Raw genomic sequence first — 72089 nt, forward strand, 5'->3', positions numbered from 1 at the left:
GAAGGATATCAAATAAATAAGACAATGTTCCAAAATGTGGAAGTTTGCAAATTAGAAGGTGAAGAAAACACAGAAGCATCCAAAATATAATGTTATTTGGACCTTAAAAAGGATAGATCAAATTCTGCAAGAGAACAAAGAGGGAAAAAAAGTTCACATTACCTTGCTTGGTGGTGAAATCTTTAAGACAAAGATATCGTCTATGATGTGATTGCAAGAAATAATTTTAAAAGACAAGAGGGAAAGTTATTGAATATATTCGTGTCTAGACACTTTCTAAATAACAGTAATAGCCAATTGGTATTGAATAGATTCAATGTGCCAGACAGTGGTAAAGGCTTTGCTTGCATTATTTCATTTAATCATCAGACACCGAAGAAAATATTTGTACTAAGAAAAATGTTGTTAGAAATCTGGGAAGATGGCTGCAAGGTACAGGTAACTGCATGGGGAGTTCTGTGGGCACACGCCACATGCAGATTTCGGCGCTTTCCCAGCCTTCTTTGTATACAGGTAAACGATTCTGTTACCAGGGGTTCGGGACAGCCTAGATTTGTTAGAGGCTGTATTGTAAGGCAGTCTATGCCGGTAGGTCAGACGCTGAACCATTTTGAATGCCTCCACACAGCGTCTCCGGAAGAGGAAGAAGGCGCCTGAGAGTTCAGAGGTCAAAGAGGACTGCGCAGAATCGGAAGTTGCATCAGCGTCAACCAAGAGGTGAAGGAGCGCCCCCACGTTCTCCTTCCTTTTTTTTTAACGGTTCCTTTAATTTTTATTATTTCATAATGCTTTATTCTTCAGCATCCATGAAATTGCAAGGCTCAGCATAAAGGATCCACAGGAGTTAGAAGACTCTCTAGAATAGCCTATAAGCCTTGAGAAAGAACGGGAGGAACAGTCTTTTGAATTAATGGAAGACCTCGAATCACCTGCTTAGTCAACACACGTACATAGCCTCTTTCGATGAACAGTTCACTTGGAGTCAACACAGGCAAAACCGGTGGTGGTTGTTTTTGTCACGGCTCCTCTTAGAGAATGGTTCAAGGAACTGCAAAAGGAGTTCCTGATGGAAGGGTTCTTACTGTATCTCACACTGAGGCTGGACAGGAACCATTCACGAGTTCAGTGGTCTGGGTAAAAGACAGCAGAGAATGGAGCCATAAACCCTCCTGTGGATTTACTGCAGTGAGGGCAGAAACCTCATAGGGCTGCCTCACTGACTGCATAGTCACCAAGTGGTGGGTCATATCAGGCACTGAAGACAAGGGCTGTGGGGAACCTTCAGCAAGCACCTCTGTTGGGTTTTTCAGAGAAGAGGGCCTGAGTGGGGAGTCTGTGTTATACAGGTGGGTGTCACAGTACCCCAGGGGTCTGTACCAGCATGTAAGCTGACTTCCCCATGCTGTTGACCTGCCCTATCCCCACACAGAGGCAACACATGGCCTGGCACTGGCCTGCTTCACCTGAACTGTCCCAAGTGAGCCCACCACCTACTGCTACCACTTTGCATACCACATGACCCACCCAGTACCACTGCCAATTCATGGCCAGGTTGGCCCCACCACTGCCAGCCACCACAACAGCTTCCCAGCCCACGCTGCCCAATCCCTTGCCACTGCAACTTCACAGTTCCACCCCTGCCCACAACCCTTGCTGCCTTCTGTCCATATCCCAGCACCATGCTGGTCCCTCCTGTGGCACTCCAGCAGTGTGCAGGACCCTCCCAGCACCACGCAGAGTTTCTCCCACTGGTGTTCTAGTGCTCCAGAACCACACAGGTTCCTCAGGCTGGCACACTATGCTACACACATTTCTGGACCCATGACTCAGCTTTCCATGCAATCAGCCTGCCCAGTACCATCCAGTACCACCCGCTCTACCTGGGATCGCCCCTCATACACTACCAGAGAGTGTCACCCCAAGTTGCCCTCCAAATAGATAATTCCAGCTGCCTAAGGAGAAAGCAAATCTTCAGTTATATAGAGGTTCGTCACAATAATGCAGAACAGTTGGCTCCAGGAGGTCCTTAGAATCATTCTGGTCAGCCTCCAAGAGAGAAAACAGAGGGATCCTGGTATTCTAGGAAAATGGCTTCAGGTTCCATCAAAACGACATGCAGACAACAATCCACATAAGCAACTACAACAAGAAAGCAAGGGAAACGAAATGCAATGTCAGAGGAAGACATGAACCTAGCGATGTACATAATGGAAGCAGACTTTGAACTGCCACAGAAAGATATATTAACACATTAAAGACCAGATTTTTTTTTTACCAACTTACCCAAGTGGCCGGGTATTTTTTCAGCTGCTAGTTGTTTTTTGGGTTTTTTTTTTTTTTTGCATTAAACCATAAATTGGTTTACATCTCATCAACTTTGCATCATACTTCTTTATAACTTTCTGTTTTTGAATATAAAAAGTTGCCTCACATTTTAAAACAATATTTTGCAATGCATGTGGAACACTATAATCTTCATGAAATTATAAATTTCTTGTAAAAATAACAGAATCCATATTACTTTGAAAAATTAGAAGAATTAGGACTAAGAATTTCATGATGTCTTTTTGGGCAATGGGAGATCACTTAAGCGATTTAGATGATGATTTACATTTCACTGAGGTTTGATCATGATAAGTGCACAAGTCCTTTTAAAACAATTCAAAGAAATAGTAAATATTTGATTTAACCAAAATGCACTAAAATATTAAATAAAAAGAACATGAAGACAAGCGAGTTTGATACCTTCACTACTAATGTAAACACCTAAATAGACGAAGTAGGTGAAATATATTCAAACAGATGGCATCTGAAGACAGCATGTAGAAATCACGAGTTATCCTGTGATCCATCTGAAACAGATAGTGTGTGAAACATGAGTAAACTCAGGATACATCTGCAATGTGTTAATAATCCACAGTCATAGAGGATATGAGAGAACCAAGACAGAAAAAGAATGAAAAAATAGACAGCATAGTATCCACTTACCAAATGGTAATGCAAGAGTTAAGAAAAAAAACATAGCAGAAGAGAAGCATACAGTAAGAGATCTTACCAATAAGCTGGAAGAAGCAGAGTGTCTTATGACAACCTCAAAAAATAGCCAAGCAGAATTCTACAAATGGGAAAGAAAATCAAACAAGTTAACCTAAGAAGCTGAAGAAAATCTGAGAACAGTGAATGATGCTATGAAGAACAATATTCAGGTAATTGGGATATTAGATCAAGACAAAACAAAGAAATCAACAGCCAGAATAGTGAGGGAATTCATGGAAGAAAATTTCACCAATTTAATGAATGAAAATCAGACAATTATTCAGGAATCAGAAAGGACACCAATCACATTGAATCACAGAAAAATATGCCAAGGTATACAGCTGTAAGATTATCCAACATTGAGGAGAAAGAGAACACCATAAGAGCAGTTAGAGTAAAATAATACAATCACCCATATGGGGTTTCAGATGGGTATGCTAAGGCTTATCAGCAGACACCATAAAGAAGAGGAGAGAGTGGAGTAGCATCTTCCCAAAATTGAAGGGGAATAATGGTAACCCAATAATACTCTATCCCACCATATTTTCCTTCAAAATAGAGGGATCAAAGCTTTCCTGGACAAGGATATATTTAGAGTATACATTAAAAAAAACAGCACTACAAAAAATTCTTTCTAACTCACTTTGGACAGAAGACCACCATTCACAAAGCAAACATGAGACCATATACCATAACACTATCCAGAAATCAATGAAAGCAAAGCTGAAGACATCGTTGAGCCACAGTTAAAAGAAAGCAAAAATTCAACCCCTCACGCAGACACAGCACACTGCTAAAAAGGGAGGTAAGAAAATATCTAACATAAAAGAAACAAGATGAGAGAAAAGAATCCACAGATGGACATGATAACTGATTTTCAATGGTCTGAATTCATCCAATAAATGACAAAGGCTAGAAGACTGGATTAAGAAACAGAACCCGTAAATATATTGACTACAAAAGACACATACATCTCAAGCTAGCAGGAAAAAACAAATTGACGATCAAAGGCTGGCAAAAAGTATATCATACTAATAGCAACTTTTAAAAAAGCAGGATTTGCCATCCTAATCTTTGATAAAATCGATTTCAAGATGCAGGCCATAACAAGAGATGTGAATGGGCACTATTTAACGCTCAAAAGTTCAGTAGACAAAGAGCAAGTGAAAATAATAAATATATATGTGCCCAATGAGAGACCTACAGAATTTGTCAGCCAAACCCTTCAAACGATGAAAAAATAAATTACAAGTTCAACAAACATAGTAGATGACTTCAAGACACTGCTCTCAGAGAAAGACAGACCATAGAGAATGAAATTTAACAAAGAGACTACAGAACTAACCTCAATAATTAAGCAACTTGACCTGATAGACATATTCAGAGCTCTCCATCCCAGTGCAAATCTATTCACAGTCTTATCAAGTACACATGGTACGTATTCAAAAAGAGACCACAAACTAGGACACAAGTCAAGCTTTAGTAAATTAAAGCATATAAAGATCATGCGGACTTCCGTCTGTGATCACTACACTATAAAGCTGAAAATCAACAAAAGAAAGATTTTTTTTTTTAATAAGGACAATTTCTTAGTGGATGAACCACTTTCTTGTTTAAAAGGAGTGGGCACTGGCCAAACTAAAGGTGAGATTCTGAAGTTTCTAGAAACTCATGAGAATGAGTATACATTTCAAAACCTATTGGATTCAGCAAAGGCAGTTATGAGTATGTTTAATAGTGATAAACGCACATTTGAATAAGGAAGAGAGACTTGTGCTTGATAGTCTATATCAAAACTTTGGCAGCTGGAACAGAGTCAGCAGAATAATCCTTCTAACAGCAAAATAAACAAAATTATAAAAATCAAGGTGTTGATAAATGAGTTGGAAAAGAAGAAAACAATGCAAAAATAATCAATGCAGTAAAAAACTGGTTATTTTAAAGGATTAACAGAATCAACAAGCCATTGGATAATCTAACCAAAGAGAGAAAGGAACAAACATAAACATCCCAGGCTGAGGAATGAGACAAGGGAAATTACAGTGGGCCCTAATGAAATTAAAAGATTAATTAAGCAGAACTACTAAGACCTGCTCTCCAATGAATTCAAAAACTTAGAATACATGAACAAATACTTAGAAGAACAATCCCTCATGTTATCTCATGATTATCTCATGTAGATAATAAGGACTGCACAGACCCATATCAAAAGAAGAAATAGATAAGGTTATTGAGGAAACCAGGTCAGATGGCTTCAGGGAATTCAGGGAAGCACTGACACCAATTCTATACAAGCTCTTGTTATTTTATGAAGTAGTATAACACTAATACAAAAACTGCATAAGGATCCTATAAAAGCAAGTACTATAGGCCAATATCTTTAATGGACATCAATGCCAATATCCTTAACAAAATGTTGGCCAATAGAATAAAAAAAGCATATAAAACAAATAATTCATCATAACTCAATGGGATTCATACCATGGATGCATAGTTTAACATCCAAAAACCCATCATTAACCACCACATTGAAAAAAAAAGGACATGAACCATATGGATATATTAATAGACACAGAAAGAGCATTTGACAACATTTAACACCCATTCTTAATTAAGACACTCAAGAAGATAGACTTGGAAGGAAATTACCTCAATATAATACATGCTATATATGAAAAACCCACAGTCAGAATTACAATTACTGGAGAAAAGATGAAAACATTCCCACTGAAAAGGGGGAATGGACAAGAGTGTTTCTTGTCCCCACTTTTATTTAACATTGTCCTGGAGATCATAGATAAAAACATAGGGCAACAGAAAGACATTAAATGTATTCATCTGGGGAAAGAAGTGAAAATATAATTATTTGCAGATGATTTAATTCTGTAATAGGAGTGCTAGAGTGATGGAATATGGTAAAATGGCTAGATAAAAAATAAACAAACTGAAGTCTATTGGATTGCTATATACATTGGATGTGATCACAGAAAAAGAGGTCCAGACTGTAGTACTCTTCATAACAGCTAAGCATAAACTGAGATATATATGGAAAAAAACAAAGATCTGTATGAGAAAAACTATAGAATATTATTACAAGAAAAGAAAAGAGACCTTCATAAATGAAAAGATATCCAATTCTCTGTGGCTTTTTAGACTCAATACTATAAAGATGTCCATTCTATCTAAGGCACCATATAGGGTCAGAGAAATGAAAAAACTGAATAGCAACGTCATATGGAAAGGGAAGAAATCCAGAATTGGCAAAGAACTCCTCAAGAAGAAGACTAAATTGTACGAGCTTGCATTACCTGACTTTAAAACATATTATACAGCTACAATTGTCAAAACAGCATGGTACTGGTATGATGGATGCTTGGACCAGTGGATAAGAACAGAAAATCCAGAAATAAAAACATCAGAATACAGACAACTGATCTTTGATAAACTCACACACACACCCTCCCCACCCCCCTCCCCAAATCAAATGGGGAGCAAATGCCTTCATTAACAAATGGTGCTGGAAAACTTGATGTCAACCTACAGGGGAGAGAACTAAGACCCGTACCCCATCCCATACACAAGGACAAATTCAAGGTGAATTACAGATCTCAAGGTAAAACCCAAAACTATCAGGATTATCCATGAAAGAATTGGGACAAAGCTAAGAGCCATAGTGCAAGGAATACATGCACTATCAGTAATAATACAGGAAGGATACACACCCAGATGAAGATAAAATAGATGTGTGGGGTATACTAAAGATAAAATGCTGTGTACATTGAAAAACTTCAACAAGAGAGTAATGAGAGAGCCCACAGACTGGGAAAGAATTTTAGTAATGATATATCAGAAAAAGGTCTTATTAATAAAACATACATAACCCGGCAGGTTAATCTGGTTGTTACAGGCTCAGTCATATACCTGCCTCATAGCTAGGAAACGACTCTGGGAAACTGAGCTCTGGTCTCTCTCCTTGGAGGCAAGACTCATGTGGAAATGTCCACAAAATATAGAAAGAATGGGTCAACAACAAAACCCCTCACTGTTGACATGTCGATTACGACTCACAGTGATTCTGTAAGACAGAGCAGACCTGCGTCTGCGGGTTTCTGAAGAGCAAGTGAACCTTGAGGTTAGCAGCCCAGCATGTGACCCACCCACCACACCACCGGGGCTCCTTTTAGGAAGGACCTGAGCGGAAATGGGACTTCCCACACACAACCAGCCATTGCAGTGTCAGCCACTTCCTCTGTGGGAAGCCTTCCTGGAGTTGCAAGGGTTCCGAAACTTCTCACTGATCTTTCACTCATGGGTGATCACAAGAATCAACTCAACCAGACCAGTGATCATGGGTTGGTGCTGGACCAGGTAATGCTTTCTTCCATTGTACATGTAAGTTCACCATCAGTCAGAGCTGACTCACAGAAACTAACAAGTCATTTAAGAAGACTCTTCATAGATATAATTTGGCCAATCACATCCCCAAAGACCATACATATTATATATGCCCCAACTGTTGAGTTACTCATTTTTTCTTTTCATAATTTTTCCCCATCAGAAATGCTCTTTTGGAAGTCACTGACCTCTTGGCTCACATAGAACTGAGTAATTCAGGGGAGGGAGTGAATGTACAGGGGACAGGTAGGCCTGAAAACTTGATTAATGATATCCTAAAATGGTAGAGCACAGGGCCATTTCCTGAACACGTTTTCATGGCTCCGATCTCCTCCATAACGATAGCCATAAAAGTTGCCATTTTTACAAATTAACAAAGGCTCACTGCAACAAAAAACAAACAAAAAACATACATAACCCTTACAACAAGAAAAAACAAATATCTCACAGAGGAGGTAGGAAAAAACCTTGAACAGAAGATTCACAAAGGAGGAAACCTGAATGGCCAAAAAATATGAGAAAATGTTCCTGATCATTAGTCATCTGGGAAATCCAAATCAAAAACATCCATGAGATACCACCTAACACCCACAAGGAAAGGCCAATTCATAAAAACAGAAACCAAAAAATATTAGAGGTGGTATGGTGAACTAGGAACTTTCATGACTGCTGGTGATCTTATAGATAAATACAGCCACTGTAGAAAGTAATTTGGTGATACTTAAAACGGATGGCAATGAGTTAACTTATGAGCCAGTGTCGTAATTGGTCCCGTCCGGCGGGACTTCAACAACGTGGGTACCTGAAAGAGGGACTGGGAATGAAGATGGGCAAGGGCACAAGAAATGGAGGCAAGACAGGAATCTGATCAAGCCTCATTTATTGAGTTGAGAGCAGAGGTTTAAATAGCCAGCGAAGGGCGGGCACCATTATGTCACATGTAAAATAAGGTACAGCTGAGGTAGCCAATAATTGTGCATCTCCAAATAAGGAAGAAACGGCAGGCAACTGATCAAACAGGTAAGTATGCTAATGAAGCATACCTGGGGCCTGGGGTGGGCGGGGGTTGCCACCAGTCATGTATTGACCAATGAACATAGCAGCTGCTAGTGAAAGAGCACCAATGCTAGCAAGGGTCAAGGCAGCCACCCTCTGGCGGGAAAAAAACAAAGTGCAGTAAAATCTCAGGGCAGTTTGTATGGCAGGAAACTGACAACAACCTCATAAAGGTCGTACTTGGCTTAAATCCAGGGTGGGGGGAAATGCAATTCCCTACAGGTACCCCTTATTTACCAAGACAATAACAGGCAAGAGTATGATTTTAATATGTAGTATCCCTTCAGGGACTGCGCCTGGCTTAGGTTGTCGGGCCACTGACTCATCCTTACCCGTCATTGGTCTCAAGGAATGCGCATTTTTCAAAAGCAAACCTACCTGGCTTAGGTTGGTATGAGTCATGCCCAATCTTACCCGTCATTGGCTGTCCAGCCCAGCGCACTAGGGAAGGGGGTCTTATCACTCCATGAGTCTGAGAGTGGGCCACCCTTGTCCATCATCTCTAGCCAATGATAATGCACGTGGATAGGTTTAGCCTGGATTGCCTCAATTTGTTGTTTTATGAATGCCATGAGTTTGTTGGATAACACGGGGCCCAGGGAAATAATGATCAGAATTACAATGAAAGGTCCAAAAAAGGGGACAATTGAGGAAAAAAGGGGGGAAGTTTGTATGCTTAGTGAAAGTACAATTGCTGCAGTAATAACAGTAGCAACTAAACAATATAGTTAAAATTACTTGCTATACGCAACCCTACAAAATGCTTAGGTCTGGTTAAAGCTTTCTCAAATCTCTTCCAATACCTGTAACCATCTTTTTGAATACCAAGGCCCAGTAATACTTACTGGTACCGTAACTAAGAAGATTGATACAAAATAGCAATGACAATACCTTCAGGGGTCTAGGTAAAACAATTAGACAAATTACAATTATTACAAAACATGTCAAGCTTACAATTTTCACGAGCTATAATAATATTCCCTGCCAAAAGTACATAAGACGGTGTTACACAGGCAGTAACGTTCCCTTGAGGTTTGGAGGAAATGTCCATAAGCTTCACGTTTCCAAAGTAATCTTTATTTTCCATTCGGCAATATTTTTTTATTATTGTCCTGGTTGCCAGACTAATCGATGATGTATCTCTCTTTTGTGATGTAATACTGGATGGGCTTGTCCCCGTGAGGTACCATCTCCACAATATGGTTTTATTATTCTTTCACATCTCTAGTCCACAAGGAGAAAAAGACTGCGCAGTAGATGATAATACATTTCCTTTACCTTTTACAGGGAAAACGTGAGTCATTAACTCACACCATGATTTCCAGACTTCCCAGACAGCAGGATGTAAGAGTGGTGGATCAGGAACTTAAGCCTAGTACTGCTTACTGTGTGAAGTTTCCAGAAGCACTTGCAGGCAAATTACCATCTGCATGGTTTGCAAACTGCACCAACTTCTCTGGCAGTCACCTTGCTCCATCAGCATCCTGTGGGAAAAAACACAACCATGCTCTCGCCCCCAAATTAGGAGGGGAGCTGGCTCTTGCCATTAAGTAGATCTTTCCATTTTATATATGCTTTGTCTTTATATTTGGCAATCTTATTCCAACGGCAGTCAGCAGCAGACTGACCGTGTACATCCAAATTCCAAAATGTTAAAATATAGTATGAATAATTAAATTGCAAGGAGTAGAAGGGGATATCTCCCCCTTTTTATTTTATCTAAATGTCACTTAATAGTTTTATTGGCACATTTTACAATACCTTGGGTTTGAGGATTTAAGGGATTCCAGTTATGTGTTTAATTTGAAAAGTGACACAAAATTGAACAAATGAGTTACTAATATAAGCAGATCCATTATCTGTTTTTAAGCATTTACGTATACAAATTACAGCAAAACAACGTGACGTGTTGAATAACTAAAGACGTTTTTTCACCAGTCATAGGAGTGGCACAATAAATCCAGAGTAAGTGTCCACCATAACATGCAAATAACTCAATTTACCAAATGAAGGAATGTGAGTAACATCCATCTGCCAAAGATGTCCCAGGAGCAGTCCTCTGGGATAGACACCTGAATGAGGAACTGGTAAATGAGTTCCACAATGGGGACAAGATTTTGCTATGTCCCTTGCTGCTTCTTTAGATATGTTAAAGTGATGTTTTAAAGCTTGGCTATTTTGGTGATGCAGTTGATGAGAATGCTGGGCTAGAGTAATTTGATCTTCAGATAAACTGGCAAATGCTGCTGCAGCTTGAGTTGCACAATCAGCTAAATTGTTGCCTTTTGCCAAAGCCCCCGGTAGGGAAGAATGAGCTCTGATATGTGCCACAAAGTAAGGATACTTGTGGTTCCAAATTAATTGTTGCAATTCACCAAATAAAGCCAAAATAGGTTTATTTTGTGACTGAATATAAGCAACAGTTTCTAAATTATTTAATACAAAAACAACATATAGGCTGCCTGAATAAATGTTAATGCAGATTGAGCAGGAAATTTTCTTGACCATAGTATGTTCTTTATAAGAAATAGCTGCAGTTTCATTGGAGGAACCATCAGTAAATATTGTAAGATAAATAAATATTGTTTAGCAAATTGTAACAATTTATCTGGAGGATAAACACTGTTCATCAATCCACAAAATTTAGCAAATGCTAATTCCCCTGAATCACAACTTTCCCATAACCAAGAAGTTTGGAGTCTGTCATAAGGTATGACTATAGAATTAGGGTCTTTTCCAAAATATTTAACAGACTCAGGATCTATCTTTCATCACTAATTCAGCTATTTTTAAAAATAAGGTTTTAGAACTCTTTTTTCTTGAAGAGGCTAAATATACTCACAATAATGGTCTTTTCTGCCATGACACACCAGATGTAAAAGTACCAAGGAGTACCATAATTAATGTACATAATTTGTTGTTCTTGAATATGTAAATTTACTAAATTTAAAGTTTGTTCTGCTAAAGGGGAAATCTCCCGAGTCGAATTTGGATCAGGATCTCCTTTTAAAATATCAAACAGAGGCCTAAGCTCTCCAGTCCTTATATCTAAATATGGTCTAAGCCAATTAATATCTCCTGATAATTTTTGAAAATCATTTAAAGTTTGTAAGTGATATTTTCTTATTTCTATCTTCTGGGGTTACACAAAACCTTTCTGTAAAAGATGTCCTAAATATTTGTAAGTTTCAGTAACTTGTACTTTTTCTTCTGCTATAACTAACTCATGTCTTTTTAATGCTTCTCGTAATAAGTAAAATATAAAGAGAACCACCTTTTGGTCCCTATGAGCCATCAAAATATCATCCATATAGTGAATGTTATACACGGATGTTTCAGAAGTTCTTACTGACTTTATAGCTGCAGTTACAAACTTTTGACATAAGGTGACGCTATTAGACATTCCCTGACGTAAGACTCTCCACTGATAACACCCAACAGGTTCTTTAAAATTCACATTGAGAACACTAAAAGCAAATCTTTTATAATCTTTGGGATCCAAGCATAGTTTGATATAATCCGACAGGTTGCCATTTCTTTTTTCTAAAGGCAACTGCTATAGCAAGCCCTGAGTAAAGGAAGGTTTAATGTTTAAACATAGTTTGATATAATTCGACAGGTGAGGTTGAAAGGTCTTAGCACTACCTGGAATTTTTAAAAGCCTATTGTTTAATTTTTTAATAAAATTTCTGATTTGAATTAGACAAAGGGACAAAAAATTAGCACATACCTGAAGGTTACATAGTCTACAAATGATGGCAATATTTTCCTTGAGGGAGTAGTTCCATTGGTATAATTATTTTTTAAATACTTAAAAAAGACTCAACTTTAAGCAGGAATAAACACAAGCAAAAGTGATTTTATCCTTAAAATAAACATTCAGAAAAACCTCTCCGTACATACAAGTGAAAGAGTATGTAATACACACACACACAAACACATTGTTCACACAAACAACTTATATCTGCTGTATTTTGAAAACTCTCAAGAAATTTCAATTTCCACAACAAGCTAATGACTCATACTATTGCTCCCAGGCTACTGCCTTTCCCATTGTTTCATCCCAGCAGGACTGAGTCTCCAGCACCAGGTTTCAAAGTCCTAGATCCTTTTCATGATAATGTATTGACCCGCCCTCTAACTGCTTCTGCCTGCATTCAAAGCCCTCAGTGGCTTCAGTAGCAGAGGGAACTTTTCTGAGTCACAAAATCTGAATACTTCTCTAATCTTTAGTAGCTTATTTGTATTTCTTTGGCTTTTAACATATTTTGAAGCATATTTACATACATACATTTATTTACTAGAAATCTGTCCCATTATTTATTAATTCCAACTTTTCACCACTTACTCTTAATTTTCTCTAAATATTAACGGCCCTGCTATTCACTGGTGTCTGTCATGGGAGCCTTTGTTTTTAATCGCAACTTTTAACTTTTACTCCCTGCGCCTTGAACGCATCACCATAATTTATCCTACGAATAATTGATGCTGACTATTTCTTGACCCATCGTCAGACAAAAACTCACCCGGTTATTCATCATTGCAGGTTACAACGACGGTATAGTGGGCTTGATAAGTCGATCGGCCGATCCTTGATCACTTGTCTGCTTCCTCAGTGGGTTCCCTCGTGTTCAGGCTGCTTGAACGAGGAGCCTCTCAAAGCTTCCAAGGACAAAGGCACGGGGGCTGGATTTTGCAGAGTATCACTACAAATCGGCATTTTTGGAGCCCTGCTTTTGGAGCCAAGCTGGCGCTGGCGGACACAGCTAGGCAGGCACAGCTTGGCGGGACCCCAAGTGGCCGCGTGCTTTACAGCAGCGTTGGTGCACTTTACGGCAGCATCGGTGCACTTTACGGCAGCGTCCTTGTGCTTTGCAGCAGTGGGCAGAGGCCGGCAGCAGGCTCCCGCCTAGCTCTTGGCGACCATGAGCCTAGCGCTCGGCAAAGGCTCAGAGACCGTGCTAGCAGCTCTGCAGGTGTTAACAGCTCAGCAGCGGCTTTAGCAGCTCAGCGATAGAGCCAGCTCAGTGTCAGCAGCTCCGAGTGTCAGCTCAGTTGCGGCGCTGCGTTAGCAGCGGGGCGCCAGTGGCACCGTTTTGTTTCAGCTCAGTGATATAGCTTAGAAATGCGGCCAGATGCCAGCGTTGCAGGAGCTGAGGCTTCTCTCATTCTTGCCGCACTTTGGGGTGCCAAAATGTCCAGACCAGCGGGACATCAACAATGTGGGTACCTGAAAGAGGGACTGGGAATGAAGATGGGCAAGGGCACAAGAAATGGAGGCAAGAGAGGAATCTGATCAAGCCTCATTTATTGAGTTGAGAGCAGAGGTTTAAATAGCCAGCGAAGGGCGGGTACCATTATGTCACATGTAAAATAAGGCACAGATGAGGTAGCCAATAATTGTGCATCTCCAAATAAGGAAGAAATGGCAGGCAACTGATCAAACAGGTAAGTATGCTAATGAAGCATACCTGGGGCCTGGGGTGGGGGTTGCCACCAGTCATGTATTGACCAATGAACATAGCAGCTGCTAGTGAAAGAGCACCAATCCTAGCAAAGGTTAAGGCAGCCACCCTCTGGCGGGGAAAAAAACAAAGTGCAGTAAAATCTCAGGGCAGTTTGTATGGCAGGCAACTGAGAACAACTTCATAAAGGTCGTAAGTGGCTTAAATCCAGGGTTGGGGGACACGCAGTTCCCTACAGTAATTACGTAATCTGATGCCAACTTGAGACTATTAAGAGTGAAGGGGTATTTAGCATATCAATCAAGTTGCTGCTTGATGACCTTATTTGGAAGCACTAAGGAGTTAAATAGCTGGGGGGGGCGGATATAAACACACTCTCTGCTTGGTATTCCTGATGACAAGACACATGGTATTACATTAGAGCACTAGAGCTGGATGAGGAGGCTCATGCTAGTGCTGAGATGCTTACACTGCCACTGGATCCACAAGACTCTCCACCTGTGATTTTCCTGTATTCGGCATCATTGCATGTGTTCTGTGATTTTGAAGAGGAATTTATAGATTGGTATCAGACATTGGATTTATGGACTTAAGTTAGACTGGGCTGGGATGTTTTCTGAATGTACAATTGCTCTTTGATTTAAAGTTCTTTCTTACACACGTATGAGTCTCCTTGGATTTGTTTCTCTTCAACCTGTACTAACACACCCAGCAATTTTACTACTGGACATATATTCAGAAAAAATAATACAAAGGCCACGACCAGACATTGGCACTGCAATGTTCATTACGTTGCAGTTCACAATTGCAAAGAATGGAAACAGCCAACTTTCCATCAATAGACGAATGGATTAAAAACTGTAGTATATATACATAAGGGAGTACTACACATCCCTAAAAAATAGTGATTAAATGATGAGTCACCTTGTCTTGTGGCATGAGTTGGAAGATATTATGTTATGCTGAGCAAATTAAGCTTGCTTAGCACAAAAGAACAAGTACATATGAGTTCACTGACGTAAGTTCAAACAAAAGAACAGGGAGAAATGTATCTATCACACACATCCTGGGATGAGGAGCAGATACGTTGGCAGGAGCCAGACTAAATACAATGATGCATATGTCATCAGAAAAGAAAAGAAAAAAGATGCAGACAACAACTGTGTGCAAAGACATCTTCCAAGGTCCACAGAAGGGTGGGGGAAGAAAAAAAATATGGCAATGGGGGAACAAGGTATTAATCCACCCAAGTGAGGAGTATTATTTATGTCTCCACAGGAAAGGGGGAGAGAATGTAGACCTCATTCTGGTACGCTAAACTTTGAGGAGGATGTCCCTGCTTGGAGCAGCTTGTTCACAGAGTGGTGTGCCGGACTGGCCCCAGCTTAAGACATGACATCCCTGGATGACAGCACTACAGAGGACAGCACTGAAGATACTGTGCAGGTATGCAGCTTGTCTGACCCACCCGCATGGGGGGAAAACTAAGAGGGCAATGCTTGGCACCTCATCTGAACTGGTTGGGGAATATTCACAAGGTGGGGCACACTGAGGAGGGAGTGGCCCTAAGCCGCTCTGGCCCTGACTGCAGAAAAAGCAATGAAGTCTTGCAGAAGGCACCCCCTCGGACAAAAACGCTGAGGACCAAAAGGGTTTAAGTTCTGTTAGGTGAGCAGCTCCTGGGTTATGGATCCCTGAGAGAGAAGGGGAATGGACCAATGGATTATGCCCAGGTTACTCGCTGTTTAACAGAGGGATGCACATCGACTCTGGGTCAGGACAACAGTTAGACTTGGAACTATTTGTATGGTCTCTTTTTCCCTTTTTTCCCTTTTGTGTCTATCTATATAAGAAGGGAGAATAAGCGATCCCAAGGAGACACCAATGGAACTGATAGTTCAGGGGGAGGGGAGGACCTTGGAGAGGAGGAGGCAGGGGAGGGGAGAGATGAACGTATAATGACAGAGACAAGGAAATACCAAGGGGTCTAAAATTAACTAGTCATGTTTAATCAATTGAAAGGTATCTGAGAGAAATTACTGAGAGGTGAATGATGGATAAACATGAAAGTGGGACAGGAGGAATGAAAAATGAATAAGAGGAAAGAATAAGAAATTTTTTAATTATATATATAGATATATAAATATGTAAATATATGTAGCTAGGTGTATTTGTGCTTATATATGTATATGTGTATATCTATATTATGTATGTATAAATACAACAAGGAAGCAGATGGACTTCAGGCCTCTGTTCTAATAATGTGGCAATGTATGATACTCACTTTCCCAACTTGATGTCTATAGACAAAATTGCTTCATAATCAAATGTGGTGAAGAAAGTTGATGGTGCCTGACTATTAAAAGATATGGCACTGGAGGTCTTAAAGGCTTGAAGGTAAACAAGCAGCCATCTAGCAGGGAAGCAACAAAGCCCACATGGAAGAACACACCAGCCTGTGTGATCATGAAGTATTGTCAGGAATAAGTATCAGAAGTTCAAAATCTAGCAATCAAATTGATGTGAAGGAGCATAGAAAAGAGAAATCCCAAAACCGACCTATAAGATAATTGGACAGTTCCTCACAGAAAGACCACATGGAAGAGATAATATGTCCTGGGTGTAGTACAGTACAGATGAAACACATAACTATCCTCTAATTCGTTAATATTTCCTCTTAATACTATCAAGATCTTAGTTTTACCACATTAACCTTGTTAGACTTGGGAATGTTTATTTGTATAATTAGATTGATTGATGCATGAAATCCAAGATAGATAAACACTTCAGAAATAGTAATGAGAGTAATGATTCCCTCAGGGTATGGAAAGAGTGGGGGCAGTGGGGAGAGGAGCAACTAATAGCAACGAAGACTATATGACCGCACTGGAGGAGAACGAATAACAGAATTATAGGGGAACAGATACATTGAAAGTAATAATTATATTTTATACTAGAACAACGAGGGTTCCCAAGGATAAGGTAGGGAGGGAATAAAGGGAGGCTGATATAAACAAGTTCAAGAAAAAAGAAAAGGTCTTGAAAATGATGGTAACATCAATTTTATAATTATGCTTGATCAATTAAACTATGGATTGTTACACTATCTGTAAGAACTACCAATATAATGGAAAATAATTCAGGGGAGTTCTTGAATACATATATTAGTCATTTATTTCACAAAAGCCTACCTATCCAGTAATACATCTACTGTTTCCAACTTGTTATTAATATGGCTACAATCAAGAAATTGAGGCTGAGAGCATCAGAAACACTGGGACTTGTGCTCATACATCTGCTGATTAAAAAAGTAAAAGCCGACTAACTTCACACATCATAATCAGTTCCAGGTCCATCCTTGTCATAAGGAACTTTACGGTTTCATTACTGTTTTTTTTAATTTAATAAATCTTTTTATTGGGGCTCATACAACTCTTATCACAATTCATACATATATCAATTGAGTAAAGCACCCTTATACATTCGTTGCCCTCGTCATTCTCAAAATTCGCCTTCCACTTGGGTTCTTGGAATTAGCTCGTTTTCCTTTTTTTCCCTCCCCTCCCTCCCCGCTCTCCCCTTCACCCTGGACCCTTAATAGTTTATAAATAATTATTTTATCTTATCTTACACTGCCCGGCATCTCCCCTCACCCACCTTCCCATTGCCCATCTCTGTTTTATAGGGTTGCATAGTGCTCTATTGTGTGAATGTACCAGCATGTCTTTAGCCAGTTTTCAACTGAAGGGCATTTCTTAATATGACTGAACTGCTGAATTGTATGATATGTTAATTATGTTTCAATAAAATTATTTTAAATATATAAATACAAACTTCTGGGAGGTTTATTCCAACCCCTGGTATCTCATGTGTGTCAGAGTAGTGCTGTACTCTATACGGTTTCCAGAATGTGTAATCTTTCCGAAAGTCATCACCAGGTCTTTCTACAAAGGTGTTTCTGGATTGATTTGCACTACGAAGATTTTGGCTGGTATCTGTGTGCTTAACTGCTTGTACCACTCATTGATTCCGCAGAGTCTGACACAATATTATCTTTTACGCTGAAGTGCCGTGCCTTGGTCATGAACTGTCCAATACAGAAGCTATTAGGCACATGGGTCTGTTGATCCCTTGCGATGTGGCTTATCTGGATTGAGACATGCTGAAATTGTAAAATACAGATATCAAAGATGTAATACAACATTTTAAAATGTAATGATATATAGTCATTTTATAGCACCTATCAAAGTAATCATTACTATCAATCTACATTATTATTACTTTCATAGGTGATATAAAATTATTAGATATGTTTGCATCTTTAAATTTTGTATTACATCTACTGGTGCTACTAGAAAATTCCCAACTACCATTGTGAGTCAGATTATACTTTTATTAGAGAGTGCTACTGTCAAAATTACAAAGTGAGTACATGGATGTTCTCGAGATCACAGGGCATTCTACTTGGGTAGCTTGGACTGTCTACAAATCTGTGAAATTCCAGGCTGTAGGTGATATCTGCCCAAGAGTTGAGATGAACAAGGTTATTTAATGGTTCATGGAGAGAGAAGTCTCTCCTGATGGGAAAATTGAATAGATAGAGTGGCATGGTTACAAATAAGATTTCTCAGAATTACAAATCTGAATATATTCTCTCACCCACGGGCTATCATAGAAATATGACGTATCTCTGAAACCCGCAGGAAAAGCTGTGATTATGAACTCTGATTGTTCAATCAACTACCTTCACAAAGGATGAGACTGGAATGGATTGACCACATGAACAGCAACCCCAAGCCTGTTCATATGTAGCAGATTTATTTCATCTAAGAAACATTTCTTAAATACCTGCCAAGTGTGAAGACCAAAATATTAGATTACAATTAAGTGTTAATTTACTCAGTCCTCTCTCCCTATGATACACACATGATAGGAGACAGTGATACAGAGAACTGACAAAAAATAAACAATAGGGTATGAGAGGGGAAAGCAAGAGACCCGGAAAATTCTTCAAATTAGTAAGTAGCCTCTGAAAAATGAGAATTCATTATATCAGCACAAATCCACTGGGACTCGGCTGAATTTTCATCTTTGATTAATTTAAAGAAATGCAAACTAATTTATGAACCAGCAGGATGTTTTGAAAGATAAACAAAACTCTCTGCAATTTTAATTTTCCTGACTGTGTCCGGCTCCGATTTCACATTTACCTCATTCTCTCCATTGTTATGGACTACTGACTCTTTGACAACTTAAAGAACCAGATGTGCTTCTAACCAAGAGGCTAAATTCTCCTCCTGAGAGTTCACCTCCACGGGAATTCCTATGAAAGGTGCTATAAAACGTGAATCTTCCTTGCAGTATTTGAAGGCAAGCTCTTGGCTCCGCATGGCATTGTGTTACCTGGAGACTGTTCAGCATTTATTGTTCCGGGGCTGTAGCTTTCAAGTGCAAATATGATACAAGCAAGACCACTTGAGACATGAGAACATATTGAGATGTCATTGTAATTACACAGGACACAGACCTGGCCAGCAAACCAGGACTCTGTACGTGCAGGGGTGGTTTCCTCCAAGCCAGCTCTTCATCTTGTTCAACTTCCTGTGACAGACCAAAACAGTGTGAGTACCTTTCTGGAATTATAAACACTGGCAGCAAGCTCTCCAGTGAGGGGCCAGCATGGAGTATTTTTTATATGCCAGGCTTGCTGTGGGCTTGAGTATTACTAGCAGTGCCAACTGGAGTTATTAGAGTGGGTCATTTCTACATTAAAAATTTGTAAGAAGTCAGGGGTTTATGTCATTGGAGTACGCAGGACCAGAATCAAAAGAGCTAAGTCACTTGTCCAGAGTGAGCAAGGATGCAAACCCAGATCTAGCTGAGCCCACATTTATGTACCTAAACTCCATGACATTCAGTGGATCTTACTGTAATAATGTAGACATGCATCCACTCTATGATTCTGCAAAATATTGACATGTAAGTCAAGACATAAACGAAACCACCCACCTTCCTTCTTTCTTCAGGCCAATGGGCTTATGGCAACAGTCCCACCATAACACCTACTTGGTAACCTGCCATCTGTTTTGCTTTGTACAAGTGACATATTTTGTTTTATGGACACCTTCCCACCTTATTCCACAGAGGCTTTGAGCTGACTGGGTTTCCTAACTACCCTACGTTCCTATTTCCCCATTTGTAAATGGAGATAGTAACACTAATCACAATACTCACGCCTGCTGCTACTAAGATAAAATAATGCATTGGAAAAGATTTTATTTATAACGAGATGTCAGTCCAGCATAACTTTGCTAGGGACATTGGCACTAAAATATGAATTCCAGACTTCAAGGTCTTTTTCTTTTTTAAAAATTTACTTCACCCTTAAAGTGAAAGGAAGGCAAACAAACCAACCATTGCCTTGTTTCATAGTTCCGATTACACTGAAACTTGGCATGAGCTTATTGTAATTAATTAATCAGGTTCCTCGAGTTCAAATAAAGATATTAGGCCTCATGCTAGAGTATGCCACTCAGAACGCTTCTGGATATGAAGTTCAATGCTTATTGACCAACGTCAGAGATAGTAATAGCACCCCATCAAGGTATAGGTTCCTGGACACTCTGATCTGTGAATGCGGTCAGAGAGTAAAATGAAGCCCCCACTGGTAAATCCTGAGCCAGGTGTAAAAACACCACAAGACGCCACACAGAAAGAGAAGTTGCTGGAAGGAATGGAGAGTCCTTACCACGTGGCAACAGCCCCGACGAGGCTTTCTCATGCAGGATGGTGGGAAAACACAATCGAGCATCCTTGGTGTGTGGCCAGGCCTCCAGGTCTGTACACACCAAGCTCTCCTTCAGAGTTCAAAAGGAGTTGCTCAGGGACTGTGGGAAAATACAGAGAACAGGGAAAGGAATGGTGTGACTGCTCATGAACAGGAAATAGGCATGGGACAGGCTAGATTCTTTCCTGCGATTCAGATGGTCTTAAAACTGTTGTCCAGAGACATCATATTGGGAATTTTTTACTGACATAGCTCAGACTCTGGTGTTTGTAAAGTTTGTACAAGAATCACACATGTCATACATATAGGAGATAGAGAAGGAAATTAACCTTTTCTTAGTATCTAACAAGTATTATGCCATGTGCTTGCTGGCTAGTTCCTATTACGGATACTTTTAATTCAAATCAGCCCCAATTTACAGAGGAGGAAAATGAGGCTCAGAGGTTAAAATGACTTGCTCATGGCATACAGTAAATGATCAAATCAGGATCCAAAGGCATGTCTCTTTGCTACTCAAATCCATACTCTTTCTACTTTATCACAGTCCAACCGTGTCTCCGCAGTACGATCACTAGTTGAACCTGACACGTACCACTCATCCACCACTATTGGAAATGGACTTGGCACTTGACAAGAACCTAATTATGCCATGAATTTTTCTCACTAAAAGTTTTCCAGCAGTGGCATCTGATCTTCTATTAATTTTGCTCCACATATGATTTTAAAGGGAAGTTCTTATATATAAGCTTTTGTAAACATAAAGGAATAGTACCCAAAAGGGTTGTAGAAAGCAAATGGTCTAAATCGTCTAATCTTACCCAGAGGGAAGCCAAGGCGCTAAAGAATTAGGAGTATCTGTTAAGATGATACAATTAGTAGTGAGGACCCCCAACAGGGTGGAGGCCTGTATCTGCCTCAGGTTATTTTTAATATTGGGAGTTCTGTCATCCAGGAGCCATACAAATAAACAATATTATTCAATCAGATAATATTGAGCTTATTGTTTCCCCCTAAAGGGACAACAAGATTAATTAGGCATGTATATTAAAAGGGGAATGCCTGAGAGTTTAAAGCTCAATCATCTGGATTCAAATCCAAATTGCATTTGCTTTGTGATCTTGGAAACTTAATGTAGTCAAACTCTGGGAAATCTTTTTATCTATAGAATGGAAATATGATTCCTTTCCTTAGTGAATTATTTTGAGGGCTTCATAAAAGAACAGGAGTAAAACATCTGACAGGACAAAACAAGGAAAACATATGATACATAGTAATCATGCTATAAACTCACTGCTACCGATATGATGCTGGCGCATTAGCAACTCAATGGGAAATAGTAGGACTGCCTCTGAGAATTTTTAAGACTGTAACTATTTATGGGAGTAGAAAGGCCTGCTTCCCACGGAGTTGGGGGTGGCTTTAAAAAGCTGACTATACAGTTAGCAGGCCAACTTGTAATTGCTATGCCACCAAATCAGAAGCTTTGAGAATTAAATTTATCCTCTGACTTCTAAAACCTGATTAAAGCATTGCAAGTAATAATGGTACTATTGCAATGACTATTAAATTATTTTGAACACACTTAAATCCTAGAATGTGAGTGAAAACTTAAAAGAGAGAAAAGATTAATAACAATATTAAGCCTATTAAAAAACACAGCTGAATTGCACTATAGTTCACAAAAATGAATAACCAGTTTCCATAGAATCAACACTGACTCCTGACAGTGACGCCGTGCCCATGTTTCAGAATATAAACCTTCCGGCATGGCTGCTCTCTCTCAGAAGTAGATCACCAGGTTTTCCTTGCAAGAAGCCTTAGTCTTTTGTTGGGCAGTCAAGTACATTTCCTAAACCACTTGCACCTGTCAGGGACTTAACAGTATAAAAACATTGATGTGAACATGTGGACCGTTGATACATTTTTATCTGCAGTGCCATCTATCAGTATCATTTCTTTTATGAATAAAATCGTTGACTGCCATAACTGTGCTCGCTCAGGAATCGTAAGGCCAAAGTGCTCACCTGCTCAATCAACAGCTTGGATTCCGAGTCTGCCTCTTCTTTCACTGTGACAGATTGTGCTCGACCCCACATTCCATCCCCTGCCTTCCTAAAGCGGTGTCTGTTCAGTCAGTGGTGGGAAATGTACGCATTCACTGCTTCTGAGGTGGCAGCACACCTATGAACGCAATCTGGTAACTTGATGGAACCCCAGGCTCCTGGCAGCTATGTAATTTGCAAGCTGGGCCTCTTTGGACCCCTTCTGTTCCACCATGGAGTCCGGAAGGCTTAGACCTAGCAACCCAGACTGGAATCTCTTTAAAATTAAATGAGGATTTCTTGTACGGTAATTAAGTCCTGCAAGAATGAAGCTTTTTAAGGACACACTTTAGTAATTAAGATTCTTCTTTAAAGAATGATGATCTGAATGGTGTCTTCAATTGGACTACACTTGATCACGGAGGATGGAAGGTCACTCTCTGGCTGCTAGGGTGTTAGAGAAAGTTAGCGTGTGCTAATAATGGCAGGCAGTTGTCTCCCGCTGTCTGTTGGTTTTAACTGAGTGTGGATTGAACAAATATACTTATTGTCTCCAAACTAATCCCATTTAATCCTTCCAGCCTTTTCAGCAGAGGAAGTGAAGGCCAAAGGAGAAAGGAGACATAATAAGTAGTCAAATTTTAAGAACCGTCAAATTTTAAGAACCGTCAAATTTTCAGTGTCATCAGAAAGGATATTAGAAAGTTCATGGGAAGCATGACCCCACACTTTTTATAAATGTCTAGTTCCTCATCACTTTTACCCACCCACCTGGGTCACCTAGCCAGGGAAGCCCGAGTCCAGAGAAGTCAACTTCAAGATGTCACTGTGAATCCTGTGATCCTATCCTTAACTCTAATAACCGGGTTTGTTGATTCTCCTTACAATCAAGCCCAATCTCCCTTGTCTTCTAATTTTAGAATTTGGATTCATAATGATTTTCATAATTAAGTCCCTGGCCCTATGTTGTTTACTGCTCAGTATACCTGTTAGTTTGTTTTTTTTCCCCCGACAACACAAGGGGTCATTATGATGAACTAAGCATTACATATATGTTAAAACTTTAGTTTTATTTCAATCCTCAAAAATTCCAGTGAGGCAGATACAATTATCCCCATTTTATAGACCAGGATTTGGAGGAGTAACATGCCATAATAAGTAGGAAAATGGAATTTTGTATTCGACAGAATTTGAGCCACTTCTTTCTACCTAGACAGAGAGACACTCTTCAGACTTCAATTTCAACTTCAAGCCATGAGATGCCAAAAGAACAAGAAAACCTGTCTTGAAAGAAGTATAGGAAGAATGCTTCTTTAAGGCAAGGATGGTGAGACTTTGTCTCCTGAACTTTGGACAAGTTGTCAGGAGAGCTACATCCCTGGAGAAGAACTTGGTGGTCGGTAGAGGGGCAGCAGAAAAGAAGAAGACCCTTGATAAGCTTGATCAGTACAGTGGCCGGCCCGTGGGCTCAAACATGAGGAAATCGTAGGACCAGGCAGTGATTTGCTGTGCCGTGCCAGGGCTACAACAGGCTGGGACCAACTCCACGGCCCCTAACAGCAACAGACATACGCTCGTTGCCTCTCAGTGTGCGGTAGTTACTTCCTGCATTTTGCATCATCTCTTGTGGTTGTATGAGTTTAAAGAGGGATTTATGGACTAATATTGGACTTATGAACTGGTATTGAACTTATGAACTTGAGTCGGACTGGGCTGGAATATTTTCTTGATATATAATTGTCTCTGATTAGAAAGCTCCTTTTCACTCATACATGAGTGTCACTGGATTTGTTTGTCTAGTCAACCTGGCCTGACACACAGTGTACAGAGAAAAAAAAATAGTGCTGCCACCTGAAAGAGCTCGGATGGATAGTAGGTTGCAAATTGGGTTGCCAACCACAAGGTTGTCAGTTCAAGGTTACCATATGATCCTGAAGAGAAAACTGAACCTTTCTATGCCCTTATGAATCTACAGCCTTGAAACCCAGAGGAACAGTTCTACTATAAGGTTGGGTACCCTGCTATTGACACCTGCTAGAGGTTAGAGTCGACTAATAGACTCAATGGCAGGAATTTTGAGAACATGAAGACAAAAGCACACAAACTGTATTACATCAGCAAAGGAGAGCACAATTCATTCTTCCTAAAAAAATTACTATGAAAGACTTATTGTTATAGTAAGTCTAGAAAGAAGAGGAGGAGGACCATGGTGAGCAGTCTTTTCAGAAAATAGAATTTCATGAGTGATGTTATTAGTGACTTAGAGTTAGAATTTAGGTGTTTGGAAGCAGTGTGGCAATACAAAAAACTTAATAGACCATTAGAAGGGGATTAGAGGCTTTTGAATGCAAGATAGTAATTTTGAACATTGTCCTATGGAAAGGATGCTTTAATAAAAGTAAATTTTGCCCACAGTTTGAAAGAACCTTGTGGGAGACACATGGCACTATGCTGATAGACCCAGTGCCCTGGGAACTGGGGGAGCCATGTGGAGACCCCTCCCAGCGCTAAGACACTTACAAAGCCATGGAATCAAAAGATTTTCTACCCATTGACCTGTGATCATCCTGCATTTGGTGTCATTGCATGTGTTTTGTGAGTCTGAAGAGGACTTTAAAGATTGGTATCGGACATATGGGCTAATATCGGACTTATGATTTTGGACTGGACTAGGTTGGGATGCTTTCTTAATGGACAATTACTCTTCATATAAAACTCCCTCTTCTACCTATGTGTTTCTATGGATTTGACTAACACACACCTGAAAGCAGAAAGAAACCTGGAGTTGAGAGGCTACTTTAGAGCCCCAGAATGAGATGATGGGGCCTGCCTTGGGTTTCTTGTCATAAACTGGGAGAGAGTTCAGAAATGGGATTGAAAGTACTGTGCGTAACAGCCAGTTGGACTGTGAGGGCTGAGAGTAAGAACTTGGATGAAGGTTGTAGATTGGGCAACAGTTTCCTCACTCTGCTCAAACGAGATGCCACCTCTTACAATGCTAAATCCCCAGTCATAAAATCCATTCTGACTCATAATGACCCTAGATAGAGTTTCTGAGGCTGCAAATGTTTACAGGAGCAGTTAGCATCAACTTTAAACAGTAGAAGGTAAAATTAGAACAAGGTGAGAAAGTACAAAACCACCTACGTATGGAATGTATAATCGTATGAGCAGGTATCCTCAAAACAGTGCTTCTCAGATTGTAATGTGTAAACACATCACATAATGTATGTTCAACTTCAGTTGCGCTGGTTGTGAAGCCTGAGATTGTACTTTTTTTAAATACAATCGAAGGGATGGTGATGGTGGTCTACAGATGACACTTTAAGTATTAAAGTGTAAGATGCAAAGATGTGATCTTGAAGATGCTTCAAGACAAATGACAGCCATTTACTCAATAAAGAAAACTGACGATGGCAGACTTAGTAGGGGCACAAGGAAAACAAGCCATGTCCTGTGTTGAAATGGTGCATAAAAGCCAACTACACCTTCTACACAGGGTCCTGAGTGTTGCTTGCATTGACTCCAAGGTGACCTTGAATGTCTCAGTAGTTCTTTCTGGGAGGTCTCTTCTATCTACGCAATAGAAAGAATGAACTCTGTCGACTGGAGAGTTGATTCTATTGTAGCCAAGAATGTTCACCTTCTGTAGAGAAAAGGTTCCCTTGGCTTATTCCATTGCCAAGATTCAAAGACACACTGGGAGGTTGAGACTAAAATCTTTAGGAGTCAGCTACTTTAAAGAATGTCAAAAATATACATCACAGATCATTGTCCAAAAGTAAGTAATTATTGCTAGTCAAGTTCAGGAAAGGGAGGTGAACAGTGAGCTGAGCAGCAAGCACACGCTGTTAGCTCTCTTCTTACCAACAGCTGCCTGCCGAGTTTGACTTGCAGGTTGGTTGGTGTTTGTTTCTTTCTAAACTGGTTTCATACAGAAGGTGGGTTAGTCTGGGTAGACTAGAAAAACAAATTCTTAGACACTCATGTGTATAAGAAAGAGCTTTATATACAAGAGCAATTGAATATGGAGAAAACATCCCATCCCAGTCCAGATCAAGTCCAATATGTCTGATACTCATCTATAATGCCCTCTTCTGAATTATGAAACACATGCAATGATGTCTAATGCAGGAAGATCACAGGCCAGTGGGTAGGACGTCTTGTGGATCTAGGTGTGTTACAAGTATCTCTGTACTGGCAGGGGTCTCCATGTGGCTCCTTCCGCCTCTCTCCATGTGGCTTGTAAACTGCAATGTCTCCCAGGAAGTAAGCATGTACCCCACCTCCAGTGAGCTATTTATCTCCTTCGTGCCTCCAAATGAGGTCATCGAGCTATGGCCTGATTGACAGGCTAGACACCACCCATTCGCTATGAATTCTCAAATTGATACCAGATTATATAACTACCACAGAAGGTATCTGGTAAGTACTTGTAAAGAAACTGTTGTGGATTGGTCTGGTGTACAAATGTCAAATAAACCAGGTTGATTGAAAATTTAAGCCTTTTTCATTCTTCCTAATTTCCCACCTACTTCTAATTTAGCAATCAATGAGAGATTAACTTGAATTCTTCAGATACAATGTCAGCTTTCTTCAATTTCTCCTTTCTGTTGCTGGAGCTCTATTATTAGGTTCATTGACGTCTGTTAGATCTTTATGATGATCTGACCTCAGAATGACTTGGAAAATCCCTTTGTTATAATGAGTAATAGTCCCTTTATTGGAAAATTATTGGTCTGATATTATTATAGCTCTCATCACTGTCTTGTGATTCACCCTCGCTATTTCTTCAATTACTTTTAACTCACCTGTGGATTCAAAACTAATTGGATTTTATTGTAGACAATCTGTTAATTTTATCCAGTCTTTTAATCCATACTTTTAAAGAGTATTTAAGTAATACTCATATAATGCACTTATGAATATAGTTAATGTATATGCCTAATCTTTCAATTGTGTCTAGTTATCATGTTGGTTTTTATTTTTTCCATTTCTCCCTTTTTCTGCTTTCTTGGGGTTAAAGTGATTACTTTATGGTACCATTTCAGATTCACTATTGGCTTAGAAAAGGACGTCTGGTGGCTTAGTAGTTGTGCATTGGACTCCTAACTTTATGGTCATCAGTTCAAACCTAGCAGCCCCTCTGTGGAAGAGAAATTAGATTTCTACTTACCATCAAGAGTTAGATCTTGGAAGCCCCAAAGGGAAGTTCTGTCCTATCCGATCGAGGTTCTATGAATCACAATCAACTCAATCAGTGAGTTTGGGTTAGGGTATTGGCTTATGATTTACATCTTGTTAAGTATATGTTTAATGAATTTACCAGGGTTTATTATGTGTGTCTTTAATATATATAATTTCATTAATAAGATAGAATTTTTACTAAACATATTTCCATTTATTCCCTCCTATTCTTTGTGTTATTTTGTCATTTTACATCTACTTCCTGTTATAAATCCCATAACAGTATTATTGACTGTAAATAATAATTATCTTTTAAAGAAAGTGAAAGGAAAAGAATTCCCCTTAATATTTACTGTTTTAGATTGTTTTTATCCTTTTCTTTAGATATGTTTCCATCTGGTATTGTTTTCCTTTGGTTGGAAGAATTTTGTTTAATATTTTTTATAGTGCAGATCCGATAGCAATGAATTTTCTTAGTTTTTGTTGTCAGAAAAAGTCTATATTTTTCCCTCACATTTTAAAATATTATATTATGAATGGGTAGAGGTCTACGAAGCAAGTACGTTTTTTCATTGAACAACTTATACACACTTGATTTCATGTCATTGATTGCAATCCCCTTAATTAAACCTCACTCATCCCACTTCCACCCTGGGTGTCATTCTTCCCTTCCTCCTTCTCCCATTCTTTGTCCTTTTGATTCAGCCTGTTTGTTCTCAAATAGTTGGCTGCTCTAAAGAGTACCTATCCATCTTATGTGATTGTTCACAGACTCAACTTGCAGCCACTCTATAGAATGAGATTACAAGTGTCCATCTGAGGGTGTATATACAGACAGCCTCATCTTTCTCCTGCGAAGCAGCTGGTGGATTCAAACTGTGAACTTTTCAGTTAGGGGCCAACAAGTGCGCCACCAGGGAACTTATTGTTTATAGTGTGCTGTTGTTGTTGTTATTCGGTACGGTCGAACCATTTCTGACCTTATGTGCAACAGAATGAAACACAACTCAGTCCGGAACCATCCTCACAACTGTTCCTGTTTGGGATCGATGTTGCAACTACTGTGTCAGTCCAGCTTCTTGAGGGACTGCCTATCTTTCTCTGTGCCTCTGCTTTACCAAGCAGAATGTCTCTTTCCAGGAACTGGTCCTTCCTGATAACATGTCCAACATGGGCGAGAGGAAGTCTTGCCATTTTTGCTTCTGAGGAGCATTCTGGTGGCACTTCTAAGACATATCTTTTTGGGGGTTTTTTTGACAGCTCATGGTGCTTTGAATAGCACCATAATTCAAATGCCTGGAATCTTATTCTGTCTTCCTTATTCAATGCCCCACTTTCACATACATATAATGTGATTGAGAACTCCATGGTTTGGGACAAGCTAACCCTAGTACTCAATATAACCTTTTTCACTTCAGCACTTTGAGGAGGTTTTGTGCAGCAGATTTACCCAATGCGATATGCCTTTTGATCTCTTGACTGCTGCTTCCATGAGTCTTGATTGTGGATTCAAAGATGAAATCCTCGGCAACTTCAATGTTTTCTCCATTTATTAATATGTTACTTATTGCTCTAGTTGTGAGGGTTTGGGTTTTATTTACACTGAATTGTAATCCATACAGAGGCTTCAAGGCTTGATCTCCATCAGCAAGTGCTTCAAGTCTTCCTATTGTCAGCAAGCAAAGCTATATCATCTGCAGATCATGACAGGTTGTTAAGCCTTTCTCTAATCTGGATGCTGCATTCTTCTTAATATAATTAATGCCTGTGATTATTTGCTAGGCACACAGATTTGTGGCAGTTACATAATCTCCTGTCAACCTGTGAAGGGGTGGAGTCTAGCCTGTCAATCAGGTAGCACTTGTTTGACCTCATTTAGAGGTGCTAGGGAGATAAATAGCTAACTGGAGGCCAGGCACACACTTTCTGCTTTGTCTTCCTATTGACAAGCCACACAAAGCTACACTTAGTAAACCAGAATCCTGGAGCTGGAGGAGCTCTGCCAGCACTGAGATGTTGCTACCACCACTGGTTCCACAAACCTTTCCACCTACTGGCCTGTGATCTTTCTGCATGTGACGTCATTACATGTGTTGCATGAATCTAAAGAGGAATTTATAGACTGGTATCAGACATATGGGCTAATATTGGACTTATGGACTTGAAATGGACTCGGCAGGGATGTTTTCTTAATATACAATTACTTTTTATATGAAGTTATGAAGTTCTCTATTACACACATACGAGTGTCTCTGGACTTGTTTCTCTAGTCCACTCAGGTTAACACAAGATGGAAGAAGTGGGATGATCAGATGCAGCGCTGACACACACCTTTCTTGATTTTCAACCATGTAGTAATTCTGTCCCCACAACTGTCTCTTAGTCCATGTACAGGTTCTGCATGAACACAAGAAAGTGTCTTTGAATTCCAATTTTTCTCAGAGATAGCCACAGTTTGATATGGATGCACAGAATCACATGCTTGGGTACAGTCAATAAAATACAAGCAAGCATCTTCTGGAGTTCCCTGCTTTCAGACAAAATGCATCTGACATCAGCAAGGCTATCCTTTGTTTTATGCCCTCTGCTTGTCTGAAACTTGTCTGAATCTCTAGTAGCTCTCTGCCAATGTACTGATGCAACAGCCATTTATAGTATAGATCTGTTCATTGTCTGGCTGAAAAATTGAGTCATGTGGACGAGTTCAGGTCCAGGTCTTAAGTGTACCAATGTCCTCATCTTGGGGGTTCTACCAGTGTCTAACCATCCCATCAGCCTTGTCATTTTTCATGATTAGAGTTTTATTCCATACTTTCCTCCCACTCTATTCAGGCACTTCTAATGTGATCCATTTCAGAGCTGTTGGTAGTGGTAGCGGGCACCCTCTAGTTCTTTGGCTCTCAGGCTATGGTTCATGTGATTTACTAAATCCTTAGGACTACTTGTTTCCATGTCTCTGATTTTCTTCACACTTTTTTGTACCAGGCAGAGAGAGACAAATCATTCTATAGATTGCCATTCACAAATCTTTAAGATCCCAGTTGCTAACCACCAAAATGGGATATTGAACATTTTCTTTGTGGACTATGTTATGCCATATGGTTCTGCACCCCCAGATAGGGTGACTCATTCCCTTGAAGTGCTTGGTTATGGCTAAGGCATTTAAGTAACTTCAAGCTCTATCATATCCATGTATATATCTACAACACATCTAAATACATATGCAGAAACATCCACTGCCCAACATACATATACCTGTGGGAAGTGTCTCATTTTCCTGCCCACATCTCTTCCACGTTAGTGTTTAGCAGTGTATCTACTCACAGATTTATTATTATTGTAATGGCAATATGGTGGATATCGTAGTATTTATGTCAGTTGCTTCTAACCCACCGTCTTTCTTTTCCCTCATTGTATGATAAACTCCTTCTTAATGTACATTACCTTCCCTTAGATTCTCGGTATTGTCTGCCTACCTTTTAGTTAGTGACTCTCCCTTCACTCCCACCCTTGGTAGCTATCAAAGAATGTTTCTCTTTGCGTGAAATCATTTTCTTGACTTTTTATTATAGTGATCTCATGCAATAGTTGACATTTTGTCACAAACGAATTTCATTCAGCATGATGTCCTCCAGGGTCATTCAATTCATGAGGTGTTTCATAGCGTCACAGTCACTTTTAAACTTTGCAGAGTATTCCAACCTGTGCATGTACGATAGTTTGCTTTTCCATTCAGCCCCTGACGAGCTTGAGGTTGTTCCCTTACTTTTGCTATTGTGAATAGAGTGTGGATGAACATGTTGAGCATATATCTATTCTTGTCTGAGCTCTGAACTCTCTGGGATACATACGTCATACTTTGGGCATGTCCCAATCCCTTAAGAAGGACACCATGTTTGGTAAAGCTGAGGGTGGGCGACCGAAAAGGATGAAGGTCCACAAGATGGATTGACACAGTGCTGCAACAATGAGCTCATCAAATAACTGGGAGGATAGCTCCAGACCATGCAATGTTGTGTTCTGTTCCACACCGAGGCAGTGCGTGTCAGGGTGGACTCAATGACACCTACCACTAACAACAGCAAGTGGGACTCCTGCATCAGAAGCATTTCATATAAAACCTTCAAGGACGCCTCAGACCTTTTTTCACAGTACCATTTCACAATACCATCAGCAGGGCATGCGGGCTCTAGTCTCTCCCCTCCCTCACCAGCATTTGTTGTTTTCTGGTTTTTGAACTTTCCTATGCATGTTGATATGAAATGATATCTCAGTATCGTTTAGATTTCAGCTCTCTTGGTGCCCTGGTGGTGTAGTGGTTATGCACTGGGATGGATCCACAGTGTCCACAGCAGGAACGCACTAGCCACTCCCCAGGAGAAAGTATCTATTCCCTAAACAGGAACAGTCTCAGAACCTCACAAGGACAGTTCTACCCTGTCCGATTGGTTCACTACGAGCCGGCATCAACTCAGTGGCAGTGGGTGTGCTTGTGTTTCATTGTTGTTGTTAGTGGCTAATGATCATGATTTCTTCATATGCTTGTTGGCAGCATGAATGTCTCCTTTGTTGAAATGTCTATCCATATCATCTGCCCATTTTTAAATTGGATCAATTGTCACTTTCTATTTGAGGTGTGAGAGTTGTCTATAAAGTTTAAAGATTAGTCCCTGGCCCAAATGTCATTACCCATGCCTTTGCCCGGTGAGAGGGATATCTTTTTCTTCCTTCGGTGAAATCCTTTGATGTCCGTGAGGGCCTAATTTTTAGTTGTCCTTCTGCTCTTTAAGTGGCTTTTAACATTTTTTTTTTCTGGGATGCTTTAACCAGTCTCTCCCTGGCTTTGATTTTGGAAAGCTTGATTATGAGATGTTCTCGGCGATTTCCTTTTGGAGTTCGTTCCTGGTGTTCTTCAGTCAGCTTCCTGAATGCATATGTTCTTATCATTCATGATTTTCGAAATATTGTCTTGCAATAAATCTTCATCCTTTTCTTGATCTATTTGGTTGTTGTATTGGGTTGGGGTTACTTTGTTTCTTTCTTTCTTCCTATTCTGGAATTCTGATCATATCTATGTCTTTGGTGGAGTCCTACATGTGTTTAGACTTTTTTCTCCCTTTGCCCCAGGCTCTTGGTTTTGTTGTTCATTCGTTTGTCTCACCGTTCCTCCAGCAAATCAGTACTGAGATATTTAAGTCTTTTAACTTCTGTCTTCCATTGATGCAATGGCATTGGATGCTTTGCTCTTTCAGTAGGTTGTCTGTTTTTCAAATTATAGTATTAATCTTCTAGGTATCTATTTTCTGGATTTGTATGGTTTCTGATTTTTCATTTATGTTGTCAGTTTGTCCTTGGAGTGTTTACTTGAATTCTTCTGGTGTTTTCCTTGAGTTTTTTGTCTGCACCTTCCCCAATCTTTCAATCTGTTAGAGGTATCAAAATATAATTCTGAATCCCTTATCATTTAGTTCCAATGCCAATTATTCATGAGAAATTTTTCTGTCTCTATAATTTGTTCAGTTGTTGGAATAATTGTATCGTGTTTCTTGGTGTGAACTAAGGTTGTCTTTTGTCTCTGAGATATTGTGGTGTTGTGTATGTATTTAATGTGTGATAGTATGTTGGTGAGCTTTGCTCTGATTTTGGGTGTTCTTTCATTGGTTGTTTAAGTTTGATGGCACTCTGGTGATGTAGTGGATTTCATGTTGACCTTCTACCACAATGCCGGCAGTTTAAAACCACCAGTCACTTCACAGAAGAAAGAGGAGATTTTTTAGTCACACCAAGGATTACAGTCTGAGAAACCACGGTGGCAGATCTACTCTAACCTATACGGTCACTATGAGTTCAGAATTGACTCAGTGGCATTGAGATAGAGACTGTCATTAGTTTTGATGTGTCCACACTAGCAGGGTAGGTGTGATACTCTTGATGGCATGTAGGCACTTGCCCTGTCTCCTGAAGGGACTGGTAGAGCATGGGCGTATGGTCGCAGTCCTGGGTTCTCTGTTCATGTAGATTTGTTGATGTGGGTTGAGCTGATTTTGACCATTGTCTATTACTGGTTAGGTGATACAGGAATAGTGGGCCTCACCCAGTGTTTGGGGCTGCAGGAGGTACTGGTGTAGCTGGCCACTATGGATAAGATTGCTGTCTCTCATCAAGTGCAACAACAGGAACAAAATTAATTTTGAAGCAATTAAAATAAGAGAAAAAATAATACTTTTATAATTGAGAGAAAATATAAATGAAAATATATATATTTAGAGATTATATATATATTCATTTAAAGGGAAAGAAAAGACAAAAAACAACAGCAAGAAGAAAATTTCGGGCAGGGAAAAAAGAAAAGAAAATGAAAGAAAGCACGGTAAAAATTTAGAAATGGGCAAAATAAGGTAAGGGAAAAATAGAAAAGAAATAAAAGGGAAATTTTAAAAAGCAAAATGAAAGACGAGACAAAGGAGGAGGGCTTACTGGGCCAGGGCCCAGGGGAGGCTCCTGCTGGTGGAGATCCTGGGATCAGAGCACGGAGTGGGCTTCCGCTCATCCTGCCCGTCAGGGGCCACCGGAATGGGGTAAGCAGGAGTTCTTGCAGGTCCCAAAGGCAGCTGGGGGCGAGAAATTGGGTTCGACATTGCACCTTCTGTTTGCCAGAGGAGGTTGTACATAGATGCATGAGAGTGCATGTGAGTAGCTCCAAATGTGGGGGGGATATGTAAGCTGCACCAGATCAAGGCGAGTAGGCCTCCAAACTCAAGCAGAGGAGGCACTGTGCTGGGGAAGTATACCAGCTATTGGCTTTATGGAGGCACTGTCTGGCTTGCTCTGGTCACTGGGAGTAAAAAAAGAATAAGTGGGATCTCTCATTTCTGGTCAGCAAAAATCAGCGTGGCAATGATGCACTGCTTGCAGAATGGAGCCTCCAATTGTTATTAATATTTTCACTCGACATAGATTTCTATATTGGCTTTTTTTCCCTTTTATTCCTTTGAAAGTGTCCTTGTACTGCTTTTGACCTTCTCTTGTTTGCAATTTTATAAATCGCCCTATCCAGCTCCAACTTGGCCTCGCCATGCTCTTTGGGGTCCAGCTCCCTTCTGCCTCCTGGTGTGCATCCCCTCTGAGGTCAGTGGCCTCAGTGCAGAGACAATGGAAGGCCTCCTCCAGGCACACCATCTTTCTCCTAGCACCTCCAGAACCAGATCATATGGTGAACATCCTGGGAGCAACCAGTTCCCTCACCCCAACACCAGTACCAGCAAGGTCAGGCCGAGACTGGGCAGGAAAGGCAACCAGTGGGCCAGCAGTCAGGCATAAGGTGGCATGCACGGTGGAGCAGCCAGCCAGTGGCAGTGAATGACCTCCCACAGTCGGCAAGTGTAGGTTTGGCTGCCACCCTCCACCAGCTCATCGCTTACACACTCTCACCTTATGCAAATCTTTCATTAGTGTTCTTGGTGAACCTTCTGTGGAATTCATTAATATTCTGAGATTTTTATGTTGTTTATCATTTTCTTCAAAAAAGGAAAACACGCAGCTGTTTTTGCCTGGTTTTACCTGTCCTCTTCCTCTTAGGACTTTGGAAAGGTTAAATATGTCAGTATTGCTCCCTAAGTACTGAAGTACTAAGTTTTAGTTTTTCACTTTTTCTTCTCTCTGTGCTTCGTTTTCTATTGCTCTCTGACTTCCAGTTCAGCAATTGTTTCTCCCGTAGGATCTAATCTTTATTTAAATTCATCCAGAAATGTTGCATCACACACTTATTGGGAGCACCATGCTCCGAGACTTCTCTCTCCCTGTGCCATGGCCCATGAACTACTTCCAGCAAAACGTCAAAGAGGTCATCGTCCTAACTTCACATGGTTCTCTTCTCTCAGGGCTCACAGTTCTGCACGGCCTCTAGCCAATCATCTGAAAACAGTGTTTCTTGGATTCCCCCATGTTCTAGTAATGTATAGTGCAAAGGGAAGTCTGTTTCTCTCTCATGACCAGAGATTTCATGAAATCTCACCCTGGGGAATTTGAAAAAAATGATAAAACAGGGAGTGTGTATAGATTTCTTGGACTTATTTTACTATTTATGAGTTATTACTGTACTTCCCAATAGTGTATTAAGTGAGTCATAATTAATTCATGGGAATTTTGGAAATGAGAAATCTCTAACTTACATTGGTATTTAATGGCCAAGAGACAAATTGCATGCATATTACTTGTGAAGGAAAAGCTTAAATTAAATCAGAATAATTTGAATCTAGTTGATCCAGGATAAACAATGGGTAACATTACATTGTGCTTCATTTATCAGAAAATCTTACTTGATTATAAAGAAATAATTCTTGCTTTTTCTCCAGTTACAACATTAATATTGGGCATCCAAAGTATGATCCAACATTAGAATTGGGTGGGAGGCTTACATTGTACAGCTTTGGAAAAGAAGAGGCAGGGAAATTAACTAAGTTTGATTCATCCAAAGAAACATAGCTTGTCATTGGCAGAGGTGGTCCTGGATTCCAAGTTGAAGGTACAGGCTCATGGTTACTTCCTCGCTCAGAATTCAGAGTGCGCAGAAATGGATGGTGTTATAAAACAAATCAGTGTACATGACTAGAATGCTACCTTTCTAAATACTCGAATTATTTAAAAATTATACCTATACTACATAATCTTTAAATCTTTAAGCAAATACTAGAGAATTTCTACTGCATATTACTTTTTTATAGCCAATTATTGCTTTTATAAAAACTTAACTTTCATATTTTTGTCTAAGAGAAGTGGGAAAGAGATAGACCTTTCTGAAACCAGTTGCTCCTCTAACCCTATATTGGATTATATTGAATTGAAATCTTAGAAAATCGTGATAATCTGAGCTTTTGTAAATAATTGCATTCTCTATCAGGAATAGGGAGTTCTTATAAAATATCTGAGCCTCTCAAGAAATCTCTTAGGCTTTTGTTTTTACAATCTTACTTAGCCAACATTTAAGCAAATAATTCATTATTTGACTAAGTTGTCTACGCATGTGAATTTGACTCTTAGAGTGAGCGTGTGTGAGAGAGATTAAATAATGTCCTGCGTAATGTTCAAACATCTTGGAATTAATGATGGCAAAAGAAGCTTACAATTTCTTTGCTTAGTGCTAACACTATATTTTTTCAGTCTTGAAAAATGGGCCTTGACTTCATAAAAGAGAAGGTGCTCAGTTAGTGTAAGCTAAAAAGTAACTCAACCACTCCAAGTCACAAACAACTTCCCACAAATGTTACCAATGCTTTAGTTTCGTCTCCTCTGGCTCAGCGTTAACCAGTTCAGGAAAAACATATTTGTCAAAGTGAGTTAAATCAGTTGAAAAATAGTAAACTGTTGAGCTCAGAGGGAGTGTATTTCCCGACATTTTTTATACATTTTAAGTAACAGGTGACTTCTGGGTAACTACAACATGCTTCTGAGTTGGGCTACAATGTGCATGGTTGGCAGTTTGAAACCACCAGCACCTCTGTGGAAGAAGGACTGGGCTTTCAACTCCTGTAAAACCATTACAGTCACTGAAACCCAAAGGAGCTTGCTGTGAGTCTGCATTGACTTGATAGCAGTGAGTTTGGTTTGGTTTCTACTACATGCTAAGGAGTCCCCTGGTGGTACAGATAACACATTGGTCAAAAGTTTGGGGTATCAGGCCATGAGCCCTCTTAGGGATGACTTGGAAGAAAGGCCTGGCAGGACTCTGAAAAACAAAATAACGTAGGAAACCTTTTGGAGCAGACCATGAGTGTGTGATGGAGCAATGGAAGAGTTGCTCTCACAGCATCTCCTGAGCCCCAGACCCAGGTGCTCAAGAGGAAGGAATTCCTGCTGGAATTCCATTTGAGAACCTACCTGGATGGCTGCAACCTAAAACCCTCAGGAGGCCCCGGGACCATGGCCCAGAAGCATCCTGGAGGAAGAGCTATGGGTGGAGCCTAAAGCAGTGGCTGTGCTTCCCTCGTACGTTTATGACCCTCTGTGGATCCTGCCATAAGTAAGTTCCCCCTCAGGGACTCAGAGGCCACTGCTCTTAATGGTACGCACAACCTCCCAGAGCAATCAGCTCCTAACGACACACAGCCTCCCTACAAGCACAGCCCTCTGGTCAGATCCAAATCATGGTCCTCCAAGGAGAGGACCCTGGTCAGACTGTATTATCTTCAGAAGTGCCAGGTGAAGTTGCAAAGGAGGATGAGGCTGGATACCAAAGGAGGAGAATCCTTCTTTTCGTTGCATTCCAGCTACTTGAACTTTCCAAGGAAACTCAAGAATCCCCGAAGGTCTTTACTCTGAGCGGGGAGATAGCTCTTCTATCAACTCTTGCCACCACCTTACCGGCCCAGCCTTGGGAGAGGATGAAGAGTTGGAAGAAGACTATGATGAGGAGCCACGTTGTGAGTTCAATGATTTTTCACGTGGGCCTAGTGGAAGGAAACTTCCACTCTGAAGACAGCAGCACCACTCTCCAACAAAAGAGGACCTCAAAAAGGCAAGTATCCTCAATCCCCTGGATGTCCTAGACACAGGTAGAGGAGGCCTGTGATTGTGGGGAGCAGAGGAACCGCGTCAGCTTGGATAAGCCAGCTCTGGTGGTTGCATGAACTGCTAGCCTTAGTAGGAGAGTATCCGAACGTGTTGGCATCTCATATGCATACTGGCAACTGTCTGATCTGGTCCTTTCTCGATTCTGGGCTGCGAAGCTGGGGCATTGGGCGCAGGTGATATGCCAGTTTCTGAGTCAGGAGTTTGCAACGAGTAGGGGTGCTCTCCTGTTTTCTTAAGCTATTGGGTGTGTGCTTTGCTGCTTTTAGCACTGGCATTCTTACTGGGTCTTTGGCAGCTTGTCTGGCAGCTTCTTGTAGGGCTGGATGACCAATTAGATGGAAAAGGTAAGGCACTTGGCTTTTTCCTCAGCTGGATTCTCCTACCTCGCAGCATTGCCCGACTGCGGAGAAATAGCAGGCTATGGTAGCAGCTGCTAAGAGTGGTTCAGTGGAGTTGGCTGGAGTTGCCTTCGGTCAAGCAGAGAATTAACAGAAAGGAGGTGTTCGACTCCCTGCTCAACGAGCAAGTGACTTCACTCTTGGCCGTGGCTAAGCTTTGAGGATGAGTTAAAGCATGGCCGTGCTGGCATTGAAAGCACAGCATCAGCTGTTGAACGGAAGAAGGTCTGCAGGCAGCTAGCAGTGACAGTTCTTCCTAACACAAATCATCCACCCCAGGCTGAGGAGGCCCTCACAGTCTGCAGGCAGCTGGGACATTGTCAGTAACCCTGAAAGGTGGACGGAATATGAGGTGAAACAAATGGCACAGAAGTAGCTGAGCCACTTAGTGAAGGGATTTCTGTCCAAGCTGAAAGAGGACCTGTACATCTTTACATCTCCTTTCATATTCCTTCTCCTTATCAATAAACTTGAAACTTAACAGTCTTTGTACTTTATAACTAAAGCAACTGAGGCACATTGATCATGGGTAATGGAGCCAAAATTGTACAATTGGCAAATCAAACTGTGGATTCAAACTCGGATGTGTGCCTATCTACAAAACCCGACTTTCAGCCGGCTTTCATTCAACAACAGCAGCAGCACCAAGTCACTGCCATTGAGTCGATGCAGACTCATAGTGATGTGATAGGGCAGGGCAATTGCTGCTATTGACAGAATATTTACCAGTGTCAGTCAGTCATTGTACTAACCACTTTATACATAGTGTGTAATTTAGTCCTCACTGTAAGAATTGTTGTTAATCATTCTATGAACAATGTTATTTTCCCTATTTTACAGATAATAAAATTGAGGCTATTCAAAGGTAAGGCCAAGGTCATGCAGAAAGAACATAGTGGAAGGCACGTGGAATCACATCCATCTGGCACTTGGTCTATTGCTTTCCATCATATCACATTTTTGAAAAGGAACATAATGGTGTTTCAATCCAATATTTCACACCAATATAACAAGTTCCTTGACAGACTCTGATGAAAGATAGTTTCTCTATCCTCTGTCTGAACATTTTCAGTAATAGTGTGCTCACTACTCCAAGAACTTTTCCATTTCCCAGTTGGACACTCTAGTACTAAAAAATGTTCTTGTTCTGAATCAAAATCTGCCCTCTTTTCAACATAGCTTGCTAGTTTTGTTTTTGGTGGGGTTTTCTGTCATTTTGTCCCGAAGAGCCATAAATACTTTTATATAATCTCTCTCACAGTTCTTCAAGCTTTTGATTCATTTTCAACTATTTGATGTGCCCTTATTATATTCTAAGCAGCAGGCGAGGTGTGGGGTGAGTAACAGAAGCACACTCCTTTATGGTTCAGTGGCCGAGGTGGACAGTGATAAAACAATTATACAATACTGATGCATAGCTGTAAAATGTGAAAAGTATCAATAAGGGAGAGTCAAGGAGATTATTAAAGCATGTGCTATGCAGTCTTACTCAAATTCAGAGAGCAAGATGGGACTGCCTGATACCACGGAGATTTACTCTCCTGAAACCCTACGTACGCAGAGTCACTATGAGCGTCAGCTCGATGACAACAGATTTGTCTGTTTGGATTTCAGTCTAGTTTGAGGTGAGATGAGTGTCTGAAAAGCTTTTTAAAAAAGTGGATATTTTTGGTTTGTCCCTGTGTTTCAGCCCAACCCCACCCGCAAAAAAAGTAAATGTAAAATAAAATGAGCAGGCATCAAGAAGGCAAGGATATTTAGAGAACACCAGCACTGAAACTGGAGAACAGGATGGACCTAATCACTGAGCACCTTCTCGCCATCAAAGGAAGGCAGTGTGACTGAAGTCAGAACGCTGTCGAGTAGGTCCAATCAGACAAGGGTAAATCATGCGTGAGAGTTAATACACACTATGTAACAACTCTGCTCTTCATCGTAGTAAAGGTAGGGAGTCATTGGAGGAGTTATATACCAGGTAAGCCTAGCACAGTTGATGTGTTTCCCTACCTTTTAGTGACATCTCACTTTCTTCATGATGTCCTCGATGTTATCCCACAGCTTGCCTCCTTTTGAGTCATCTTGAGTGTTCAATGTATCTATTCTTGAGATGGTCTCTAAGTTCAAGTGGGAAATACTGATGCTCAAAGGAGCCCTGGTGGCACTGCTGGTTATGCATTGAGTTGCTAACCTCAAGGTCAGTAGTTCAAATCCACCAGCCATTCCACAGAAGAAAAATGAGGCTATCTGCTCCAGGAAAGTCTCTGAAACCCTATCAACTCCATGTCAATGACTGTATATTCAAGATCATATTTGGATCTCATGGACTTGTTTTAGTTTTCTTTAGCTTTAACTTGAGCTTGCATAAGTCACCTTGGTTCTAGTTCTGAATAGAATATTGATATTCCAAGATAAATTCAAGGACATCTCTTTACACAAATGCAGTCCATTTGATTCTTTGGACATACCACCAGAAGGATATCATGCTAGGCAAAGTAGAGACTCATCAAAAAGAGGACGATCCTCAACAAAATAGATTGATGCGATGGCTGTAAGAATGGTTTCCAATGCAATGACAATTGTAAGGATAGCGCAGGATTGGGCAGTTTCTCATTCTCTTATATGTAATGGTGTTAGGAGTATGAAACAAAGTGATAGCATTTAACGCCAACAACCAAAGCTCAGACTCATGGAAAATCAAGAAAGTCTGAAAAGGCATCATACCCTAAAGAAGCCTAATCGTACCATTGGCTAAATATGTGGCCTTTGGATGAAATCCTAGGTCGGAAAAGGACATCGGAAGAAACCTTAATAAAGGATACACTATGGTTAATAAGTATATATCAATATTAGTCTATCAATTATGATAAATGCACAATACTACTAGAAAATGTTAACGGGAACCAAGTCGGGATATATGGGAACTCTTTGTGATATCTTGGCAACTTTTATGTAAAGGCCAAATATTTGAAAGTGAGATTTGTGTTAAGATGCTAGTTTAAATTCAGAGACCAAGCCTACTACGGTAGAACCAGAATAAACACCAGGTCTATCTAACCTTGTTTTAAAATATTTCCATCTACTACATATTTCACTATAAAGAAGATATCAATTTGTTTCTCTGTCTTGCCAACCTCCTGAGAAATCTCAACTCTCCTTTAAATATTCCTCATGATATGCCCTAGTCTCACAGTTCATTAATGTACTAAACTTTATAGACCTTCTTCTTTACTTTATGCTGGCAATTCACTATTAGACCAAAATAAAACAAAAGAAAAAAATTGCTGTAAATATTTCTAATATCCTCTTCTCCCATTTTTGCTATGTTCTGAACCCATGCTTTGTGGCCATATTAAACTCCTATCCCATGCCACTTCTCCATCATCGTAAACTCCTTTCCTACTATGTGCCCTTTCAGAACTTGTCTGTACCCCAAGACTCACTATTTTCAGCACCTACTCACCATCAACCCAGATTGATTTGCATCCATAGGTCTCATCATCCTCCATTTACCTAACATTCAGTCAGCTGATGTTCTTGTCTCGCTTCTAGCAGCGTCAGAGCTAAAAGTCCAATGACTCAGTTGACTCTTACTGTTCTGTGCCAACAAGTAGATTCCAACCCACCGGGATTCTATGCACAGCAGAAGAGCACACTGCTCGGTCCACACCATGTGCACACTTATTCCTATGTTTGAGCCATGGCTGTGGCCTTTGTGTTGATCCATCTTGTTGAGGGTCTTCCTCCTTTTTACTGTTCCTCTACTTTAAAAAGTATAATGTCTTCCTCCAGGGACTGGTCTCTCCTGACATGTATAAAGCACACTAGACAGAATCTTGCCATCTTTTCTTCCAAGGAACATTCTGACTGTTCTTCGTCTAAGATTTGTTGGTTCTTTTGGAAGTGCCTGGTATTTTTAATATTCTTTCTTACCCAGCACCATGATTCAAATATACTTGACCAGCCCAAAGTAACAATATCCTAACACCACTCGGTCTTTAATGAAACATTAATAAATTTTCTTTATTTAAAGATCAATGAACCTTAATGTTCTTAATAGGCCTCTTAATTCTTAGTTTTCTTTATGAGCATCCCTAGTTTTATGCTTCTGCTTCTTAATTTTCTAAAGTAGAATTCCATCATCCTGTTCCAAAAGATTGTGGTCTTCTCCCTATAACTCGCTCAGTCTCTCTCTTCCTGCCCTTACAAGAATATTCTTCCTACTCCTACTTCCTCCACCTGCTCATCTCCACCCAGAGTAAAATTACCCAAAGCTCTTTGCTACCCCACATCCAACCATTGAATCAAACTCCTCCCAGTCCCTGTGTGACCTCCTTGTCCCCATTATCCTTGCCCTGCCTCTCTCCCCACATCTTCTACATGTGCTTTTCCTTGCTCCTCAACGATTTCCTTATCCTGAGAACAAAGCTTGCTCAAATGCCCTTCTGATTTCCAGGCAAGCACACTTATATACACCAGTCATAAGTTGATGTGTTTTGTATGGAATTGTTTTGCTTTGTTTTCCAAGAATGTGAATCCAGTTAAGGGGGAAAACATTAAAGATAATAAAAGGTATAGTGGCCGTGAAACTATGGTAACCACTGGCAGCATGCCCTTTGGGTTCCTCTCCGTGTTTCTGTTCTAGTGTTCTCTAATTTACCTCTCCTTTCTCCATTCTGTTAGAGCACCTGGGCAAGGACTCTGTTGCAGAAGTCATCTCACCCCGTCTTCTATCATGCTAAGTTGCTGACGTGTCTAACTTTCTCTTGAAGGAAGATTCCATGTGTTTTGGGAACTGCACTTAACCCACTGAAACATAAATGTTCCTTTTGTAAACCCGAAGTATTAATTAATTATCAAAGAAAGAACACATTTCCTCTTTTTTACCAGGCTCACCATGAATTTTATAGTCTTAAAAATAATTTTAATACTCTATTCCTCAAAGTATTGAGGTTATTATTATCTGGGTTAGAAAGAACAAAGAAATAAAGAACATAGCCCTAGGACATGAATGATAGGGAAAATCCCCCCACAATTCATTTGATATGCATTCTGTATGCTGCCAACGTAGGTCCTCTAGAGCAGAGTCCTGCTTTGATGTATGTTTTGTACAGTGCCCAGGTCAATGGGAACTCACGCTGAATAAATTGAGGGTGAGAGCAATGTGACTGATGGATATAGCAAGGAATGCAACTCTTATAATCTATTTTCAGCTCTAGAATTACATAGATAGCCTTTGGCCTGAAACATGGTGCTTTGAAAGTTAAACTCTTCAGTCTCTGAATCAAAAATAATATCTGCACACCTAACTGGTTTCAAAGGGGTTTTTCTTAGGGTAATAGCCACAAAAGAACAAAGTATTGCTCTTTACCGAGTAGAGTAAATCAATAGTCCAGCATTTCTAAGAGGTCTTATGAATATGACTTCACTGAGTAGAATAAATCAATAGCCCAGCATTTCTGAGAGGCCTGTAGGAACATGACAAAAACACATTCTACTCAATCGCCTAGGTTTTTACCCTCCAACTAGTTATTCTGGGTCCTCCTTAATTAGAACTACCAGGTTTTCATAGTTGCTTAATTAAATTGGAAGCATATCAATTCTGTGATGCCTTTAGGAAAGTGATTCCAATTATTGGGCCAATCTCTCAGTAAAAATTAAAGAGGCCAAACATTTTAATAGCATAGTTACAGGGAACAAAGGAAGAATAGAATAAGTAAGAGGCGTACATAATGAGTATTCTTGCTATACATTAACTTTTATAAAATTTGATTTGAAAATCTTGGATCCAATGTGTGAGGAAATAATTCTACAATCGGAGCTTAGTTAGCTAAGTAGCTATTAAGGATCAGCTGGGAATGGCATCACCTTGAAGGCTGGCATTACCATTGTTTGCCGTTTGGCATTCAGCACCTGCAATAGCTAGATCGACCTTGAGAGGGAGCCCATGCTGTGAGTGTGGGCATGGTCTTCCTCTTTGCCCTTTGGCTACTCTGCTGTTGACTCCTGGTGCCATGCTAGGTAGGGCAGCTGAGGAAAGAAACTGGCTGGCATTACCTGGTTCAATCCTCTTGTCCTCATGATCTTCTAATGATGCTTCTGGAATAGATACTCTTCAGATAGCTATCTATTGCTACATCTCTAACAATGTTTCCATGCTACACACAAAGTTTTCAGCACCTACTGGCTCCTAAGTGGGCAGCCAGTCCCTTCTTTGTAGTCTGTTCTTAGTCTGGAGACTCTGCTGAAACCTGGTCAGTTTGGGGGACCCTGCTGGCATGTGAAATACCAGAGACATAGCTTCCAGCATCACAGCAACACACAAGCCACCGCAGCACGACAAACTGACAGACAAGCATGCGAAAGTTTGATATTGAATAAGGAATACTGAAGGAGGTTCGATGTGTTTAAATTTTGGTGCTGGCAAACATTATTGAAAGTACCGTGGACTGGAAAAGGACCATCGAGTCTGTCTTGGAAAAAGTATGACCAGAGTGCTCCTTAGTGGCAAGAATGGTAAGAGTTTAGCCTCAAGAGAGACCAGTCCCTGGGGAAGGACATCAGGTTTGGTAAAGTAGAGAGGCAGCAGAAAAGAGGGAGGCCCTCAATGAGATGAATGGACACCGTGCTGCAATAATAGGCTCACACACAGGAACAGTTCTGAGGATGGCTGAGGGCCAGGCAGTATTTTGTTCTGCTGGGCATAGGATCCTAACAGGTTAGAAACCTCTAGACGGCACCTAACCAGAACAACATTGCTACATATTTCCTCCAAACATGCACACTTATGATCTCACTAGTTCCATGCGCCAGAGATTAAGGCACTGTCCTGGAGCCCGTGCTTCGGATCACATGAAAAACCTCAACACCGTGCAAGTACTCGAGCTGCATCTACCGGGAAAGGATTTGTTTCTACTCTCGGGTGCTTATTGGTTGGACTCAGTTCTATGCAGGCTGTTGGGCTGATAGCCTCAGTTCTTTGTTGAACATTGGCTAGAGGCTGGATTTAGCTCCTTTGTCTGAGGCCCTTCCATCACAACAAGAGACAGAGACGAGACAGAAAGCACGACAATGGAATCCTTACACCAGGGTACAAATGTGAACCAAGGGAAAAATGTCAGTGGAATAGATGAAAATAACTTGGTATTCTGATCCACCTATTCACGTATCAAATAGTACTTACCAACTTTATGGCAAAGGAAAAATGGTATGAGATTGTAAGGTGTAAGAGTATTTATTGTAGGAGCGGTTATTATAAACCAATACATGGGTTCAGGGTTGCACATGAGCTGAAACACAAATGAATTTCCTGTTCATTTATAGGGCAAAGTTTCCAGGTCACTTGGAAGAGTCACCCACACAGTCCTTCAGGCATCCAGACACAGAGGCTTTGCTGTCTTCAGTAAGTCCTTTCCCATGTCAGTCTGGGCTTTGACTTGCCATCAGTGGGATGGAACGTGTTTCATGTGCGCAATAGTGTTGTGAATCTGGAAATAACTTCTTTTTCTATTCTACTGGCTGGAACTGGCCTTCATAGCTCTCCACCACCCCAGCCCACCCCCTCCCCCAAATCCACAGCCATCAAGTCAATTCTAACTCAGCCACTTATAGGACAGGGTACAAATCTCCCATGGGTTTCCAAGACGACAACTCTTTACGGGACTAGAATATCTCCTCTTTCTCCCCTGGAGTGGCTGGGAGTTTTCACTGCCGACGTTACCGAATTCAGCCCAATGCACAACCACTCTGCCAACACCACTCTGTCTCATCGTTGCACCTCATAAAGGCAGGGGGGAGACATTTATTGTAGTTGCAGGGCCAATTGCATAATTTACAGGGTGCAGTTCAAAGTGAAGGCATTCTGCTGGTCTAGTGGGCTACCTGTTGAGCTTTAGATCCAAGGTCATCAGTTCAAAACCACCAGCCATTGCATGGGAGATGATTCGGCTTTCTGTTCTGATAAAGATTTGCTGTCTCTCAAACCCCGAAGGCGGCTGGCTGTACTCAGTCCCATAGGTAATTACTAGTTTTCATCAACTCCTATCAAGTGGTATGAATCAGAATCAACTCGGTGGTGATAACTTTGTTTGTTTTTCTGTTCAAAATGAAAAAATTCAAAAGCAGGGAAGAATTGATGCTCTCAAGAAAATTAAAATACAGTGGATCCACACTGTAGCTGTGGATTCTGTGTCTGCGGACTCAACCGACCACACATCAGAACTATTTGAGGGAAAATACATATATATTCCACAGAGTAATATTTGAATTTGCCTCGGGTCGAGCACTGCGTTGGGTCCTGGGACTGCAGTGATGTGTGACTATTCCTGCTGTAGCTCTTTGCCATTTCACAAATCCTCCTCCGTTTCTCTGCAGCCCTCCAGATGGGAACAGGGTTTGTCTCATGCCTCCTTTGTTTACTGCTGGTGCTGTGCGCACCCTTTGTGTCTCCGAAAAACAAAAGGCTCCAACAAAAACAATCAATGGCAATTCATCTCTTCAAAGGTTAAGCGAGAGCTTAAAGTGCTGTTTGCATGGCCTTCATGTTGTACCCGGGGTAGGAAGAGTGGTGGTGGTGCAGTGGTTAAAGCACTTGACTGCTACAGAGGAAGGTGCTGGCTGGAATCCACTAGCGGCTGTGCAGGAGAAAGCTGTGGGACACATCTGCACTGTCGTTGAGGGTCCATGTGGGTGGCAATTGACTGGGTGGCCTTGGATTTGCATTTGTGTTTTTCTTTTCTGGTATAGGTATTTTAAGGAATCTGCAGATAACTTAAGTATATGGGCAGATGTGCGTACATGATGTGCAAATACTGTGCCATCATGTAAGAGGGACATGGGCACCCACAGATGTCATTATACATCTGAAGTAACGAGGAGAAGCTGGTCCTGGCACCCCCACCCCTCTCAAATACCAAGGGATGACTGTACAAAGTTTCTACCTTTCTTTTGTGTCCTTGCTCTCTATTTGTCATATTTCTAGTATGATAATGACTGTTTAATGTTCTTTCTAAGGAAATAAAATGATTCAGTATTGGCATGAATTTTACCATATGATACAAAACCAAGTAAAATAAAAGTATAAGAGAATTTCATATTCATATGTGGAATGAATAAAAATACACGATTTGTATTCTGTAGCTCATGCATGCATATGTATTTTGCTCTTTCAAGAGCAGTGGAAATGTTACCCCAAACTGAATTCCACGATTTTTATTTCACTTCTTGATATATGCACATTCCGCCAACACTGCCATCCTTCAGCTTCTCCATGAGTAAGGAAGGTCTGAAAGGACAAAGAGCCGTGACTCATCCCATTTTTTCTTTCCTCATGATGACAATCCTGCCATCACCGTGTAAGCAGTTGACTGGCACTCGGAAGGGGTTCTAGAGGCACAATGGTCACAAGTGTTAAAATGGTCACAGCCCACCCGGCAGTGCCCCCGAAAGATGCCTGGATGACTTGCTCTGGTTGAGAACACAGCCAGAAAACCCCGGAGCAGGTCCCCTTCCACCTGTGGGATTGCCACAAATCAGAAGCGACTCGAGGACACCTATCAACAGCAATAACATCGTGAGGAAGAAAGAGATTCTTAGTCTTTGTATTTCTTAGAACATTAATGCTTTCTGCTTTTGAAGTCAGTTCTAATTGATAGCAATGTATGCTATCTCAGGACTGTCAGGGCCTCTGTTTCTTCAGCCTAGACACAGTGCACTGACCTTGTACTGTTTTGATCTCACAACCTCACACATAGTGGGTTCATCCGAATTCAGTGTTCCCTTGGGCGTTATGAATACTGAATGCAAATGAGGTGGCAAGGAACAGTGGGAATGATTGTTGCATATATCTCCTCTGTTCATATACCAAACTCAAGATCAAAGACAAAATTACTACACATTTTAAGAAAGCAACAACACGGAATTAACTCAAGTGCAGGATTCTTGAGCATGAAGCCCAGTGTCTGCATTGGTTGTGTGCTGCCCATGGAACTGGTTCTGCTAACTGTGTGTCCAGCAAGATGAGAAAGACAATTTGGTTTTGTCAAAGGAGAGTGTTAGGAGCTTGTTAATGCTTTAAAAAAAAATCTGGATATGTAAGCAGTATGGCTTCTGTGGTTTATTAACTTGCTATTTTAAAATGATCTCATTTATATATCAAGTACCTAATGCATGGCAGGCATGAGGCCTTGGTAGGAATCCTTTCATGATAACTCAGGGAGGGGTATTACTATCATTCTCAATTACAGACGAGGAGGCGATACTCAGAGAGGTCACAGGCTTTCCCAGTGCCCAGTGTTAACACAATGGCTAGAACACTGTCCATGTGACTGCAGGACACTTGCTGTGGATAGCTTCCGTGCATACCCCTCCGTACAAGTCACCACGGCTGCTGTTAGGTGCCATCCAGTAGATTCCATCTCCTACTGCACAGGGCAGAGCAGAACGGTCTCAAGAGTTCTCACTGCCTGTGTTTATGGGAGCAGATGGCCATTTCTGCCTCCCATGGATTACAGGTGGGTTCAAAGCATCATCCTTTTGGTTAGTCATCAAGTCTCTACTCAGTGCACTACCAGTCTTGCTTAAGTTATCAGTAGCCAAATTAAATCATTACAACTAAAATATCTATTTTATTGGTATAACGCACTAATTTTCCATGTGATTTTTGCATAGATTTGGTCAAAAAAAAAAAAAAAGCTCAGTCAAGCTTAGAGTTGGAGAAACTCTTGGTCTAATCAAATGGAACCCGTCACATGAAACCTGCCTTCTTTCTGTTCCAGCACCAAAGAGACACCTGCCGCTGTTGGGGGATTCCCAACATGGTAGACTCATTTATTCCCCAAGCAGGCATCAATTTTTAGAAAGACTTAGCAAAACAAATATGAATCAAATGAAGTGCTATAAGTTTTTTTTTAAGTTTAGACTTACATTGTCATGGAACAAAGCATTCTTCCAAGATAAAAATAAGCTCCAGAAATATATTTTAGGAAGCATTTAGGCAACCATGGGACTGTTTTGAGAGTATGAGAAAATTATTTTTCCTACATTCATTATAACTGACATGTGAGGGGGCTTCAAAAGGCTCACAGGAAAGAGGAATTAAAAGACCATGGAATTTTCCATGAACTTTTTGAAGCCCCCTCATCCAATTTAATACTTTCCCAGTGAAAAATAGCCTCTGGTCATCAGGCAGCCAGAAGACTCATGCTTGAAGGAGCTTCCTGTCAGGACTGCAATCATTTGCCTGTCACCTCTGGTCTCAACACAATGTAGGCTCTGAAAATCAGGTGGGTTCAAATCTTGATTCCACAACTTATTCCAAGTCTCAATAACTATGAGAAGTTAAAGCAGAAATTTAAACTCTCTGAGTCTAGAAACTGAGAATAACAACAGCTTCTTGCCAGAGCTGATGAGAGAATAGGATGAAATAGGATGAGCTGATACATGGAAATGTCCTTTATAAATAACAAGGTGCTTTGCAAACAGACGTCATCTGCCCTCCAGTACAGAAAGTATGGGAGTCAGAGTGAAAATCCGCTAGAGAGAAGGGAGAGAGTCACTAAAAGCAGCAGAAGAAATGGAGTGGAAGACATCAGAGGAAGGACAAAACCACCTGCTCCACACCGTCCATCTGTGACGTGAAAAAATATTTACATTCACTATTGTGCTAAATGCTACCAGAAATATCTTATTATAATATCTGGGTAAACGATGGCCCTGACTTCTCCACGTGCTTCCCACTAAATGTGTGGTCAGAGGACCGGGTGCTATCCTCTACTTGAATAATGACAAGGCTGATTTGAGAGTGTTTTTCTTCTCATCTGTAAAATGGGAACGATTAAGATCCAGCTTCACAGATTGCTGTAAGAATTAACTGAGAAAGCACCTGTGAAAGTGTACTATGAGCAAGCTAGCTATTAGCGAGTCTGCTAATTATCACAGGACGGCTGGCCAAAGAGTGATAGGGCGCCAATTTGATAGGGTAGGAGGGAGATTGCAAAGCTGTGCTGTTTTATTGACACGTAAAGCATTAGCCAGGTTAGAGACGAACAAGGATCAGAATAAGCAGTCTTTTGGAGAACATATTTATTTTCCGATGTAAATTATAGTGGAGATTTCTGCTTCAAAGGGAAATGAAATGTTTAATGCCAACAGGCTGCATCACAGGGTTTCTGATTTCTAATATGCACTTGGAATATAAGTAAAAGTTTCCAAAGCAGGTCCTCAGTTTGACATTCAGATAATTTATACATATTTTTTCAACTTATCCATTTTCATCTCAAAATCCCATTGCTCATCCCACTTTCTCCCAATGTTTCCTGTTTCCATCCTCCTGGTTACTCTAACACAGAAGTGAAACCACAAGTCTAGAGCTAATTTTGTTTCCCTTTAATTCAATGAGACTTGAGAGTTGTGGTGTTCCCTAAGATCAACAAAAGAATGTCTTCTGGTATACAATGGTGACTTTACTAGTAACTTTACTACTGCTTTGGGTCCCTTTTGAATCCACTTCTAGCTCAGACCTCGGTTTTCTCCTGGTAAATGGGTAGTAATTGCAAAGTCACGGTATGTGTTTTTTGGGTTTGTTTGTTTGTTTTGCTTGTTTCCCTGCACAGCTTGCTTTCTCTTTTTCCCTGGGGGAGGGGTGCAGAGAAGAAGCACTGCCCTAGTGCCTTTGGGAGAAGTGTCTCTATGTGTTAAACAGGGTGGACTAGAGAAATAAATCCAAGGACACTCACATATGTGTAAGAGAGAGCATTCTATCAAGAAGTAGTTATATGGCAGGAAAACACCCCAGCCCAGTCCAGATCAAGTCCATAAGTCCAATACTAGCCCTTAAGTTGGAGACTAGTCCATAAATCTCTCTTCAGACACATGCAGCCACAGGCAATGATGCAGCATGCAGGGAGATCACAGGCCAGTGGGTGCAAAGTCTTGTGGATCCAATGGCAGTGGATGCATCTCCAGACGACTGGCAAGTCTCCATCAGATCGAAGCATGGCTCTATGTGGTTTGTCAACAGGAAGGTGGAGCTGCGACCTGATTGACCGTCTAAACTCCACCCACGTGTTCCTAGGGGAAGGCACATTGGCACAGAAAACCTATCACACCGCACTTCCATGAAGTCTGAAGGACCAGTCCATGGCTTTGTGCTTTGGGTGCCTGCTCACTCCCTATGGAAGCGTCTTCTACGCCTATCCAGAACTCCAAGTCATCCCTAGCCTTCTCCTTCCAGGGACCCCTTTCTCTAGACCTCAGCCACACCACCTCTGAGATGGAGGCTGAGAAAGAGACCTTGCCTTCGTGGAACCCGTGTTGAGTCCAGAAAATTCACTATCTTTTCTCTTTCACCAATCTGTCCATACCCACTCAAGATATAAACCTATCTGCATTTAAACAAAGCACTCAAAGACAAAGCTTTTCAAATTCAATACCCCATGAGTAATTTATTTATTTATCCTGTTTTATTAAATATCAACCACATACTAGACACTGTGCCAATGACTAAAGATAGAGCTACTAGTTAACTCTCAGAGAGCTTGTATCTAATGTAGAAAGTAGAGGCAAACACATTATAAATCCAATAGTTTAAAAGAAATCATTGAAAATAGTAGGTGTTTAATTTGATATTTGGGAACAAGAAACATTTTGCATGAAGAGGAGTCAACTAAGTTCACATGGAAGAAGCATACCAGCTTGTGTGATCCAACAATGATAACAACAAAATTCAAATATGATGAAGGGAAATGTATCAGAGATGAAGTTATGAACACCCAATTGGTAGAAGGCTATGGAAGAGAGTGGGAGCCAAAAATCCACATGTAGAGGAACTACTTAGATTAAGCTGCTGGCAGGTGTCCACTAGGCACCGGCAATGCTCTCAAACAGCCTACTCTCAGAGATCATTATAATCTTGATTATGCCGGATCGAACTTGATACCTGGTCAGCTGGCCTCCCTAGTGACCCAACCTGAATGTGTTCTAGGTTTCAGTTTCTCCTGCATGTTCCATGACAAAATTTCTTTCTTGGCCTTTTGACTATTGAGGGTGGTCTTTTCTTTATAACTTATTATTTGTATTTTTATCTGTATATTATTATTTTTATCCTTATATCTTTATTTCTATTTTGTTTTTTATTGTTTCTAGTGGGTTTCCCAGTTTGTGATACATAAAGGTAATAACTGATGGGAGGGTGATAGGGGATGCAGGTGTGGGAGGAGGGAAAGGGAGGACGAGGGGAATTTCGGGAATAAACAATGAAGGCGAGAGGGCAGACAGAACACTAGAACTGAGTGTTTGTACACAACTCACTTTAAAGGTGATTTAATCATAGGGCAGAGAGGATGTACTAAAATTGATGTTGATAATAATTGTACAACTCTTGATATGACTGAACTGCATTTGTGGATTAAGTGCCAATAAAAGTGTAAAAAATAGTTTGAGATGGAAAAAAATTAGACCATGTGATTCATGGTATCCTGTTCATGAGGTCAGTCTATATTCCACTGAAGTCATTTCATTTATAACAGAAATGCTCAGACCCAAAGCCACAGTATTTGAAATTTCAATTAGATGAAAGATGAGATGGTACAAGAAAAGGCAGGAGGAAAAATACCACATTGTATCTTGTGGTATCTTGTGACGTTTCAAGTCAGAAATGTCTCCTTCTCATCTTTTCTCCCTCATCCAAAGATGACTACCCATTAAAATCCAATAAGAAAACAAATATTGAATGTAAAATTTCTTCTTTTACTAATCCCAAAGAGAGTCACAAAGTGACTTGTATGATGAATGGCGAATAACTTGCAGGTTCCCACAAGTTGTTCAGTTCAGTTGTCAAATCGGGAGTTAGAAGAGATTTTTTTTACAAGGTAAAAAACAAAACAAATTTTAAAAAGACAAAACAAAAAGATAGCAAATATTAAAAGAAAAATTGCTAGTAGTTCAAGGTCAGTTTGTTGGCCTTTAGGAGTGTTTTCTAAGTGTAGCTTGTGAGGTGCCACGTCCTGGCCCGGAAGTCCATCCTTTATACTCCCTCGGGATCCCTTTGCTCTGCTTCCTCCGCTGCTCTATTGCACACCCCCAGGGTTTTCCTCAGTGTGGTGGGGTCAGCTTAGTCACACATCCCCCACTGTGTCTCAGGTGCTGTCCCGTGTAGGGCCATGTGTTGGTGCAGGATGTCGCAACTCATAGTGTGGCCAGCTGAATGGTCCTCTCTGTATGATGGGCCCTTCTAGCTGGTCTATCGACCTTGGACTTGGTGGACCCAGGTGTACTCCACTACGTCCTTTCTCCTTCCTTTGTTTCAGCTTCCTTCTGGATGTGGTGTGGTGGGTCAGTTCCTTTCCCACTCCAGATGATCTATTTTTGTTTTCTGTGGTATTCCCTTCGAGTGTGGGGGTCGGCCTAATTCTGGTTTAGGCCAGCGTGTCGTTCAGCCTCTTTGTGTAGACCTCTGTTCTTTGCGTTGCCCTCCTTGTTTGGTGTGTCGTGGTGGGGTCCATATGCATGTTCCAGATCTGTGGGGACACAACCGATCCTCCCCGCCCGGGTGGGTTAGTACCCTGCCCCACCCCCCATACCATCCACTCGGATTCTCCCCCTCCCGGTTCTCCCTCTCCCTGCCCCACTGCTCCCTCTTTATGCTGGGCTCTCATGTACCTCCCTAGGTGTGGCCTTCCCTCCCTCCAACTATCTATGCTTCCCCCTGCTTATTGTGGGATGGATGTTTATTCTTCTCTTTCCCCTGTAGTAAGTACAATCAGCATGACAGAAATAGAAGAGATTTAATACAGGTGTGAATGTATGACATGGATCGTAGTTTCGTGAAGGTTTCTGCCGAGGAGAAGGGTGCACATTGTCTTTTGCAGAGGTTTTGGTTATTTTATTGGAATTTGTTGTGTTCTTGCTTTTATTTTGTTTTGCTTCTTTTTGTTGTAGCAGAAGTGAGTGTTTTGCTGAAAGTAAAATGTTTCTTGTTTTTTATTTGGATTTTTTCTTCTCAGAAATCTTCCAGCGCACCAACTCTGGGCATCTTTTTAGCATTTTCCATATACCATTCTTACAGGTAATTGTCAATATAGGAATGCTAACAAATGAAAACTGAGCCAGATGACTCGTTTTTAGCAAAACATACGCTTCGCTTTAAGTCTGAATGCTTTGTAACCCAGGTAAGAGGCAGGCAGTAAGACACCTTTGATGAAAGGCTTCCTAGCGACAAGATACCCAAAGTGAATCAGCAGACCAAATAAACCCATACCTCACGTTTTCAAACACAATCTGACACTTGAGTAACACAATAGCTTGTATTCACGACTTTTTGAAATAGCTCTGTATTGAGAAATTAAGCGAAAAGGGTGTTATGATACAATCAGAGAGATTTCCCTTCAACTTTCTGTAGTTGGAGAAACAAAATCCCTGAATACTCTTTTGTGGCTGATCTTACTGACCGCTTTCTGGAGGCTTGCAGGAATTTCCCTCCATGACCATAGAAGACTCGATTTGGGTGGGAAAGGTTGGGACCTGTGGCTAATCCATCCTCCCTTGGGAAGAGTTCAAAAGGAAGGAGAGAATGAACGCTGATCCACAGCACTTGGGAAATGCTATTCACCTGGGTTCAGAGGGTGCTTTACGTTGACAATGTGCTGTTTTCATTTATTGAGCAATTGCACGACACCAGGCACTTGATCGAGCAATGACCCAAGTGAGCTCTCAGCTTCGAAACCATAAAAAGGAAGCAAAAAGTAAAGCCAGAGAAAGACGAGATGATGCGAGTCCAATCACCCCATCAGGCAGGAATCTTGGTCAGTGATAAAGTGCCAGAATTCTGTCTGTTGCCTGGAGAAGCAAAGGAGCTTAAATGACCCCGTGTGGAAGAAGGGACTCAAAATGCAAATCACTTTTCATCCAAGTAGATAAGCTAGCTACCATGCAGCAGCCTGTTGGTGGAAATCTAACACATTAAAAGACAAATGCACAGCTGCACTTAGAATGCATTTAACATTCTGAGACTTTTTGTCTTTGAATCAGTCGTATGGACTTAGTCTCCGGGACCCACTTTACAACCGTGTCTCATTAATCATGTGTCTCCATACCTGGCATGGAACCTGGAATACAGCAGACTCTCAATCAGTGTGTGAGGACTGAAGGACGACACAAAGGAAAAAGGAAGTTAGACAGACCTACCCAAAATTATTAGCAACATGTGATCGATACTAATTCCTCTTGGATTCTTCTTCGATTGGCTTTTTGTTATCAAATGTGATAGAGGAGAAGTCCAAATGTTAAAATATCGTCTGTTTTGCTTTGTTTTTTAGATTATGCTGAGGGCGAGCTCATGTGCTATGTTGCCCCTCTTACTATTAGTCCCAGCAGGACCTAGGGCTTCCCTCCATCCCACTGTCCATTAGCAGCCTCTCTGTGCCCGGATGTGCACAGGCTCCTGGCGTAAGGGGGCAGACCTTATACAGAACCATGGCAGCCACCTTTGGTTGTCAGTAAGAGCGCAGTGGTGTTTGGTCATCATTTTCTCCCCTGCTCCACACTCCAGAGCCTCTCCTTCCCTTCAGATCCCAGGGCATCAAAGAAGAGCCAGAATCTGCTTCCTTGCTTTCTCTTTCCACCTCTGTGTTCATCGGGAGGGTCTAAAGCAACAAACCAGTGGCTCTCATGTAGGTATAAGAAAGAGCTTTCTATCAAGAAATAATCTTTGATCCAAAAGGTGTCCCTGCACAGTGCAACTCAAGTCCCTAAGTATGATGCTGGCTCAGGGCCTTCTTCAGGCACATGTAGTGCAGGCTGAAGATGCAGACTAATGAAGTGTCTTGCAGGACTCTCTCGGCCAGGAAGGTGCAGAGTTGAATGGATGCCAACTTGGTGGGTACGAAGCAGGGCACTGAGAACTCACAGGTTCAGGTGGCCCACATGGGGATATCCCTGGACTCAGGCAGGGTCCTAGCATGCAGAAAAGGAAGTGGAAGACAGGGAGGAAGGTCCCCAGTTTCTTCCTTATAAGAAAGCCACCCCTCCCAGCACACGTCATCAAGCTGTGTCTTGATGGACAGACTGGACTCCACTCCTCCATAAATGCAAGTTGGTAGAAAATAATCTCACTCCCACAACCCCCTACTCATGTTTGCAAGTAGCCCCTAGTTTCTCTCCCCCACCCCATGGACAGTGATTATATATTTCTTTCTACTCTTAGACACCTCTCTCTTCCTGGAAGCGTAGGAAGCACAAGTTGGTGGAGCTTCCTCTCGAGATCTCTAATGCTCACTCTCCCTAACTTGACCAGTTCATTCAGTTCTGAGTGTGTGTGAATTCGATAGTTCTCTTAAAGATGCAAGTTAGGGTTCCTTATAATTCTTCTTTCTGAGCTTCTCTGCCCACTAATCTCGGTTAGCAGCATGCTATGCTACCTTCCTAAATACACTGGTGGTTGATTATCTGTTCACTGCGTTGACAAGGGGGAAAACATCATCATTAAAAATGTCATGCTATTGTGATGGAAAACTGCACATTTCTATAGCCTGGGCCATTATCAATAAGTACTCGACAGTAAGTATAATATAGACTCTATAGTCAGAACTACCTGGATTAGAATCTACCAGCTCCCGTATTTAGTTTTAAGATCACATACAAGTATCTTAGTTTTCTCATCTGTGAAATAAAGATAATTATAATACGTGTTCCATGGGGTTATGTTATTACATGAGGATGGATGGATGGATGGATGGATGGATGGATGGATGGATGGATGGATGGATGGATGAGTGGATGGATGGATGGATGGATGGATGGATGGATGGATGGATGAGTGGATGGATGGATGGATGGGTGGATGGATGGATGGATGGATGGATGGATGGATGGATGAGTGGGTGGAAGGAAGGAAGGGAAGGAATATCATTTAGCATTCAGAAGCTGACTTGACACTCACTGCTAGGCCAGATTATTCTCCTATTGGACATAAAAATTAAATTAAATTTTCAAACCTCACAGAATACCAACCTCAGACAAGACTTCTCTAAAACAAAACAAAGCCACTTCATGATGTTCTTTTTGTAGCAGAGGCACAAACAGTGCAGCTGCACCACTCACAAAAAAGCAAACATCTCCCTCTTCTGAGAAGCTGGGGTCGCATAACTTTTGTCTCGTGTACTTTGGACATGTTATTAGGAGAGACCACTCCTTGGAAAATAATATTACACTTGGTAAAGTCAAGAGTCAGCAAAAAAGAGGAATCCCCTCAGGAGATAGTTTGACACTGTGGTTGCAACAATGGGAACTAAAATAAAACCATTTTAAGGATGGTGTAGGACTGGGCAGGTTAGGGTAACTGTGAGTCAGAGCTAACCAGATGCCACCTAAGAAAATCCACCACACATCTAATGCCCACTGATGGCTGAATTCCTGTTCTAGTCTTCTCAAGAGACATAAGTGTTATGGAGATGCTGGACCATAAACTTGATCCTTTCAGTTAGACTGTTTCCCATCCCAAGTGCATCCTGGTTTCACATATTCAAAGCCTAAACTTTATCATAGGTTAGTCTTAATTTCTTCTTCCAGAGATGCCCCACAGATCCGTGTGTGTGTGTGTGTGTGTGTGTGTGTGTGTGTGTGTGTGTTTCTTTGCCGCAGTGAGTCCTAAACTCAACAACAGGTGGCCCAGTGCTCTTTGGAAGAAGGGATTGATGATGATTGATAGACAAATGGTTTATAACAGAACCTGGTACACTGAAAATATTAAAGAAGGCTTTGTAATAATTATTTCTTATACATAATCTGAGAGTGCTAAGCACAGGACAGGGAAATCATGGAAGAAAGGAGGAGCAGGAAAGAAAGGCATGTGGCCAGGCCTATTCATCAAATAACAGGAATAAATCACATGGCCATAGCAGGAAGTCAGTCCCTGGATAATGAAGCAAATGGGCAAGTGAACAAGCTCACCTTAACCACTCTGAGAGTGTGCCTGCTAGCTAGGAACCATGTAATCGTGTAGCTATTCCTCTCATCATCTTGTTCAAATGCTCGGGAAGCTACCTGGGAGTCGGATGAAGCGTCCTTTCTGTTTCAACAGTGTGAATTTATGAAGGATAAGAATAGTCCCTCCATCTGAAAGAGCACACAACGAAGTACTTCAATATTCTCCTTTCTGAAAGCTCTGGGCATTCTTGTCTGCAGCTGGAACGCACGAGTATGCTTCTGCACAGCAATCACACCACTGTCATTTGGCATTCTGTGGTGGGGCCCCATGACAGTCATTTGCAGTGTAAATTCGAGTCACATCCCAGCAATTTTGCTATCACTCTTGCTGTAAAGTCACCTTGCAGGTTTTCCCTACAAGGCTGGGATTATTTTTCAACTTTTTTGTGAAGCTGATTTGTTTTCCATTTGCTTATTGATGAATTGTACTGTTTACCAGAAGTATTTGTTCCGTGGTTAGTAATAAGCCCAGGGAATTTTTGCAGGATGAACCTTATGAGCCAACATGTAAAAGATGCAAAACGAATGAGGATCCTGCTCTCATTGTTTATTCTGCAGCCTCTCTTTCAGGCACTTATCAATTTATTCCACTGATAAGAAGAGCAAGCTCACAAGAAAGTCGTGGAGAGTGAGAAACAATATATCTGTGTCCATTATTTATTCATGCCACAACCACATGGATGAAAAACGTTACCCATTACCACCAGAAGAGCAATCTTTTATGATAATGGTGGCATTGCTTTCATCACCACTCACCGCATTCGCAGCGTGCTTCCTGTAGCAAACACATGGTAGATTGGAAATTAGTTATTAATTATTCCTCCCCCAGGGCACAGGTATAAGGACTTGAGCAAACAGTTTCTGACTTCGAATGTCTATATTGTTGGAGTCAAGTTTACACAGAGTGGAATTCAATTCAAATGTATCTGAGCGTACACCATTTGCAAACCATGTTTGGATCCATTGCCATGGCTTATCCTCTAAGCAATAACGATTTATTGTCACATTTAAAAGTAATATAATCATGCTACTGAGTAATGTAAAATAGAATAAATAAATGCTCAATGTTTCACACACACCCAACCCCCCTTTTGAAAAATATATGTTATTAATATTTTAGTGGATATTCATTTTTTAATACCTAGGAGATACGAATACCAAACATATACATATATGGTCACAAATATACACACATATGTGTGTAAAATAAAAGTTGCCAGTCACTGTCCAGTGGATTCGGACCCCATATGTGTCGCAGTCAAACTGTGTATCATAGGGTTTCTAGTAGCTGATTGATTTTTCAAAAGCAGAAAACTAGATCTCTTTTTGACTTTTTATCCCTGGCCTTTTGCTTTTACAGCCGAACATATGAGCCCGCAGCATTAGATGCTTCTATAAATCAAACCCAAACTCAATGATGTGGAGTTTCTGCTCGCAGTAACACTATACGACGGTGAAATGAAGTTTCTCCACGAGGCAAATTTGGGTCATCTTTTCCATGCGCATGTGCTTGACTGGGGACTTAGGCAGCACCATTGCTCTGACCACATATCTATGTTTCCCCTCTTTCTTCCTAAGTTTATTCTGCTGATCTAATAATTCAAAGTACCTTTATATAAAATTATACTTTACATTACATGATGCCCCAAGATATACATAATTGTCATACTTTTTAATATATAAGAGAAATGCTTATATCAAGAAAGCATCCCATCCCGGTCCAAATCAAGTCCGTGGGTCAGATGCTAGCCAGAGCTCCTCAGAGAGAAAGGTGAGGCTGGATACATGGGAATCACAGGTGGGTGGGTACAGATTCATGGATCCAAAGTCAGTAGGTACATGGCAGGGCACCAACAGCTCTTAGGGTTGGGTGGCCCATAGAGGGCGATGATGAAAGGCAGACGGAGTCCCAGCAAGGAGGAAATTCAAGGGCAGGAGAGCTAGTTTTCATTAATTTTGAAAGTATCCGTGCAATTCAAAAAGTACTGCTATAAGCTTATAGACATTTTTACTAAGCAAAGCTATGAAGTTATTGTTTGTCAATATATCTTCCCTCTAGGTCTGTGTGATTTTGAAGGTGGTATTTCAATCTCCCTAAGTTTACTTGAAGAATTGTGCATTCTTTGACTGATAGCACAACACAATGACACGTTTGACATCCTGGAGTGACCCAAATAATATTCTTACTAAATATTTTCAATTATGAAAAGAAAACAAATTCCAAAGGGGGAGGATTGAGACTGGAGAGTACATGGAGTAAGTTTCCCAACGAAATTCTAATTTGTTAACCCTTGCTACGCTCAAAGAATTATTGCCAGTCATCAAGAGGCCCAGGAGAGCCTGTCACTGTTACAACCAAAGACAGAGACCACAGTGATTAGAGAAATTCTAAGTTTAGTTCTCCAAGTGCTGACACATGGAAACAAGTGGGTTTGCTACCTCTGAACTGCTTCAAAAGTCTGTGAAAATCAGGCAAGTTATATCCCTTAAACTATGTGATAAAAAATGGTTTTGCAATAGTTCTAGGAGGTAATTAGATTTTACAATAAAATGACTTTAAAGCAGTGGTGCAATGGGTAGCAAGATTCATAGGAAATATTTTACATGTCCCCAAAGGATTATCGGACCTCAACTGACATCTTCATTCCTCCAGGAGCTGTCAAACGGGCAACCCATGAAGTTTCCTCAGAACAGGATTCCCTAAGGTTTCAGTCTCCGCTGTTTATTTACTAGTCCTGTTTCCCTTTCCTGAATTAGAGCATCTTTGAATAATTAACAGGTTTGGTAACAGGCCCAGGTCTTGAATAATGAACAGGTGTACCAAGAATATTTTACTGCAGAGAATTTATTATTATTATTATTATACAAGAAGGAACTGTGATATCCTAGATCCTTTTTAACAAACTAAATCTCAGACCAAATTCAAAACTCTGTTATATTTCCAGTGTTGACTAGCTTGTTCATCCCTCCATCAGAATGGGGTGCATTGTCTGTCATGAGGAGAAATGAAATTTAGTGGTGCAATGTTCTGTCCTTTTTTTTCACCAGTGAAATTTTTCAATTTTCTTGAACATTTCCTTAATAAGACATTGTGGTCATTCTTTGATCTTCATGATTATCTTTCATGATTACCCCTTCCAAAGACCCAAACACAATCACCATAAGGTGTTGAGTCAATCTCTCTCATTTAATAAAACCAACAAGATCACCAGAGATAAAATACAAGCAAACTTAGGGGCTTACATACATTATTAAACATAATTTAAAATATACAAATAGATGATGAAAAACTAGACAACTAGGACCACCTAAAAATTAAATACTTCTGCACATCACAAGACTTCATCTAATATTAGTCCTAACCTGAAAATGAAATTTTTCCTGGATAAAGAAGGAAGAGTTTTTGCTTAGGGGGCATTGGGTTTAGGTTAATGGTAGTCGAATAATTTGGAAAAGGATATCAATAATGGTTGTACAGCATGAAAAATGTAATCAATGGCATTGAATTATACATGTGGAAGCCCTTGTATTGGAGAATGTTTTTGTTGTATGTATTTTTGCAACAATTAAAGAGAAAAACACATGACCCAACAATGAGCGCAAATGTGATAGCTGGGTTTTTAATGCCAGCATGGCCCCCGTCAGGACACACGGGCAGAGCTTAGCCTAGGGACCAGATCGCAGCTTGATTGGAGGGCGACCAAGATCAAATGACTCTCCAAGCTGTCCTCTTTCTCTTCCTTCCTGGTGACTTGACCAGCCTGCTGCTGGCCTGAGTCAGCTGCCCCACCTCAACCGTATGCTGTGCTACCTGTGGGCCGAACCAGCCTGTAGATTGTGGTGGATCGTGTGGCCTTGCTGTGTGCTTCATCTTAAGGCTGCAACATGACCTGCTTCTTTGCGCTAGTGGCCTCTGTGACAGCTCGACGTCTCATCGTCCTGCGGTTGCCACTGCATGTTGCTGCATCTGTGGCCTCACCTGCAGGCGGACTCCCTACCTTTTGCCAGTCACTTCTCTGTCTGTTTCCTTGACGTTCAACCAGTGGTGTCCGTAGGAAGTAGGAAGGCCCTGCAGCTTATTTACTGTCCCACGAAAGAGAATTGATGAACTAAGTCCTCTGGACTGCTGTGGACTAATTAGCTCATATTCCTTCTCGCTACAGAACCCTATCCTTTTATAAATGTAATCATAAATGTCCTGGTGTTGTTTTTCTAGAGAACCCTGTCTCACACAACAAGGAAGAATAAAATGTTCTAAAGTTGACTGCAGTGATGGCTGTAACGCTCTACTTGAAGTGACTGAACTATTGAATTATATATGGATGAAGTACCAATTAAACGATTAAAAATAAAATAAACAATGTTCCCAAAAGCACAAAAAGATTTTATATATTTTTACGTATCCTCACAAGACTAAGCCAAATGTATTATTGAATAAGTTGTTGGTAGCCATCCATATATTGTAGAAACATGTTTAAACATCCTTTGTTTGGAATAAACCCATGCACATATGAACTAAAACCTAAGCAGTACTACTCTTTGACTTACATTTGTCTATATTATCAGCATACCCGTAATATATCTTGCTTCTCAAAATGTTTCACTTAACAGCAGTGGGGTTGGAATCATTTACATAAAGCAGGAGTCTCGATACTGAAGTTTTATACATCCGTGTTGGGCTGGTGTTGGAGGTGGGAAGTGTTGACTAATCTCTGTACAGGTAGGCACTTCTGAGGGCTGCAGAGTACCCATGAAGGACTTCTGAAGAATCACCTGTGTCAATGAAGTGTAGATTCCACTGGGAGATAAACATATAAAGGACAGGGCAAGCACAATCTAAAATATCCACACTGAGGAATAGTCCCTTGAAAAGGAGCCCAGTCGCTCAGAGGAACACTGTCCTTGTTCCACAGGTTCACGGGACTGGAAATGAGGGGCAATTAGAAGGTGCTTAAGGAAGCCTTGTTATTTATGATTGAGCAAGGTCAACGTGATTAAGTCTCTTCCATTATTTATAAGTTTGTACATAATTACTGTATATTCTAGGTGTTTTGTATGTTTTAATAGAACTCACAGTAATATTATTTAGGTACATGTTATGTATCCATCTGTTTCCCCCAAATTTCAGCTGTAAATCTAAAAATACACACAAGATGCTCTGACTTAAGAGAAAGAGAAAGGATTTTTGACATACTGACTTTTTTCAGGTGCACAGAATCATGAAAAGCACAGTATCTTTCTTGCTTATAGAAAACAAATTTTTTAAAAAGCAGTCCACATCACACCCTTGGCTTGAACGTCTTTTAAAGTGCCTCCTTTGGTGGCCACTCTACTCCTGGGACTAATGCAAGGATTCAGACCCATGTGAACCGTTTCAGTCCTGGCTGACAGAGTGAAATCAAGACCGGTGCAAATGTGTCAAGTGATGGTGTGGCAGAACGATCACTGGAGCAGGAAAATTTATGGGTCAAAGCCCTGGACAGAGTGGCTCAAAAAAGGCTCCGTGAGCCCTTTCCAGAGCCTGGTGTGATGCCGTGGCCATTTCCAGGACTGTGGAGCATGGCACGCTTTCACAGTGGTGGAACTGGTGGTCATGTTTTATCTGGGCACCATTGTGTCTCAGTCTGTCAGTCCAGGCTTCGGTTGCTATGCCCTGTACATGCTGTTCTGGTTTTTTATCAGGGCATTGACCATACTTTTTTCCATCCTGTTTATCCTTGAAATTTACTCACATTAAAAAAAATTCAGGTCTGTTCACTTTTTCAACCATTCACATTTCACTTTTTCAACCGTGGCCAAACCAAGACAAGCTGGTTTGAAGCCTTGGATTAAAGTCAATGCTTGTGATTCAGTGAGTCAGCTGTTAAAGCCATAGCTCTGATGGTAGGAAAGAACAGTGAGAGTGAGCTCCTCCACAATTGCATGACTAACATTTGAACATAGACGGGGGAGTAGCTTTTTAGCATCTGTTTCATGCACATGAAAATTCAATTAAACTACCAGCTATCAGAATTACTGTGAAGCAAATATCAACATAGAAAACCATGACCTAATCATATTATGAATTTTAAAAGGGAGATAAAAGTTACATTCCAAGTTAGTCACATAGACTGACTCATTTCCAGAAAGCTAACAAATACTTTAAAAATAAGATGTTCCTTGGAATAAAGGCAAAGGACAGAGTCCGTTATCGGTTATGTTTTTATTATTTTCTTCTAAAATACAATTTAATAACTCAAATAGGTAAATTTTAGTAAAAGAAGATAAGAGGTTTAGGTTAAAAAATAAATATATATTTTTAAACCTTGCTGTCAAGGTAATTCTTACTCACTGTGACACATCTTATAACATACAATAGCCTCTCCACAGGGTTTTCTTGGCTGTAATCCTTACAGAAACAGACGGACACTCTTTTCTTCCACAGCACCACTGTGTGGGTAAAACCAGTTGCCCTATGCCAAGCACAAACCATTTTTGCCACCCAGGAACTCCTGGGGCACGATTCAGGAGGTTAAATGGAAAGTTATTGTTTTTAGGTGTCATTTAGTCAGTTCCTACCCATGGTGTCGTGAGGTACAACAAAAGGTAGCATCGCCACTCCTGTACCATGGTTCTGATGTTGGAGCCCATTGACACAGCCACTGTATCGAGCCCTCTTGTCAAGGGTCATCCTCTTTCTAGATTCTACTTTAACAAGCATTATGTCTATTCCAGACACTGGTCCCTCCTGGGGGTATAGTATTAATGTACTGGCCTGTGATCTGCGGGATCAGCAGTTTGAAACCGCCAGCCCCTCCACAGGAGAAAAATGGAGCTTTCTACTCCTATAGGGAATTATAGTCTCTGAAACGCTCAGTAGCAGTTCAATACTGTCCTATAAGGCCACTATGAATTCTCATCAACTCAATGACAGAGAGAAATAGAGGCCTATCTAGATGTAAGAGGAAGTCTGGCCATCCTTACTTCTAAGGAGCATTCCGGCTACATTTCTTCCAAGATCAATGTGTTTGTTCTTGTGTCAGCCCATGGCTCTTTCAATATGCTTCACCAGCACCATGATTCAAAGGTATCCATTCTTCTTCGGTCTTCCTTATCCAGTGTCCAACTTTCACATGCATATGAGACAATTGACAATACTATGCCTGGTCCAGGTGCAACTTAGTCCTCAAATTGACTCTTGAAAGTGCTCTTCAACACTAAGACAACGTACTTTGAAATTCTCTGAGAGTTAAAAATAAAACTTAATCTGAAATCACATACCATTGAAACTGTGTTGCTACCTACTTTCTGACTATCAAGAGGAGAAGATGTGCTCTGTAAGGGCAAAAAAAGAGCCAAGTTAGATAAAGAATGAGTTCTGCTGTGAGGGAATCCACCGTGGCAAAACTAACACTAGCCAGCCTGGGTAAAGTTCTGGAAACTCAGATGCGTTTCCATATATGGAAGGTTTTTCACTGTTGTTTGTTTCTTTTTCCTTTTAGAACTTAGATAGGCAAGTAGAGAGATGATGGATAGGTGGATGGATATAGATAAACAAATGGATGGATAGATAGACAGCTGTATAGATAGATGATAGAGAAATGGATAGATAAAATAGATTAGATACATAGATATCAGCTCAACTCTAACCTATTCAACAGAATAAAACATTGGTCAGTGATACATAATATCCTAATTATCAACCTATTGAAATGCATCATATTTACTATTTCACTAGTTCCTTTCCATCAAGGACTACCTGATCCCACTGGGTCCTTACTTAACCAAATGTGAAAACCTCCAACAGCTATTGATCACTTCCAAAGGAAGTGAATGAGAGACTGTTTTCAATACATGGGGTAATATTCAGAAATAGTTTGCCAATCCTTTCCACTCTATCTTAGTGTGGAAGATCCACTGAATACTGTCTCATAGGTAATCCTATGATATTTGAAATATCAGTTTCATAAGCTTCCAACATCACAGCATCATACAATCTACGACAACATGACAGACTGGGCAGGTAAGTAGTGAATAACTGAGGTAAGGGTATTTTAAAAAGTGATCCAATATACCTCCTATCTAAATTATGTATTTAGCCATAATCAGAGATATGAAGCAACATTGAAAAGTGGAAACAGTGATAAGAGTTGTATGAGCCCCTAATAAAAATGATTAAAAAAAAGAAAAGTGGAAACTTAATAACTATAGACCTGGATGCTCAATCCCACTACTAAAGAAGCTGATGGTGCCTGGTTATCAAAAGATATAGTGTCTGGGGTCTTAAAGGCTTGAAGATAAACAAGTGGCCATCTAGTTGAGATACAACAAAGCCCACATGGAAGAAGCACACCAGCCTGTGTGACCACGAGGTATCGAAGGGATCAGGTATCAAGCATCAAAGAACAGTAAATCATATCATTGTAAATGAGGGTAAGTGCAGAGTGGAGACCTAAAGTCCATCTGTAGGCAACTGGACACTCCCTTACTGAAGGGTTGTGGGGAGGAGATGAGCCAGTCAGGGTGCAGGGTAGGAATGATGAAATATACAACTTTCCTCTAGTTCTGAAATTCTTCCTCCCCCCACTGACATGACCCCAATTATACCTTACAAATCTGACTAGACCAGAGGATGTAAATTGGTACAGATAGGAATTGGAAACACAGGGAATCCAGGACAGATGACCCCTTCAGGACCAGTGTTGAAAATGGTGATACCTGAAGGGTGAATGGAAGTAGGGTAGAAAGGGGGAACCTATCACAAGGATCTACATATAACCTCCTCCTTAGGGGATGAACAACAGGAAAGTGGGTGAAGGGAGATGTTGGACAGTGTAAGATATGACAAAATAATTTATAAATTATCAAGGGTTCATGAGGAAAGGGAAATGAGCTGATATTAAGGGCTCAAGTAGAAAGCAAATGTTTTGAGAATGATGATGGCAACAAATTTACAAATGTGCTTGATACAATGGATGTATGTATGGATTGTGATAAGAATTGTACAAGCCCCCAATAAAATGTTACAAAAAAAGAACCCTCACAGGGGCAGTTCCACCTTGTCCTATAGTGTTACTGTGAATCCAGAAAAGGAAGAAGAGAAATCAAGGAGCAGGTGAAAGGTAAACTATTGGGGGGCGGTGCTGTTGGGTGGGGTGCTGTTGATTAGTACTTTAAATCAGTGGTTCTAAACCTTCCTCATGCCCTGACCCTTTAATGCAGTTCCTCATGTTGTGGGGACCCCAATCATAAAAATTATTTTCATTGCTACTTCATAACTGTCATTTTGCTATGAACTGGGTGACTCTGTCAAAGGATCTTTCAACCCCCAAATGGGTCATGACCCACAGGCTGAGAACCACTGCTATAAATTATTAAATGCAACTCTGATGATCTGAAATGTAACCCCCCACTTAATTTACAATAAATGTAAACACGGGGGAAAAAAGAAAAGATGCCATCCTTGCCAAATATGGCAGATAGGTTCTCTCCTATTAGATTTGGGCATGTTGTCTTCTCATCCAGGCCTACTGTGTAGCCTTTATCATAAACGCCAGCATATTTACAGGCTGATACCGAGCTTACTGCTCTTTAGCTAAATACAGAGCTAACAGTTACCTAAAGAGAGAAAGTAAAAATGTATGAAGTGATGGCACAAATATCAACCAGTTGTGAATTTTTCTCAGTATTGATCTAGCAATAAGACCACAAGTCTTACTACAATACAGCCTATGGCACACTATATTCCAGTAACACTGAACATTGTCTGCATTGCTTAAGTATATATGCAGTCTCCAAAAAATGCAAGGAAATGGAACTAAAAGATAAGGGAATTATTCCTTAGGGTTTTTAAAGCTCCTCTTACATTCACGTCCATTCTATATCTTTGCTCATTGGCCTTTGGTGCTGTTACCAAATGTGTCTTAGTGTCCTTGTCTACCTGATAAATGTGGTAAATTTCTATTCTTGCTTTAACATCTAATTGAAATATGTGTCTGACAGCAGATAGACATATTTATACAGGGGCAGCTCTACTTTGTTCTATGGGGTATTGATGAGTCAGGATCAATTTAATGGAAATGAATTTGTTTGTTTTTGTGTGTGCCCTTTGGATTGTGAATTGTACCAGGTAAGAGATCTAAATACAAGATTACATAATTAATTTTTGAAGTGAAGTTCACAATAAAGGTATTTTTAATTAGAAAGGGAGTGACCTATATAGTAAGGGGACCTAATATATATAATTCCTTGAAAAGAGTTTTTTTCTTTACCATATACTTCCAGTGGAATAATGAGCAGATTACAGGATGGGAGTTTGGGCAATAAGGTCCTATCAGGAGTCTATTTTCAACTCTATGGATTAAGATATGAGGGGGATTTCAAGGTTCACAAAAAATATGTAATAAAAATTTGCCCATCAACTACGGTTATCTCATGAAGAAAGAAGAAGTCTGTGGTGCTAAAACTTCAGATAGGCAGCGTTTACGGTCTGAACATAGCAAAGAGGAGTCTATTTTGCAATCAGAAAGGTTTTTTAAGGAGGAATGAGGATCAAATTGCTAAGCAGCAGGCACTGCTGGGTAGGGAACGAGTTGGAATACAGTGGCTTCTGAAGCACAGTTGAAGATTTCTCAGGAAAATTGCAGGCAATTGTGGGTGCAAAGAACTCCTGAAGCAAGATTCAGCCAGAGAAGGAAAAGGCTTCTCAAGCCGGAAGAGACAATTGTCCTGAATGAGAAGACACCCTGCTCTCCTCCCAGCAGTCTTAGGAGCGTTTTGCTAGAGATGCAAATCCAGGGAAGCTTCTTTGTGTATCCCTCCGCTGTCCTCATTCAGTCGGTATGTTAAACAAACATTCAAAATGCCTGGATTATATAAAGGAGAAGGAGGCATCAGGATTGGAGGTAAGCTCATTGACAACCTCTAAATCAAGATGACACAACCTTGCTTGCTGAAAGGCAAAGGGGCTTAGTCATGGATAGCAAATATTGCAGCCTTCAGGCGGAAGTACAACTCAATATAGAGAAAACCAAAATCCTCACACCTGGGCCAATACACAACGTATATAAACAAGAAAAGACAGAAGTTGTCAAACATTTTAGTTTACTTAAAGCCCCAGTCAACACTCGTGTAAACTTTGGTTAAACAATATAAATGAAGTGCTGCATTGTACAACTCTGTGGCACACAACCTCTTCAAAGTGTGAAAGAGCCAGTATGTCGCTCTGAGGACCCAGGTGCATCTGACCCAATATGTAGCATTGTCAATGACCTCCTCTGTCAAAGCTCTGCGATGACCACAGCAAACCAGGGAAGAATTGCTGTGTTTGAATTATGGAGTTGGTCAAGAATATTGAAAGTACTAAGGAGATCCAGAAGAAATAACAAATCTGTGTTGAAACAGTACAACCAGAATTCTCCTCAAAAAGCCCTAATGGTGAGACACTATCTCATCGACTTTGGACATGTTGTCAGAAGATGTCAATGTCTGAAAAGAACAGCATGCTTATTAGAGTAGAGGGTCGGCAAAAAAGAAGATGCTGGATAAGACAGGTTGACACAGTGGCTGCAATAACAACCATGATGAGGATGTCAGATCAGGCATTGTTGCCATCTGTTGTTGAGTCCTTATGAGTCGGAACTGATTCAAAAGTACCAATTAGCAACAGCACCATAGAGAGAAAGGTTTATAGTAAAGAAATGACTAGCAGTGATATTGGCAGCAATATTCCAGTCTATGGTGCTCTTGACCTGAGAAACTGCAGGGCCCGATGAACCCAAGATCAGCAGGTCAGGTTGTAGACCTGCAGAGAGGAATGAGTCCAGAGTTTACAATCAAGATAGCCAGCTGCTGACAACTCCAAGGAGCAGCAGGTAAGATGGCAAATTACTCAGTCAAGTCCAAAGAACAGGAGGTTGGAAGATAAGTCAGATGCAGGACGCAGACCCGGTGAAAGGCAAGCTTTTGTACAACATCCACTAATGTTGGAAACAGGCCTCGCCTCCAAAGAAAGTTTCTGTCAATTGATTGGCTGCTTGTGGCAGATCTCGACATGAAAGTGGTCTCATTGTACTAGATCTTATCAGGGATGATTCCTGTGTATTAACTGCCAAAGCACTGATAATCCTGACACAAAGCCTTACCTACCACAAGGAATAACAAAAATATCTCCTTAAGTAGATTTAACACACAAGGGGGGGAAACCATGCTTCATATTTACAAGGACACATAAGAGCTTAATGTATTATTGAGGACCCTATACTATGTGAAGAAGAGCTGCAGAAGAATCCAAGAAATTTCTTTCTAAGTAGCACATTAATTGATAGAGACTGGCACCTACAATAATATCCCAAGAACGAAATCTTAGCCCTGGAACTATGCTGAAAAAAAATAAAAGAAAAATTTTCCAGTCTTGGTTGCTAAACTGAAGGAGTATATGGGCAAAATATTGAATAATACAGGAAGAATCAAAAGATGATGGAAAAAAATACCCAGAGTCACTAGACCAAAAAGAAATTGTAGACATTCAACCATTTTAAGGACTAGCCTATGATCAAGAATTTATGGAACTTGTTTAGAAAAAAAAGCATACCAAACAAAAAAGATAACGAAAGCAAATAAAATAGAGAAAAGCCCGTTGCAAAAAAGAGATTAAAATATTAAACACTTAAATAGATTCAAAATGGGTCAAGAGGGAGATAAAAGGATAAAGTATCATATTTTAACAAAACTACATCTTCCATAATCCACTTTCTCACGCATTCTGTAAAATAGCAAGGTGAGTCATACCCCTTGTCTGTGTTCTGAGGGGTTTCATCTGAGCTCTTTCTGCTTGGGTACCTGGAATCAGCTCCTCATTTTCCTCTTTTCCCCTCCCTCTCCCTCCCCCTCTCACCTCCCTCATGAACCCTTAATAATTAATAAACTATTATTTTATCTTATCTTACACTGCCCGGCTTCTGCCTTCACCCACTTTTCTGTTGCCCATCCCCCAGAGAGGAGGTTATATGTAGATCCTTGTGATCGGTTCCACCCCTTCTACCCCCCCTTCCCTCCTGGTATCGCCACTCTCACTGCTGCTCCTGAGGGATTCATCTGTCCTAGAATCCTTGTGTTTCCAATAACTTCTAAATGAGTCGAAAGGGGAATCAAATCAGATGTTGCATTTTAACCTGACTATATGTACTATAATAATCTC

At 40.7% G+C, this 72089-nt stretch overlaps 1 pseudogene; it reads left to right on the forward strand.

Annotated features, from left to right (window-relative positions):
- Positions 1-37886: 37886 nt before the first annotated feature.
- LOC142445955 (dnaJ homolog subfamily C member 14 pseudogene) lies at positions 37887-39416 on the forward strand (annotated as a pseudogene).
- Positions 39417-72089: the final 32673 nt, after the last annotated feature.

Source organism: Tenrec ecaudatus, chromosome 4 (assembly GCF_050624435.1).
Source record: "Tenrec ecaudatus isolate mTenEca1 chromosome 4, mTenEca1.hap1, whole genome shotgun sequence".
Taxonomy (NCBI): Eukaryota; Metazoa; Chordata; class Mammalia; order Afrosoricida; family Tenrecidae; genus Tenrec; species Tenrec ecaudatus.